The 72,089-nt window shown below is 39.1% G+C and overlaps 7 protein-coding genes and 1 pseudogene across 7 annotated transcripts; 2 read left to right on the top strand and 6 right to left on the bottom strand.

Moving 5' to 3' along the window:
• Positions 1-3,068: 3,068 nt before the first annotated feature.
• On the top strand, positions 3,069-6,035 carry LOC113513997 (jerky protein homolog-like). The gene is made up of 4 exons (XM_052893458.1): positions 3,069-4,057; positions 4,171-4,627; positions 5,106-5,240; positions 5,955-6,035. The coding sequence occupies exons 1-4, from the start codon at positions 3,069-3,071 to the stop codon at positions 6,033-6,035; spliced, it is 1,662 nt and encodes a 553-aa protein (XP_052749418.1).
• A 10,386-nt stretch (positions 6,036-16,421) lies between these two features.
• LOC113518017 (peroxynitrite isomerase THAP4-like) lies at positions 16,422-20,683 on the bottom strand (annotated as a pseudogene).
• A 2,302-nt stretch (positions 20,684-22,985) lies between these two features.
• LOC113510949 (peroxynitrite isomerase THAP4-like) lies at positions 22,986-36,058 on the top strand. The gene is made up of 3 exons (XM_026894501.3): positions 22,986-23,117; positions 23,211-23,348; positions 27,165-36,058. Exons 2-3 carry the CDS (start codon positions 23,213-23,215, stop codon positions 27,521-27,523), a joined length of 495 nt encoding a protein of 164 aa, XP_026750302.2. The 5' UTR covers positions 22,986-23,117; positions 23,211-23,212; the 3' UTR covers positions 27,524-36,058.
• Positions 36,059-41,267: 5,209 nt separating this feature from the next.
• On the bottom strand, positions 41,268-42,360 carry LOC128200336 (uncharacterized). Its single transcript, XM_052893456.1, has 2 exons — positions 42,344-42,360; positions 41,268-42,256 (listed from the first exon to the last, which is right to left on the bottom strand). The coding sequence occupies exon 2, from the start codon at positions 42,243-42,245 to the stop codon at positions 41,748-41,750; it is 498 nt and encodes a 165-aa protein (XP_052749416.1). The 5' UTR covers positions 42,246-42,256; positions 42,344-42,360; the 3' UTR covers positions 41,268-41,747.
• Positions 42,361-43,483: 1,123 nt separating this feature from the next.
• On the bottom strand, positions 43,484-44,215 carry LOC128200338 (piggyBac transposable element-derived protein 3-like). Its single transcript, XM_052893460.1, has one exon. The coding sequence runs from the start codon at positions 44,213-44,215 to the stop codon at positions 43,484-43,486; it is 732 nt and encodes a 243-aa protein (XP_052749420.1).
• A 32-nt stretch (positions 44,216-44,247) lies between these two features.
• Positions 44,248-45,492, bottom strand: LOC128200339 (uncharacterized). The gene is made up of 2 exons (XM_052893461.1): positions 45,263-45,492; positions 44,248-44,866 (listed from the first exon to the last, which is right to left on the bottom strand). Exon 2 carries the CDS (start codon positions 44,854-44,856, stop codon positions 44,248-44,250), a length of 609 nt encoding a protein of 202 aa, XP_052749421.1. The 5' UTR covers positions 44,857-44,866; positions 45,263-45,492.
• Positions 45,493-50,175: 4,683 nt separating this feature from the next.
• LOC128200337 (uncharacterized) lies at positions 50,176-52,931 on the bottom strand. The gene is made up of 2 exons (XM_052893457.1): positions 52,737-52,931; positions 50,176-52,478 (listed from the first exon to the last, which is right to left on the bottom strand). The coding sequence occupies exon 2, from the start codon at positions 52,475-52,477 to the stop codon at positions 50,444-50,446; it is 2,034 nt and encodes a 677-aa protein (XP_052749417.1). The 5' UTR covers position 52,478; positions 52,737-52,931; the 3' UTR covers positions 50,176-50,443.
• Positions 52,932-60,514: 7,583 nt separating this feature from the next.
• Positions 60,515-62,155, bottom strand: LOC116413145 (uncharacterized). The gene is made up of 2 exons (XM_031910501.2): positions 61,058-62,155; positions 60,515-60,894 (listed from the first exon to the last, which is right to left on the bottom strand). The coding sequence occupies exons 1-2, from the start codon at positions 61,529-61,531 to the stop codon at positions 60,643-60,645; spliced, it is 726 nt and encodes a 241-aa protein (XP_031766361.2). The 5' UTR covers positions 61,532-62,155; the 3' UTR covers positions 60,515-60,642.
• Positions 62,156-72,089: the final 9,934 nt, after the last annotated feature.

The raw sequence follows: 72,089 nt of genomic DNA on the forward strand, positions 1-72,089 counted from the left end.
GTGATTGCGAAAATATTCTAAACAAACGCACACGACGATGTATGCGATTCCCTTCCAGTTCTGAAGATGAATGTGGAAGTAACGTACCAAATCAGCAAACTGAAATTGCTTCCGACGGAACTATTTGGACGAGAATTGAAGGAGGTATTGCTGGTAGATTACCACTTCATAGTGCTTTTAAAGATGTACACGGGACAACAGCATGTGCTAAAAGAAACATTATGGACGGGAATCTAAGTAGTACGTTCCTATTACTGATTGACAACCACATTTTGGAACATATTCGAATTTGTACTGAGTTAGAAGCCTCTCGAGTTTTGGGGAAAAACTGGACAATTACGCAAGAAAAATTTAAGGCATTTCTAGCAATATTATATGCACGTGGAGCGTACGAAGGAAATAATTTGAGGCTTCAATATTTGTGGAATAACAAGTGGGGACCATCATTTTACTCTAACACTATAAGTAGACGTGATTTTACTGAGATTTTGCGATACATTCGTTTCGACAAAAAAAAATCAGAGGAGTCAACGTTTGCAGACAGATAAGTTCGCTTTATCAGTTTGGGATAAATTTATTGAAAACAGTAAAAATTGCTTCAAACCGGAAGCTTATATTACCGTGGATGACCAACTATTTCCATCAAAGGCCAGATGCAGGTTTACTCAATACATGCCAAATAAACCTCAAAAATTTGGCATAAAATTTTGGTTAGCGTCCGATGTAGAGACGAAATATGTGATAAATGGTTTTCCGTATTTAGGAAAAGACGAGACACGAAATGCATCAACCCCCCTAAGCGAATTTGTCGTGATGAAACTTCTTGAACCATATACCATGAAAGGTAGAACTGTAACAACAGATAATTTTTTTACAAGTATTCCTTTAGCGTTAAAATTAAAATCTAAAAATACTGCGTTGCTTGGAACAATACGCGCAAACAAGAGGGAGCTGCCAAAAATTTGCAAACGGAAAAAATACAACATGGAACGTTTCTCAACGTATCGTTTTATAATAATACTAAATTTGGCGTCGATATTACTGATCAAATGGCACGAAAATATACGGTGAAATCAGGATCCAGAAGGTGGTCACTTCAAGTATTTTTCAATATTTTAGATTTAGCCGCAATAAATAGCTGGATATTGTACAAAAACACTACAGGAGAAAATATCTCACGAAAAAACTTTCTGTTTCGATTAGCAGAAGAACTTGCTTCAGAATATCAGACTTCAAGGCAAAAACCAGTCGAAGTCAATACACCAACCACAAATGCCACTGTTCCTGTACGAAAATGGTGTCAAATAGGATATTGCAATAACAATAAAATTACAAATATTTGCAATAAATGCAAAAAAAAAGTCTATGCGGAAAGTGTACACGCAGCAAAATCTACACATGTACAAATTGTGAGCAACAAACTGTAAACAATTAAATGTTTTGTTATTTGACAATGTCTATAAATCCATTTATGTATTATACTTAATATTGTTCAATTTTATTTTTATCCTTTTTAAGAGTAAATATAGACTGGAAACCACAATAAGCCTTTTTTCTAATGCACCTGTCATTTTGACTGGTTTGGTACAAATAGGTATACGTAAACAGCTGGTATATCTAGTGTTAATATTTTATAATTTCTATTTTAAAATTTTTTATTTAGTACATGGATTCGCACGTCTACAGATTTTACTTTGCAACAAACAATTTTCTGCTCCACACGCAAATATGGTAACATCAATGGTAACCATGTAACCAAAAGTAATGAGATCAACACGGGAACGAATGAACTCTTGAATACGAATGAATAATTATTTCAAAATGAATCATCAACTTCCATTCAGACCACAAAAAAGACAAATTGAGTATTTTCTCCATTGGGAAATCATTTATTGACAATCAAAATATAGCAAAAACTATACGGACTTTCCGAGATCCATTTAGTTAGGTACACTGTTTTATTCGGATAATCAGGAAGATCCTGTAGTAAGGATGGGTAATAGGTATATACATATGATAGATATATAAAATATCTAAGAAAAATGATTTATCAAAACTAAGAGACATATAGATATAGGACTGGTATTCTCGGTAATCGATTTCTGTCGTTCAGAAATTTTAGTAGGCAATTTGCAATAACAATTAATATTGTAATATTAAAATTGCTGTTTTTTTTTTCTTTTGCACTCTTCGATTGTTTTCTTTTTGTTCTAGCCTGTATTCCAACAATTGAAACAATAACAAAATAACAACAACTCAGTACGAAACTTAATTTATTGATTTTTTTTTAAACTTGAAACACAATTTGACGATTCAATTGATGGAAATTGTATCTATTTATTGTTTTATTTCTGTCAGAGTCTGAAAGAAGTAATCCTGTTTTCTGACGTCTCAATTTCACACAGTCCCCTACAAACTCTATTATGTATTTCGAAAACACAACATGTAACAAGATATTTAATATTGTACACAGATTTCAATCGTGAACACACTGATGAAGTAAGCGTTTTGTAGATACATTACACGCACATTTTTGTTGTATTCCAATGCAGTCGTACTTGAAGCCAGTTTATATTTTGTTGTTTTATTAAAAGAGACTGGCTGATAACCAGCACAGCTGCTAAAATAAACATACACTACTGTTCAATTTATACGTTTTCAGCAACAATGTTTATTGTGTTATTCAGCCCATTAAGAAAGTACAATCCACGAAAAGCGTGGCACGAGCAGCGGCCACTACAAGGCAAAGCAAAACATGGACACTGCACCTCATGGCGAGTCGGCGTATTGCGCCGGACAATACAGTGGACCCCCGATAATCCGGCCCCTGTCTAATCCGGCGCCCCCTGTAATCCGACATGACAGAATTATGTTTGACAATCTTTGCTAATATAGATCACGCAAGTTTGAACAGGTCACAACTCGTACGCGCCACCGCTATTGTGCTCGACGCATATGCATTGTTTTACTTAGTTTGAATTTGACTACTAGTGATAGCGATACGGCCTAGCGTACGTTCATTGTTTACTATTTATTCATTGTGTATTAAGTATATGTAGTACCTAGTAATGTCGTCACAAACCCAGAAGCGAAAGCACAAAACGTTGACAATTAAAGAAAAATGTGATATTTTAGATCGCTTAAATCGCAATGAAACTTTCAGTAGTTTAGCAAGTGAATACGGCGTAGGCCGATCTACAATTTATGACATTAAAAAAAACCACGAGAAGATTAAGAAGTTCGTGTCAACTACTGACTGCGGGCCAGGCAAGAGACAGACACTCAAGAAAGCTGAACATCCAGAAGTGGAAGAAGCTTTGTACATGTGGTTTCTTCAGGAAAGAAACAGGCATGCACCAATTTCGGGACCCATGTTGGCGATGAAAGCTAAGTTTTTTTATAAGGAAATAACAAAAAAAGATGATTTTATGGCCAGCAAAGGATGGCTAGAACGTTTTAAAAGTCGTCATGGCATACGTTTAATGACTATTACAGGAGAGAAACTTTCTAACGATGCCACCTGCATAGAGCCCTTTAAATTAAGATTTTTGCAAAAGGTGAACGATTTTAATCTTGACCCGTCACAGGTGTATAATGCAGACGAATCAGGGCTTTTTTGGCGTGTGATGCCTAACAAAACTTTCGTTTCTTGTAACGAAAAAGACGTACCTGGACGAAAAGTGAGTAAAGAGCGTGTAACCATACTACCATGTGCTAATGCTGCAGGTACACACGCGCTTAAGATGGTGGTCATTGGGAAATCTAATAAACCAAGGGCATTCAAAAACATTGATTTACCTGTACACTATTACGGACAAAAAAGTGCATGGATGACAAAAGACCTTTTCAAAAAGTGGTTTGATGAATGCTTCGTACCTGAAGTTAGAAAATGGTTAAAAGATCATAATTTTCCTCAAAAAGCGTTGTTGCTTCTTGATAACGCTCCCGGTCATCCGTCTGAAGAAGAACTGACAACTGAGGATAAATGCATCACTGCGATGTTTCTTCCGCCAAATTGCACTGCACTGATTCAACCAATGGACCAGAACATCATTCAGTTTGTTAAGCAAGACTATAAAAAAACCTACTTTTGAGAGCCGTATCAAAAGACCAACCAATAGAAAAAACTTTAAAAGAATTTAATATGAAAGACTTGGTTTTTGCTCTTAGTCAGTCGTGGAGTGCGTTACCGTCATCAACTATTAAATCGTCTTGGAAAAAGTTATGGCCAGATATAATCACCACTCCTAGCAACGATCCACAAATCAGTGTAACTTCGGAAGTTATAGAACAAGTCTCTACTGAAACACAGATAAGTCCGGAAGATTTGGAAGTCTGGTACCGTGGAATGGATAAAGAAGAAAATGTTTTTCTTGAAATGTCTGACAAAGATATTATAAAAGAGGTTTCTAATAATACAACAAACGATCAGGAAGATAACGACGACGTGATTGCAACTGCTCCACAAGTCACAGATCAAGACGCAGTTAACGCTTTTGAGCTAGGTTTACAATGGGCTGAAGAGAATGGTACATCCTACAACGAACTTTTACTTTTGAGAAGACTGAGGGACAAAGCTCTGATCTCGCGTTATAACAACCTTAAACAAAAAAAAATTGATGAATATGTATTTCAAAGCTTCATAATTTGATATAGTATTCACTACATGATTTTGATTAATAATTCTTGATTATTTTGGTAGATATGTATGTGCATTTATGCTTAATTTTATAATAAAACGTAAGCTCTCAATTGTTATTTAATTTACTAAATTCGACTTACATAAATTAAGTCTGATTTGTACTTCAAAGTACATACATATGTACGTATAATATAGTATAGACTCTCGTCATTAGATATGTAATTTGTCGGATTACAAGGTACTCTTTCGTAAAAAAATCCGGACTATAGGGGTCTTAGGCAGTGGTCTATAATCCGACAAATTCGATAGTCCGACACTGCCCTGCATAATGTTTGCCGGATTACCGGGGGTCCACTGTATTCAATCGACACCTTGTAGTTTTTAATTCGAATTAATTTTGTAATATTTAAAATTATAAATTTTCGTTTTTTTGCGCCCTTTGCTCGTTTTCTTTTTACTCTAGCCTGTACTCCGATGTATTATCAACTTCGTTTCTCACCACCAAAAACATAAATTGAGTTTTTCCTCTTTGAGAAACTCGTACACCGACACAAACTGCGAAGACTATCCATATTATTTGCCGAATTGTTGGGCAAAAGTTCGTAAATGCCAATGTTATGTAATTTTTTTTTATTATTCTCTTATTTTGGAAGTTATTTCGCCTCAATATAACAAATAACGTGAAACATTATACCTGCATATTTTTCATATTTTTGCACGCCTGTATTCCAATAATTGAGAAAAATAACGACAAACCTGTAGAAAACTTAGACAATTTTTTTAATACTTGGCAAAACAAGTAGACGACTCACCTCATGGAAATGTACTTATTGATTTATTTTTGTCACACATTATAATAGATTAAAATAGCATTTTTCGATCTCTCAATTTCACACACTCCCGTACAAACACTATTGTATGTCTGGGAAACACAACAGATGACAAGATATTTGATTTTGTAAATAGATTTCAATCGTGAACACACCGATGAAGTATCAAAATTTTATTGCAATGCAGTCGCACCCGAAACCACTTTATATTTTTTATTTTATTAAGACTGAGACTGGCTGGAGACCAGCGCTGTGCAGTCATACTCGTACACATTGTACTGTGACACAAGCGACATCACCTAAACCAGCCCATTTTGCATAGTTTGTACATATTTGTAATATTTCCTGCCAATAAGAATTTTTCTATTACTATTTTTTTAAATTAATTGTATTTAGAACGTGGATTCACGTGAATTAATAAGGCCAACACGGGAATGAATAAACCTTATTGATTTCAAATACAATTACCGACTTCTATTCAGATCACACAAAAAGACAAATTCAGTATTTCCTCCTTTAGGAACTCATTCAAAGACAATAAAATCATAGCAAAGGCTATATGACTTGCCGAGACCCAATTTAGTAAGGTACATTGTTTTATTTGGATAAACAAAAAGATACTGCAGTAGGGACGGGTAATATATATTCGTATCATAAATACAATATCTATGAAACGGCTGATGACCTTTTTTCTTTATCAAAATCAAAAGATATATACATATAGGACTAGTAGGAGTTATAATCTCTTCCTTATCAAATAAATATTTTATAATTTCTATTACTCGCACGTCCACAGATTTTACTTTGCAACAAACAATTTTCTGCTCCACACGCAAATATGGTAACATCAATGGTAACCATGTAACCAAAAGTAATGAGATCAACACGGGAACGAATGAACTCTTGAATACGAATGAATAATTAATTATTTCAAAATGAATCATCAACTTCCACTCAGACTACAAAAAAAGACAAATTGAGTATTTCCTCCATTGGCAACTATTATACATATTTATCGACAATCTAAATATAGCAAAAACTATACAACTTTCCGAAACCCATTTAGTTAGGTACACTTTTTTATTCAGACAAACAGGAAGATCCTTTAGTAAAGATGAGTAATAGGTATATATGATAGATATAATATCTAGGAAAAATCCTTTATCAAAATTAAGAGATATATGGATCTAGGACTGGTATTCTCGGTAATAGAATTTCAGTCATTCAGAAATTTTAGTAGGCAATTTACAATTACATTTTTGTAATATTTAAAATTGCTTTATGTTTTTTTTCTTTTGCACCCTTCGGTTGTTTTCTTTTTATTCTAGCCTGTATTCCAACAATTGAAACAAATACCAACAAAATAACGATAACCCAGTACAATTTAATGTATTTTTTTTTTTAATATTGGCAAACAATCTAAGGATTCAACTTTCTATTTATTGTTTTATTTTTGTCAGAGATTTAATTTCACGCAGTCCCCTACATACTCTGTTATGTATTTGGAAAACACAACATATAACAAGATATTTAATATGGTACACAGATTTCAATCGTGAACACACTGATGAAGTAAGCGTTTTAAAGATACATTACATTGAAAATTTATGGTATTGAAAGCACATTCTTGTTGTATTCCAACGCAGTCGTACTTGAAACCTTAAAAAAAGTTTATATTTTGTTGTTTTATTAAAAGAGACAATTTTTTGCATCACAAACAAATAAGGAAACATCAATAGTCACAAAATTAATGACACCAACACGGAAATGAGTGATGAACTCTTCCTTATTAAAAACCAAAAGAACCGAAATATATATAGATATGCGACTGGTAGGTATCGGCGACATTTAAAATGAATGATAACCTTTTTGTAATTTTCCCTTTGGTGAGTCTTTTTGTCACATATTGATCCATACAGATATTAGACAAAACTACAACTACGAATATGCCATTGTACTCCATAAGAACTACCCAAGACAATAATTCCGTAGTTAACAATAAAATAATACTACTGTTCAATTTATATGTTTTTAGGCACAATGTTTATTGTGTTACTCAGCCCATTACGAAAGTATAATTCACGAAAAGCGTGGCACGAGCAGCGGCCACTATAAGACAAAGCAAAACATGGACACTGCACCTCATGGCTATCAGCGTATTGCGCCGGACAATTTTCAATCGACACCTTGTAATTTTTAATTTGAATTAATTTTGTAATATTTAAAATTATAAACTTTCTTTATAAACTTCGCTTGTTTTCTTTTTACTCTAGCCTGTACTCCGATGTATTATCAACTTAGTGTCACACCACAAAAAACATAAATTGAGTTTTTCCTCCTTGAGGAACTCGTACACCGACACAAACAGAGAAAAGACTATCCATATTATTTGCCGAATCGTTTGGCAGAAATTCGTAAATGCCAATGTTATGTAATTTTTTTTTCTCATATTTCGGAAGTTATTTCGCCTCAATATAATAAATAATGTGAAACATTACACCTGCATATTTTTCATATTTTTGCACCCTCCGGTTGTTTTATTTTTATTCCACTGGCCTATATTCCAATAATTGAGAAAAATAACGACAAACCTATAGAAAACTTAAGACAATTTTTTTTAATACTTGACAAAACAAGTAGACGACTCACCTCATGGAAATGTACTTATTGATTTATTTTTGTCACACATTACAATAGATTCAAATCCCAATTTTTATCTCTCAATTTCACACACTCCCGTACAAACACTATTGTATGTCTGGGAAACACAACAGACGACAAAATGTTTAATTTTGTAAATAGATTTCAATTGTGAACACACCGATGAAGTATCAAAATTTTGTTACACATTTACAAGACACAAATTACAATCCTATTTTTTTATTTCTCAATTTAAGTCTCGTACAAACTCTATTGTGTCTGGAAAACACAATAAATAACAAGATAATTAATTTTGTAAACATTTCAATCGTAACCACAAGGATGAATTTGGTATTTTGTAAAATTGAATATATAAAAAAATTTATTATAATGCAGTCGCACCCGAAACCACTTTACATTTTCTTTTGTTTTCTTAAGACTGAGACTGGCTGGAAACCAGCGCTGTGCAGTCATACTCGTACACATTGTACTGTGACAAGAGACACCAGCTGAACCAGCCCATTTTGCCTACTTTGTATGTATTTGTAATATTTCCTGCCAATAAGAATTTTCTATTACTATTTTTTTAAATTAATTGTATTTAGTACGTGGATTCATGTGTCTACAAATAGATTTTAGTTTGAAACGAGCAATTTTTTGCTCTGCAAACAAATATGGTACAATCAATAGTCACAAAATTAATAATATCAACACGGGAAAGAAAGAACCTCATTGATTTCAAAATCAATTAATTACTTCCATTCAGACCACACAAAAAGACAAATTGATATTTCCTCTTTTAGGAACTCATTCAAGGACAATGAAATCATAGTAAAGACTATATGACTTGTCGAAAAACATTTAGATAGGTGTATTGTTTTATTTGGGCAAACAGTATTTATTTTAAAATTGCTTTATGAATTTTTGTTTTTTCTTTTCCACCCTTCGACTGTTTTCTTTTTATCCTAGCCTGTATTCCAACGATCGAGACAAATAATGACAATCCTGTAGGATAGATAAACATTTTTTGTTGCTAGTCTACATATAGATTTTACTTTGAAACAAGCAATTTTTTGCTCCGCAAATAAATATGGCAACATCAATTGTTACAAAATTAATAAGGCCAACACGGGAATGAATAAACCTTATTGATTTCAAAAACAATTACCGACTTCCATTTAGATCACACAAAAAGACAAATTCAGTATTTCCTCCTTTAGGAACTCATTCAAAGACAATAAAATGATAGTAAAGATTACATGACTTGCTGAAAACCATTTAGATAGGTATACTATTTTATTTGGGCAAACAGTATCATACATAGATACAATATCTAGGAAATACCACTTATCAAAACCAAAACATATATAGGATATAGAACTTAGGTATTCTCGGTATTCGAATTTTAAACAGACAATTTGAAATTGTCTTTGAATCTGAAAATTACTTTTTTTGCATCCTTCCACTATTCTCTTTTTATTCTAGCCTGTATTCCAACAAATGAGACAAATAGTGACCGAATAACGACAATCCTAACCCTAGGAAACAAACATTTTTTGTGGCTATTTTTGTTTTTATTATTTTCTTATACTTTTTTTTGTGTTCTGCTTTGTTTGTATTTATTATTATGATTTTTAATACTTGACAAACAAACTAAAGACTCACTTCATGGAAATGTATTTATTATTTTATTTCTGTCACGTATGTTAAAAGACGTAATTCTGTTTTTATAATCTCTTGACTTCACATAGTACGAACCCATACGAACTCTATCATATATTTGCAAAACAATAGATAACAAGATATTTTATATCGCAGATTACAATCGTGAACACACATCGATCAAGTTAGTAGTGGTTTGTACACACATTAGATTCAAAATTGATGGAATGAAAAACACATTTTTGTGACAATGCAATGTAGTCGTACCCACAACCAGACCAACATGGGGATGAATAAACCTTATTGAATCCAATAACAATAATCAACTTCGTTTCAGACCACACTAAAACACCAATTGAGTATTTACTCCTTTAGGAACTCATTCGACGACAATAAAAATATAGTAAAATAAAAAAAAATACCGCAGGACATATTACTCAGCGACATCTGGTTGCACACTAATAAAACTTGTGCAATACTACCTTACTACAAACTAATACACAAATACTTTTTTTTCAATTTTAAAGGATTTTATTTTCTTCAGGTATACAGCCCTGTTGTATCCTGTTGTAACCGATTTCTCATATAAAATTTTATCTATTTTTAAAAAATATACATAAAAAAAAAATACACTACAATAACAACCTTGTCTCTTTAAGCAAGCATATATCAATATTTTATTCAGTGAGATATTTCTGCAACAGAGCTCTCTTACTCTTGAGCTTCGTATATTAAACTGTGCTATATGTAGATATATCAATCATGAAGTAATATTAAATTTAATACAACACTACAAAAACACTCACGAATATGATTTTTTTGTACTGTGCAGAGATAGAATCTGCAATCAACGTGAGTAGCGGTAAATACTGTCCACCATGTACCACCAGACCTTAAATTGATCCTTACTTGACCACAAACAAACCCAACTCCCATTCTGCTAACGAATCAAAAGAACAAATTTCCAACAAGACCAGAGAATTTCAAAATATCAACTTACAAGTAGAAAATAACCAACAACAAAAATATTATGAAACCTTGACAAATATAATTCAGTGTTTCCACCCAGAACTTCTATCTTCATATAGCCACACAATGTTCCATAGTAAACATGAATCCTTTTTAGAGAATGCAGCTGTGGAAGCAACTTCCAGCTGATGATTTTTTTTCTATACTGACTTGACACATTGAATCCATAGTCACCTGTTGGTAATTATTTATGAAATCTGCCTCTTCAAGTTGCAGGTCCCACATGAGATTGCATCAAACCTGCAGTCCACACTATAGTAGCTTATATGAACATTTCTTCACACCTCTCTTGAAGAAATACAAGTTATACCCAATAGGAAACATAGATCCTGGAAAGGAATTCCATAAGCGGATGTATCAACAAAGGTAGGAGATGCCAAACTCTTTAATCTTAGTATGAATCTCATCAACAGAGTGTGGATGCATCCTCTGGATAACACGGGTAGCTCTGTGACCAAATAGGTGGACAATTTCAAATAATTTCTTACGCACATGAATTTTTGTTTTTTTTTTTTTTTAAATTGTGTTCGCGACATTGTAATCATTTGTATAGTTATAGCGATATTTTATAGTTATTTGTTAGCATAAATCATTAGTTTTTTAATCGTTTTAAATTGTTAATTTTACATAGATTTTTTACGATGTATCTATAGCTCGTAAGTTGAATAAAACATTTTTATTGTGTCTTATCATTATTACCCGTAAATAGAATAAGAAAGAAATTGTAAAAATAATAGAAATAAGGATAATTGTACAAATTAATAGACGCCGAAACGGTGCCACTCTGAAGAGTAACGCGTCCCTCTCACACTCGCCCCGTCCCGCTCGCACAGACTCGCTAATGTGAGTTGGTACATGTTGTCGTGCAACCGGGCGGGTATAAAGATAGGCCGCCTACCGTCGAGCGGCACCTCGCCTGCCCCCTCTATCGACAGCGAGGACGAGCCAGTAATGGAATTTGATGCCTTAGGCGCCCTGGGTCATCCAAACAAGGATGACCCAGGGCGTGGCTCCTCGTGGGAGGGTGTCATCTCCCACGCGGGTGAACACCAGTTCACCCTGTACACCCTTAACCGACAGCTCACTAAGGCACGACCCCCCGTCTGTCCGTTGTTCGATAAAACGGGCAGACGTCGTTACGCAGCCATTGACCGGGCAGAAATCCTGGCCAACCACCTGGAGGGGCAGTTCACTGCCAATCCGGTAGCCGCCGACGCACCCAGCACTGTCGTCGAGCACCATGAGCGCGTTGTACGTCGCGTAGGCGAGTTTCACACCGCTTCGACGCCGGACTTAACGGAGATTAAATTCGTTTCGCCCGGCGAGGTAAGGCGCATCATCGAGCGCCTACCTAGGCGCAAAGCGCCCGGAGCGGACAAAATACCCACGCCTGCACTCGCCCAGCTGCCCCGTAGAGCTTTAGTATTTATTACTAAGCTCTACAACGGTATACTACGGACCGGCCACTTTCCATCGAATTGGAAACTCGGCCGAGTCATCGCCCTCCCGAAAGCCGGGAAAGATAAACGTTTCCCGGCCAGTTACCGGCCGATAACACTCCTCCCGCACGTAGCGAAGACCTTTGAGCGCGCGCTGCTCCGCCGGCTGTACCCGTACGTCACTCCACGGGACGAGCAGTTCGGTTTTAGGGGCGGCCACTCAACTACGCTCCAACTTGCGCGCGTGCTGCATCATATGGCCGTTGAGCATAACCGCGGTCGACGCGTAGTCGGTGTTTTTCTCGATATAGAGAAAGCGTTCGACCGCGTGTGGCACGACGGCCTAGTGTACAAACTCTTGATGCACACTAGCACGCCGCAAGCCTACGTGCGAGTAATCGACAATTTCCTTCGAGGCCGGAGCTTTTATGTTTCGGTAGAGGGCGTGGACTCAGCCGTCCACCCAATCGCCGCCGGAGTGCCGCAGGGCAGCTGCATTTCCCCAGCGCTATACGCGACGTACACGGACGACATTCCCACCTTGAGGGATGAGCTCCTCGAGGGAGAGAGCGATGTCGTCCTAGCTCTATTTGCCGACGACAGTGCATACTTCATGTCGTCGACCAATGCCAACTACGCTGCACGCAGAATGCAGCGTCTGTTGAACCGCCTGCCTGAGTGGCTCGATAAGTGGCGCACCTCCGTTAATGTGGGGAAAACGGTAGCGCTACTGACTCGAAGCCGCTCACATTATCCGCCGCCTCTCCACCTCCGTGGGTCCCCCATCTCATGGGAGCGCACAGTGCGCTACCTAGAGGTAGAGATCGACCGGTCGCTGCACATGACAGCGCAGGTTAACCGCGCGGTCACACAGACCAGGACCGCGCGGGACATGCTGCGACCGGTCCTACAGTCCAATCTCTCGCTGCGAACGAAAATAGGCATATACAAGACTTATATTCGTTCGCAGCTGACGTATGCCTCCCCCGCATGGTACGCGCTGTGCTCCGACGCACAGAGGCGGCGCATGCAGGCGCAACAGAACTGCGTTCTGCGTATGTGCGCAGACGCGGGTCGTTACGTACGTAACGACGTAATTGAAGAAAACCAGACGGGTGACAGCGAGCCGGCCCTCAGCTGGTATTGCTACAGCCTGGCGGAGGAGCTGCCGGTGAAGGTGGCCATCAGAGGCCTACCCGCCGACACTCCGCCGGACGCTGTGGCCGCCAGCTTGAGGGCCCTAGGGTTCCATGTAACACTGGTGAGGACCATACCGGCGCGTCGAGGGCGCCCAGGATGCTTATTTCACGCGCAGTTGACGCGTATGAACAGGGACGACCTCGCCCGGCTCTACAGCACCAAGGTGCTGTTGAGAATGCCGGGCGTAACCATCGAGGCGTGGCGGTCCGCCAACAGGATGGCCCAATGGCACCGCTGTCAGGCGTACGGCCACGCTTCCACTAATTGTCATCGTCCCATCAGGTGCGTCCGCTGCGCGGGGGAGCACGCCGCGGGAGCCTGCGACCGCCCGAGGGACGCTCCGCCCACGTGCGCCAACTGCGCGAGGGCCCACACGGCCAACGACCGGCGCTGCCCGGTGTATAAAAGGGAGGCGCGTCGCCGGAACATCGCGCCGACTGCGCCGATGCCTCCCGCACCCGTGGCGGCGCCAGGAGAGTGGCAGACCGTCGGCAGGGGGCGCACGAGGGCGCCCCCCACCCATACGACCCGCCATACGGCGCCCACAGTCGCACATGGTGCGACACAACTGCCCTCCGCCACCCAACCCGCGCCGGTGCGGCACGAGCCGGCCGGGCACGGAGGCGGAGCACCACCAGCGTCGGCGTCGGCAGGGGCGACACTCGCCACACCTGCCAACCCACCGACGGCCCGCGGCGCTCCAGTGGGCACCAAGAAGCGCCGCGACCGCAGGCGACGCGGACGGCGCGCCGAGTCGACGCCTAATCAAGGCGTCGAAGCGGAACCTATACAGTTAAGAAATAATAATTTTATAGTTAGTAGTAATAACCAGGACGTCGGATGTGTGCCCCCCTCGCTCCCTAGCCACGCAAGGCGTCCCCACGGATTCCTTCCGACGCCGGCCGCGAGCACGCCTGAGATGTCGGTTGCAGACCCATTACTTTTAGTGTTGGGTTTGCTAACCGATTTCCTAAAGGCGCTCGCGACCGGGTCGGACATTAAGTCGGACGCGCTCGGCGGATTGGCCTCGTTGGAAAGGCTACACGGGCGCGGTTGAGCTTCGTATCGCCTACTGGAATCCCGGGGGAGTCGCCGACAAAGCAGGCGACCTCCGACTCTTCGCCCAGCAGCAGGACTTACATGTCATTCTGCTGGGTGAAACTAAGCTAGCCCCACATATCGATTTCAGTGTGCCTAATTATCACGTGTATAGGCGGGACGAGGTCTCTCCGGCGGGAGTGCGGTACCGTGGTACGGCGGTTCTTGTCCCGAGGGATGTCGTCCACACGGAGATTGGGCACACTGAATATCGTTCCCTGCGTTCCAACGGTGTAGCGTTGAACGCGGGGGGGGTAGAGGTCCGCCTGTTTGCAGGCTATCGTCCGCCCGCCGCTCGCTTTTGCTCGAACGATATCCGAGCCATCATGGACAGCGACAAGCCGACCATTCTGGCGGCCGACCTCAACGCGAAACACACCGCGTGGGGGTCGTCCCGCGTAACGGGGGACGGTTTGTGGCTGTTTCATGATGCCGAGAGCGGCGGTTATGAAATCCTAGGCCCCTCCTCACCCACTCATGTCCCAACCAATCCCAGGTACACATCTGACGTCCTGGACATAGTGTTGGCTAAGAATGTCCCCTGTCCCATTAACCTGGAGGTGTTGTACGACTTGAATACGTCTCACCTCCCGGTATTGATCGCGCTTGACGTAGCGGTCACGTTCGTTCCAGCGTCGCGCCCCAGTAGGAGGATAGACTGGACGGCGTTTCAACGCGAGCTCGACGGGTATTCCCTTAGCGGCGAGCTCGCCACTCCTGAGGCGATCGAGGACGCCTCCACGGCCATCACGGCCGCCATAGTGGCCGCCAAGGAGGCGGCAACGGTCGCCCATACCCCCTCGGGAGCGGCGGGCGCGTCTCGCCGCCGCAAGAAATTACCCGTCGACCTATACGAAATGCTCGCACAGAAGCGCCGTCTTCGTCGCCTATGGGCGCGCACGCGTTGTCCACGCGTCAAGCGCGATCTCAACTACTTGGCTGCACAACTGTCGGAGGGGGTGCGGGTGTGGCGTGGGGCCGCCTGGGACAATTTAATAGAACAGGCGACCGACCACGACACCAACCTGCACCGTCTTTAAATGCTTCAAAATGTTATCACATAAAGTTTACACGGAAACTCATAAAATTGCAATCTCAGTATTTTATTGAGGGTAACAAACTTCAAGAAGTTAATATCATACGGGACCTTGGAGTCTTGATGGATAGTCAACTAAAATTTTCGGATCACATTGATAAAATTGTAAGCGAATCAAATAAATCTTTAGGTTTTATTCTTAGAAATACAAAGTGTTTTAAGAGACCATCTACTGTAATTCAACTTTACAATAGCTATGTTAGAAGCAAGTTGGAGTATTGCAGTATGGTGTGGTCACCTATGTACAGGATACATGAGGACAGAATAGAAAGAATACAGAGAAGATTTGTTCGTAGCCTGGCTTATCGTTTTAAAATATCCAGAAATATTGAAACTTATAAAAACAAAATTAAACATTTTCACCTTGATGAACTGTGCCTACGCAGATCTTACCTTGACATGTCATGTCTCCATAAGTTGGTGAATAATCACATTGATTGCCCACCTCTGCTAGAGAAACTTGAATACAATGTACCTACTAGTGCCGCGGCATCCTTGCAATCTATTAAGGAATGCAGCTTGCAGAACAAACTTGGGCCGCGAATCACCTATCGTTCGCATAACGCGTCTGTATAATGATATTGTAAAAACCAAGCCTGAACTTGATATTCACAACGATAGTCACTCTGTGTTTATGGCTAAATTAAAATGTTGATGTACCTCGCCATTGCATTTTGACTGGAAGAGATCTCTGTCAGAGATAAGTCCACCCTTGCTCACAACATTTATGAATAGATTATTTTATATGTAACTTACAAGTGCAATAAAGAATATATATATATATTTATTTATAATTTAAAATAATTTAAATACAATTTCCATTATTTATATTATGTTATAATTCATATTGTTAATATTTTTACTTGTATAATGACATTTAATAATTTAATTCCATTTTAATGTTTGTCAAACACAAGGCATGCTGCGGTCGCCTATAAATGTAAGAACAGTAAGATCTAATCTACCAGTGTATTGTACTAAAATGTTTAGCTGTATCTTATGTTGGTAATCCTATAAATAAATAAATTTGTATCAATTCAATTAATAACTTTATAATTATTTGGTGGATACACAGTAGCAAAAGTTTAGCCTTCTACCCCCCATAAGTTGTATAATAGTAGTTTTATATTGCTTTAGACCCAAATAATTCTTTAAGTGGCATTCGAAACTAACTCTCCATGTACATACAAATATGTATAATGTAATTGAGTAGGTCCAATTACTTCCATTACCTTAATTAGTCCACCCTTCTATAGACAGCTTTCAAATGCTCTGACAATGGGTTATTTTCTGTCTCCATCTGTAATATTACTTCTAATGTATCTGGTTCCATTAGTCTGATGACTCTTGAATTTCTTCACTTTAGTGAATGACATACGTGCAATGTTCACAGTCTCCAAGATTATTTCCTTCTTCTCAATATCCATTTGACCTTCCTCGAGGGATGTGAGGCCAAAATTATGGCTCACTATGAATGCCAGCTCGTTTGTTCCCGGTTTAATGCGTAAGTAGCCGCGCTCCTGGTGCATGGGTGACTGCTTCTCGGGATGTCTGGATATGGATGTGAAGTTGAACATGGGTTGACCTGTAATGATACAAATTATTTCTTTACTAATATTTAAATTAATTTTTATAATCCTTTAAAATAGGTATCAAAAAATTTTATTTGAACTCATAATTCATTTAGCCAATTATGAATACATGTATGTATCTATGTATGTGTGTGTAGGTTTATTATTATTATTTACATATGTAAACATACTTTTTATTGTGTTACATGTTCAATTTTGTCTAGGTATTATTGAGTTTTATTTTTAGCTGTACAATTTCTACCCTTGAACATTTTAGTTTTCTTTCACCTTTGACTGTAAGAGACCCCTCTATGGGATAACTCCACCATTAAATCTTTTAATGTGTCCAATTTAAATTACCTATGTACAATAAAGATTTTATAAAACAAAAAAAAAAAAAAAATTTAAAAGTGTGTTATCTGTTGGTGATCAAAATTGATCATGACAAAAAGAGGAAAAAGGGGTTGTGATTACTAATAGAGTCTAACAGTCCTATTGCTAGCAATATACTATATAACAGGGGTGACCTTGACTAAAGAACTACTTATTGTGCGGTAAACTAATATCTATGCCATGATACACCCAACCTACACCCAGCCGTTGCCAGAGGGAGATTTTATACAAAAGTCGATTGCTTGAGTACCTCTGTCCCATTCATGTTCCAACTGTAAAGCAGTTGTGTTTGCATGGCTGTGTTTCGGTTTGAAGGGTGGGATATGATGTGAATTTACTAGGTACGGAGGAATAACACCTGAGTCCTCAGGAATAGCAATGCATGGGGGTATCATGGGCGAAACAGAGTACTACTCTGTTATGTCCATGGTACTGCTCATGTCTATAGGTGACAGTTACCACTTTCCATCAGTTGGACCGTCAGCTGTTTGCCATTTTAAGTTGTATAAAAAAAAAACAATCCTACATCACACATATTAGAGACAGAGTCCATAGAGTACCACAATTTGCCACTTTGAGCCACCTGCACTAATCCTCACTCATCAACTCTCACCAGTACAATGTAATCATACACCATTAAAAGAGGGGGGCTAATGGATTGTTAAAAATGGGAATCAATAGATTAGAGTAGCCCCATTGTTAGAAATACACATTGTTAGGTCGACCTCCTCGTGGTTCCCCCTGGAAACTATCATGTTCTATTCCAAGTGAATTCATCACAATAGGCCAACTGACTAGTCTTTTTATTGTCACCTATCATTCTTCATTTGTGCCCCACCAGAATATACTGTTAGCACAGACGGGGTTATCATTCCATTATCATCAACTTAAAAAAATATTAGAATAGAGGGGGGAAGATATTGTTAATAATGGGGTCTAACAGTTCCATTGCTATCAATATACCCTATCAGGTCGACCTCCACACGGTTCCCCCTGGAAACCATTGTAGTTCATTCTTGTAGAATTATTAATGATGTGCAAACTGACCTGCTTTCATCTTCACCTATCACCTCTAACTGGTGTCCACCAGCGTATATCGATAGTGCTGTAGGATTACCATTCTGTTTAGTTCCATTAAAAAAATGCATTTCTGCTATGTTCATATCTACATGAAATAGTTACTAATTGCCATCACGTGGGAGTAAAAATTGTTTACTAAACTATTATAAAAGGAAAACTTTTGTTAGTGTCTTATTTTACGCATATGGGGTCAGCTAAGGCGTTGTACGTCGATCCATACGGATCTTTTGTGCTTCCCCTTGCCTTATACCATCATTTCATAGATCCTACGTGTTAATCTAACGATATCCCGCGGTTTAAGATATCTGTACTCCCCTGGATCTGGATAAGCCGTTCCCAGTAGACTCATACGCATACTTGCCCACGAATCGCAGTTGCACATCAAGTGTTTCATGGATTCCAATTTCTCGCCGCATTTGTTAGCAACGTATAAAGTATTTCATACCTAAAGGAATGTACTAATCAAAGATGGCGTTGCTATGCTTTCTTATTTTTTACTCATCGAATGAAAAATAAAACTTACCAATGCATATAAACTCCAAGTCGTCATCTGGTATATTGAGGTAGTATCCACGACCGTCTTTTGTGGTCCAACGACCGAAGAGCCATGATAATGACTAAAGCTTCGTAGAGAATATACGCCATTTCTAGAATAAAACAATATAATTGAAGTTTAAAGAATTAATAAGTTTCTATGAAACGAAAATCGAGAAATAATATAAAATAATGTAAATACTAACCGTAGTAAAGCAATAAATTGTAAAAAGAATGATTAAATATCTTTTATATGGGTTTTTCTGGGAGAACCTTTTTTTCCAATTAGAAATTAGAAAAAACGAATTAAGGAAACACACAATGGTAACAACATCAGGACAACAGAAGAGTATCAGGATTGCCAGCTATGATTTTTATTATTTTTTCCCTAATGTACGATTTCCGCCGTATTAGCTAGCATTACATACGTTACAGTCGGTTCTCAATGTAAAGGGTACCTACTGACCTTCCATAAATATGATGGAATCAACGTATTCCAAATATTAAAGCAGTTGCTTCTTTCTGTATTCCAGAGTAGTTTAGTTCAGTTGAATTTAAAGTACGTGAAGCAAGTAACACAGGTCTCTTAGTTCCATTTAGGTATATCAATTTGAGAGAAAATAGCACCTAATCCCAAAGGTCTAAAGCATCTACAGTCAATATTAATTTGGACTCGGGGTCAAAATGAGCTAATACTTGATCTGACGTTAAAATAATTTTTATACTCTGAAAAGCATTTTCTTTATGTGTGCCTCAGAACAATTTTGCCCCCTTTTTTACCAAGTCATACAGGGGGTTAAGAATTGTGAATGCATTGGAAATAAAAGTTCTGTAGTAATTGACAAGTCCTAAAAATGATTGTAACTGATTAACATTTGTGGGCACTGCACCACAAACAGTCGCTTTCAGATAACTTTTTGATGTCGTTTTTATAAATAAAATACCCCAAATAGTTAATGCTCCTCTTAAAGTATTCACACTTTTCTTTTTTTAAGTGTTAACCCTGCTACTTTTAACCTTTTTAATACAATATTAAGCTTTTGTATTTGCTCGTTTCTGTTTTTACCGGTAATCAGTACGTCGTCTAATAAACACAGGACGCCATCTATACCTGACAATAGGCATTCTATAGAACATTGGAATATAGCCGTGTGCTTGACAACCTAAATACCATTCGCGTATATTTAAAAAAGTCGCGATGCGTATTTATACAAGTAATATTTTGTGACTTCTCATCAAGTTCGAATTGTGTGCACGCCATTGACAGGTCCAATTTAAAAAAAATCCTGACTACCATGCAATTTAGAAAATAATTCCTTAACAGTGGGTAGTGGGTGTTGTTCCACTATGAGTTGTTTATTGACGCTTACCGAGTAATCGACACATATTTTTTTTTTTTTTAATATTTTAAGGGCTTTTACCTTCTTGACACATATTCTAATTGTACCATTCCGCTTCAGTACTGACATAATATCAAACTTAATATGTAATGAACGCCGTATAATCAAGTTTAATTCGAATTGTTGACTATTTAAGTCTCCCAACATAATGTCTATCTAAAATCCAACGGTTGGTAAATATGGTAGTTAATCGCCTATATTTATAAAAAGAGCAATTTTTGTGTTTATCAAAATGTTAGTGCGAAAAAAAAATTGCTTTTAGAATGATGTCTAATTATATTCATAATTTATAAAACAAAATTATCAATCCCGAGTATTAGTCATGGTTATTTATTTGGATTAGGGATTTTGGATTTCATAATTAATTTGCTTATACATATTTTAATAAGTGCAAAATATAGCAATTTACTAATAAACAAGTAGCAGCCATTTGCAAACGAATATTTGTCTAAAAATAATAGTAGAAACGAATAGTATTATACGATTCCTTTGGAATCGCTAGAAGAGTGATCTACAGAGAAAATAATGATTGTTTTTTTTAACAGTCATTTGCATCGTCTAGTGGGAAAAACAACTATATATATGTGATGATAATTTTAGTTCTTGAATCTACAGAGGTCACTCAGCAACTCATTTTTTGGCATAGATTACGATAGCAGTAAAATGGGGTGGATAGGGTTCGGAGTACAAATATAAACAAAACTAAAAATGGGATATGTAGTCTTAGAGCATTTAAATTTAGTTTTAAATGCTCTAAGTTTGCAGTAGAAAAAACAAATATTATTGATTTTATATACGACTATTACGTGGTCCCAATAGTACCTAAAATATATCTCTTATTTTTTCATACCAAAGCAATGAGAAGTTACATAGATTGGCATTATTATTATTTTCTACATGGGATTTCCTACTTCAATATTTTATGGGCTTCTAAACTTACGGTATAATTTAACAAAGTCAATTGTGTGTTTATTAAAGTATCTTTACTAAAATATCTAGATGCGTAGCAGCATGTCCAGCCAAGTTAAAAAAAGATATTGGCAGCAGCAGCCGAGTGTACACGAACACGAACTATTTCGAGTTACTTGATGATATATGATAAAGAAAAGGCATGTCAGTTAGCTCATCGTGATGAATGCACCTGGAATTTAGCACAATAGTTTCCAGTGGGGAGCACGTGATGTTCGACCTGACAGGATATTTCTCTTCCACATTTAATCCAGCTCTCTTCCGCTTTTCTTTTACCAAATTTTTTTATGGCATTCCTGTTCTGATCTCTGTTTATTATGCTTTTACTCGTATTTAAATATATTTACAATAATTAAAAAATAATATAATTTGTTTTTAATTAATTATATTTTGATCTATCATTTTTATGAAACTTTGAATGGGAAGCAAGCTGACAGCTCACCTGCAATAAAATAGTAACCTTCGCCTGTAGACATATGTATGGACAGAACCATGGTCATCACTGAATACACTGTAGCGCCCATGTTAGTCCTCATTTTAAAATATATTTCTAAGTACTATAGTGTTATATCGTACGTACCTTACCTTATATATCTTAATATATACTATACCTTTCAAACAATAACATAACCATGCCAGCACACCTGCGTCACGAATAAGACAAAAATCCTAAGTAGTTTCTAATAAAGTCTTCATCTAGTAAATGGAATCCTGTTAAAAAAATGAAATTGTCTAAAAACCTTTATATATTTATTGTTAAATAAATTTTATTATAAATTATATACACGTATAATATATTTCAATCAGACCTTTTCAAATCACCCGTGGTCCACTAAGAGTATAAATAAGGATACGTACATTTTACTATAAATAATGAATTATTGCCTGCGTTTTAAATTATTATATATTTAGTAATATAGTTTAAATAACTGGAAATACTCAGAATGAGTAAACTAATTTTTCTAACAAAATAAAGAAATTTAAGTGCAATGGTCATTTTGTTTCTATTCACCCCGTTTTATAGTATTGTTGTTACCCAGTAAATACATAATATTGTTATTAATATAATGTTGCACAATTAAATATATACATAATATACATTTATAATTTTAAGAAATGGAAATTCTTGAATAAAATTTTGTGAAGAAATTTAAAGTTTAGTAGTTTTGGTACTTTTCAACCGTATATAAAATATACGAATGAAAGCAGCAGAAAAGAAGATGGGATAAGATATCAACACTAAAAGTGAAAACATTCCGAAGAGCGCTTTTTTGTGTTGTTCATAGTCATACGTAGTGAAAACCAATACAAAAGAAATCGTACTGGTTTGTAGAAAAAATATTTGACATATGGGAAAAATGAAAATCTTATCTGGCAACCCGTATCTTGTTTCCTTGTCCTGGTATGTTGGTCTTATTGTTTATTTCCTTAATTCATTTTTTTCTGATTTGTGGTTGAAAAAAAACGTTTTCTTAAGAAAAATTCATATTAGAAAAATTTTATCATTCTTTTCTCAATTTATTGATTTATTTCTGTTAGTATTTACATCATCATATATTATTTCTCAATTTTCATTTCATAGAAACTTGATAATTGTTTAAATTTCAATTATATTTTTCTATTCTAGAAATGGCGGATACTCTCCACGAAGCTTTAAAACCATTATCCTGGCTCTCCGGGCGTTGGACTACAAAAGACGGTCGCGGGTACTACCCGAATATACCAGATTTTCAATATCATGACGACTTGGAGTTTATATGCATTGGTAAGTTTTATTTTTTATTCTATGAGTAAAAAATAAAAAGCATGGCAACGCCATCTTTGATCAGTTCATTCCTTTATGTTTGCTAATGAAATATACGTTACTAGCAAAAGTTTTCTTTTTACATTATTTTACTAAACAATCTTTAATCCCCCCTGATTGAAATTAGTAACCTTTTCATGTAGACAAATCCATTGTGGTTTCCTTGGTATCTCATGCGATTTAGGGGGGGGTTTAGGGATTTTGTTTATAGGTGAAAATGGAATGGTAATCCCACCGCACTATCGGTATACGCTGGCGGGGCACCCGTGAGAGGTGATAGGTGAGGATTAAAGCAGGTCATTCAGCCCATCGTAAAAAATTCCTCGAGAATGAACCACAATGGTTTCCAGGGGAACCGTGTGAAATTCTACCTGATAGGGTACATTGCTAGCAATGGAATTTTAAGACCCTATTACTAACAGTCCTTTTCCCCCTGGGATCATTATTAATGAACTCCAAAAATTTACACAAAATTTCCAGAATAATATAAAGCAATAAATACAAATTTGTCAATATTAATATGAAAAGGGTATTCAAAAATTGAAAAGTGAGGAATAGGCAGTGGCATCTCTCTTAATACATCTAAAAGTCTAACTGAGGTTATCAACCTGCCAGCTAAGTGTGGCAACATCCCTTCCCTTCCCACATACAACAGAGCCCTTCAATTAACACTTTCAAGAAAAGGTTCAAGTTGCATTTCTTTTTTTTTTGAGTCATAATCTTAATTTTTCATTTTTATAATTGAACTGTCAAACCTTTTACCAGAGGAAAACTTTATACAAAAGTCGATTGCTTGGGTACCTCTGTCCCATTCTTTTCAACCATGAAGCAGTTGTGTTTGCATGACTGTGTTTTGGTTTCAAGGGTGGGATATGGCATGAATTTACTGGGTACAGAGGAATAACACCTGAGTCCTCAGTAACGGCAACGCATGGGTGGTATCATGGGCGAAACAGTATGTGTGTGTATTGTTATGTCCACAGTACTGCTCATTTCTATAGGTGACGGTTACCACTTTCCATCAGTTGGGCCGTCAGCTTGTTTGCCATTCTAAGTTGTATAAAAAAAAAACTTAAAATCATTTTACTAAATTTCTATTGTAGGTAGTATATATATTTATTTTAACATCTATTGCATAAGTAGGTAGGTATTATATTTATTTATAGTATATTTATTTATGTAATATTTTATTATGAATCTTAATATTTTATTTAACTGTATATTTGTTTATGTACTCTAAATATTAATAGTTGTAGCACTTCAGCTGCCCGCTAACAACATGCTTTCTAACTGCATTAGGTTGACTGGAAGAGATCTCTGTCCGAGATAAGTCTACCCTTGCTCACAATATTTAAAAATGCATTAACAATGTAATTTTGAAGTGCAATAAAGAATATATATTTTATATATATTACTTTACAAATGTCATTTGTAAACTGGTTTGGAAAACTTTTTTATCATTTTTTTTTTACTTAAATTGGTCACATAAAACATGCACTGTGGCCCACACTTAATCTACAACAGTTTGCAGTATTTCATTATATAATTAAAATTCTGTCTTGCTAAAAGTTGACTTGTTGAGAATGATATATAGCATTAAGTGTGCCTTTTGTACAAATCACTTATTGTAGTGTGGTAAATATAGAATAAATAAATAAATAAATAAAAGTAAGTAAAATTTTCATCAGAATTGTTTTAATATAAATTATGTTTTGAAACTAAAATGTTTTGCCACAATTAAAATTTTGTTTTGCGGAACTCAATCTTAAACATTTAATTTAAAATTGTGTTTTAAATATGCATTTTCATATTTATTTTATGCACACTATACTGATACGTTTGTTAAATGCTATTGTAAATGGCATATAAACAAATGGAAAAAGGAAATGTAAACCTCTTTCATCGAAAACTACCTACATTCTAGCAAAATAAATTCATTTCATTTCATTTCAACAAATATCATTATGTGTGAAAATGCAATTATAACACTGTCTGCTGTAATGGTGTATGGTGACATGGCGGTGTTGAGAGGTGATGAGTTAGGAGTGCAGGTCAATGGGTTCAAAGTGATGACAAAATTAGAGGTTTTCAAGTCGAATTGAATTGAAACCTATCTTCTAGGTTAAGTTGTACTCATACAGGAACTGCTGTGTTCTATCTCAATATTGTAAGACTATGATTGATCTACACTCGTGAGCAACCACATCAACTCGACCCTTGACGGCGCACATATGTATTGATTTTATTTAAACAACAATTGTCAATTATAAAAGTGATATGTCATTTGAAAGCTGAAGAATTGTGCTCTCATTTAAAATCAATACCCTAAAAAACTTAAGCGCTGATTTAATGACGCATTTTAATTGGGCGTCAGGGAAAATTTGCTCCAAAACCCGCCCACACCTGAGGGCCTACCATGAAATGTTTTCCGAAATTTCGGAGCCAAACGAAACAGAAATTTGATGTTAAAATTACATAATAAATGCCGTTTGGAAATATTAAAAATGTTAAAATATTGTTCCTTTGGACTTTTATGATAGGAGGATGTATGATGAAAGAAATGTTAAACTCCATTTATTGGTCCGATTTTGGTATAATCAAAAACACGAAATTGAGTCTGCTGGTTTACCTCATCAGTCACTTATCACAAGTTGACTCTGGTACACATCTCAGTAAATTTAATATAACCTAGTCAACATTGAATATATAATACAAATCATTTATTCATAATTTACAAAATTACAAGTCCAGTTTCAATTAATTATGTCATTCCCATTACAACTAGTCATGTTTTATTCTAAATTGAAGAACATGACATTTTCTATATGATAACAATAATGTTTACATGAAAAATACAGTTACATGAAAAGAAATACAACTATATATATGTATGAGTTACTTATATAGTCAACATATTTCATATGTTTTAATAGAAACATCAATAATGTTTCCTTCTATTATTGTACGCATACTGCCCGCTAATAAATAATTAATGCTCCTTTCCACTCAGGGTTTGCTGGAAGAGAACTCTTACAGAGTTAAGCTCGCCTATTGTACACCTTTATTTTATATATACTATATGTCATAATTTTTTGTGTACAATAAAGAATAAAGAATAAATAATAAATAATAATAATAATAATATATATGTATAATTACAATGGTGTGTAGTGATTAATAAAAATTGATACTTATTTCTTTTGTATTTATGTTTAAAACTAATATTAATTCATAACAATAATAATGATGTCATTGCAAATTGTTATTACATTAATAAAGTTTAGCATTAGAATTTATATATATTCTTTATTGCACTTGTAAATTACATTGTTAATGCATTTATAAATATTGTGAGCAAGGGTGGACTTATCTCTGACAGAGATCTCTTCCAGTCAACCCAGTGCAGTTAGAAAACATGTTGTTAGAGGATAGCTGAAGTGCTACAACTATTAATATTTATTTATATTTTAAGAATTCTACAAAACTAGAAAGCATTTTCAATAAGACAGTATTTCAGTTTATTTTTAAATTATATAATAATATGTAAATAATAATAATAAACCTACACACACATACATAGATACATATATTATTCACAATTATGATAAATGAATTATAAGTTTCAAAATAAAATTTTATGATACCTGCTTTAAAGGATTAAAAAAATTAATTTAAATAATGAAATAGGACTCCATTTTCCGCGCTTAGCCTCTAATTTGGGCCCTTGTGTGTATATTAATTTAAATATTAGTAAAGAAATAATTTGTATCATTACAGGTCAACCCATGTTCAACTTCACATCCATATCCAGACATCCCGAGAAGCAGTCACCCATGCACCAGGAGCGCGGCTACTTACGCATTAAACCGGGAACAAACGAGCTGGCATTCATAGTGAGCCATAATTTTGGCCTCACATCCCTCGAGGAAGGTCAAGTGGATTTTGAGAAGAAGGAAATAGTGTTGGAGACTGTGAAAATTGCACGTATGTCATTCGCTAAACCACCAGAAGTGAAGAAATTCAAAAGAGTCATCAGACTAATGGAACCAGATACATTAGAAGTAATATTGCAGATGGAGACAGAAAATAACCCATTGTCAGAGCATTTGAAAGCTGTCTATAGAAAGGTGGACTAATTAAGGTAATGGAAGTAATTGGACCTACTCAATTACATTATACATATTTGTATGTACATGGAGAGTTAGTTTCGAATGCCACTTAAAGAATTATTTGGGTCTAAAGCAATATAAAACAACTATTATACAACTTATGGGGGGTAGAAGGCTAAACTTTTGCTACTATGTACCCACCAAATAATTATAAAATTATTAATTGAATTGATACAAATGATTAATCTATATGCAGTCAAATATTATGTTATTGAAGATTATCTAGAAACATTAGACACCAGAGGGCGACACTCACATGAGTAATAATAATATATATAAACATACTTAATAGTGCATATTTATTAGAAAGGAGGACTCTTCAGTGGCTGTGAATCTATGGCTATGAGAGAAAAATGAAAAAAAAACAGTTCTTTATTGTACACAAAATAAGTTTCTTCTATATTTACATATTGATATAGAATGTGCAATTTGAAAAGGCAGCTTTATCACCAGAAGCAATCTCTACAGACACCTTGATGGTTAAACCATAAGAAGTTGTTAAACAGAAAGTAATGAAGCTAAAAAGAGATGGAGAGCATTGAAGAAGTTGGAAGGAACTGTTATGATTTTTTCAGTTTATATAGTGTTACACAAATTAATATTTTTGTTGATGACAAAGAAACAATTAAAAAAAAACATTCATTCATGTGACTAAGAAATTATTTGAAATTGTCCATCTATTTGGTCACGGAGCTACCTGCGTTATCCAGAGGATGCATCAACACTCTGTTGATGAGATTTATACTAAGACTAGAAAGTTTGGCATCTCCTACCTTTGTTGAAACATCCACTTATAGAATTCCTTTCCAGCATCTATGTTTCCTATTGGGTATAACTTGTATTTCTTCAAGAGAGGTGTGAAGAAATGTTCATATAAGCTATTATAGTGTGGACTGCAGGTTTGATGCAATCTCATGTGGAACCTGCAACTTGAAGAGGCAGATTTCATAAATAATTACCAACAGGTGACTATGGAGTCAATGTGTCAAGTCAGTATAGAAAAAAAATTATCAGCTGGAAGTTGCTTCCACAGCTGCATTCTCTGAAAAGGATTTATATTTACTATGGAACATTGTGTGGCTATATGAAGATAGAAGAAATAATGGAACACAATTTTTTACCTTTTTACAATTATGTGGAAGACAAAGTGAGGATACATTCTGTGAAAGTTATTATGAATTGATGAACATTTTTTACTCTTTCATGCAAACACTAGTGAATGGATTTAAATGAAGTTTGTTTCATGGGTAGCAGTCAGCATATGGGACACTTTGTTTACTAATTCACAGGGGCGGAGTCATAGGACACAGTGATAAACAAAATTTGAATAATATAGAATGCTACTAGTCATATTAATATAAGTGTAAAAGAATTTGTAAATATATTTTTTTTTATTTATAGATTAAAATGGAATGGTAAACCCAACCAAATGCAGTGTAGCCTGATAGATGAGCATAAACTATTGTTTTGAATTCACTAGAAATGAATGACAATGATTTTCAGGGGCTATTATTTTCTTACATTATTTACATTATAATTTTTTTTTTTTTTGTATATTTATTACACAATTATGCATGAACAATTGTGTAATAAGTACTCATAGTTGAAACTTTGCTTTATGTAGGACTAGATGTGGCTGTTGTAAATACCACAGAACATATTAAACCGTGGTATTTATCTATATTAATATTATGAATGGAAATGTTTATTTGTAATGGATAAACTTCGAAACTACTAGACCTATTTGAAAATTCGTTCACCTATAGATATATAGAATTACATTTGTTTCAGCATCACATGTGGAGGTATCTCAAGAAAGAAGCTACATTATCAACAAGTAACATGGGTTGTATTGTTCTGGGCCGAAACACTATATTAGTTAAAATTCATAATATTTTTGTTGTTGGTTATTTTCTACTTGTAAGTTGATAATTTGAAATTCTCTGGTCTTGTTGGAAATTTGTTCTTTTGATTCGTTAGCAGAGTGGGAGTTGGGTTTGTTTGTGGTCAAGTAAGGATCAATTTAAGGTCTGGTGGTACATGGTGGACAGTATTTACCGCTACTCACGTTGATTGCAGATTCTATCTCTGCACAGTACAAAAAAATCATATTCGTGAGTGTTTTTGTAGTGTTGTATGAAATTTAATAAAACTTCATAATTGACATATCTACATATAGCGCAGTTTAATATACGAATCTCAAGAGTAAGAGAGCTCTGTTGCAGAAATATCTCACTGAATAAAATATTGATACATGCTTGCTTAAAGAGACAAGGTTGTTATTGTAGTGTATTTTTTTTATGTATATTTTTTAAAAATAGATAAAATTTTATATGAGAAATCGGTTACAACAGGATACAACAGGGCTGTATACCTGAAGAAAATAAAATCCTTTAAAATCGAAGAAAAGTATTTGTGTATTAGTTTGTAGTAAGGTAGTATTGCACAAGTTTTATTAGTGTGCAACCAGATGTCGCTGAGTAATATGTCCTGCGGTATTTTTTTTTTATTTTACTATATTTTTATTGTCGTCGAATGAGTTCCTAAAGGAGTAAATACTCAATTTGTCTTTTAGTGTGGTCTGAAACGAAGTTGATTATTGTTATTGGATTCAATAATGTTTATTCATCCCCACGTTGGTCTGGTTGTGGGTACGACTACATTGCATTGTCACAAAAATGTGTTTTTCATTCCATCAATTTTGAATCTAATGTGTGTACAAACCACTACTAACTTGATCGATGTGTGTTCACGATTGTAATCTGCGATATAAAATATCTTGTTATCTATTGTTTTGCAAATATATAATAGAGTTCGTACAGGTTCGTACTATGTGAAGTCAAGAGATTATAAAAACAGAATTACGTCTTTTAACATACGTGACAGAAATAAAATAATAAATACATTTCCATGAAGTGAGTCTTTAGTTTGTTTGTCAAGTATTAAAAATCATAATAATAAATACAAACAAAGCAGAACACAAAAAAAAGTATAAGAAAATAATAAAAACAAAAATAGCCACAAAAATTGTTTGTTTCCTAGGGTTAGGATTGTCGTTATTCGGTCACTATTTGTCTCATTTGTTGGAATACAGGCTAGAATAAAAGAGAATAGTCGAAGGATGCAAAAAAAGTCATTTTCAGATTCAAAGACAATTTCAAATTGTCTGTTTAAAATTCGAATACCGAGAATACCTAAGTTCTATATCTATATATGTTTTGGTTTTGATAAGTGATGTTTCCTAGATATTGTATCTATGTATAATACTGTTTGCCCAAATAAAACAATATACCTATCTAAATGGTTTTCAGCAAGTCATGTAGTCTACTATGATTTCATTGTCCTTGAATGAGTTCCTAAAGGAGGAAATACTGAATTTGTCTTTTTGTGTGATCTGAATGGAAGTCGGTATTTGTTTTTAAAATCAATAAGGTTTATTCGTTCTCGTGTTGGCCTTATTAATTTTGTAACAATTGATGTTGCCATATTTATTTGCGGTACAAATAATTGCTTGTTTCTAACTAAAATCTATTTGTAGACACGTGAGTCCACGTTCTAAATTCAATTATTTTCAAAAAAATAGTAATAGAAAAATTATTATTGGTAGGAAATATTACAAATACATACAAAGTAGGCAAAATGGGCTGGTTCAGGTGATGTCGCTTGTGTCACAGTACAATGTGTACGAGTATGACTGCACAGCGCTGGTTTCCAGCCAGTCTCAGTCTTAATAAAACAAAAGAAAATGTAAAGTGGTTTTGGGTGCGACTGCATTATAATAAAAATTTTTATATTATCAATTATACAAAATATCAACTTCATCGGTGTGGTTACGATTGAAATGTTTACAAAATTAATTATCTTGTTGTTTATTGTGTTTTCCAGACACAATAGAGTTTGTACGAGAATAGAGAGAGAACGAGACTGAAATTGAGAAATAAAAAATAAGATTGTAATCTGTGTCTTGTAAATGTGTAACAAAATTTTGATACTTCATCGGTGTGTTCACAATTGAAATCTATTTACAAAATTAAATATCTTGTCATCTGTTCTATTTTCCAGACATACAATAGAGTTTGTACGGGAGTGTGTGAAATTGAGAGATCGAAAAATGCTATTTTAATCTATTATAATGTGTGACAAAAATAAATCAATAAGTACATTTCCATGAGGTGAGTCGTCTACTTGTTTTGTCAAGTATTAAAAAAAATTGTCTTAAGTTTTCTACAGGTTTGTCGTTATTTTTCTCAATTATTGGAATACAGGCCAGTGGAATAAAAATAAAACAACCGGAGGGTGCAAAAATATGAAAAATATGCAGGTGTAATGTTTCACATTATTTGTTATATTCAGGCGAAATAACTTCCAAAATAAGAGAATAATAAAAAAAAAAATACATAACGTCATTGGCATTTACTACTTTCTGCCAAACGATTCGGCAAGTCATATATGGTTTTTGCTATGGTAGAGTGCAGGCCAGAATAAAATGAAAGTAAGAGAAGGGTGCAAAAAAAATATATAATTTTAAATGTTATAAAATAAATTGTAATGACAAATTGAAAATTCTCCGGCGCAATACGCCAACTCGCCATGAGGTGCAGTGTCCATGGTTTGCTGGTCCTTGTAGTGGCCGCTGCTCGTGCCATCCTTTTCGTGAATTATACTTTCATAATGGGCTGAATAACAAAAAAAACATTGTACATGAAAACGTATAAATTGAACAGTAGTATTATTTTATTGTTAACTACTGAATTATTGTCTTGGGTAGTTCTTATGGAGTACAATGGCATATTCGTAGTTGTAGTTTTGTCTAATATCTGTATGGATCAATATGTGACAAAAAGACTCACCAAAGGGAAAATTACAAAAAGGTTAGCATTCATTTTAAATGTCGCCGATACCTACCAGTCGCATATCTATATATATTTCGGTTCTTTTGGTTTTTAATAAGGAGAAGGTCATCACTCATTTCCGTGTTGGTGTCATTAATTTTGTGACTATTGATTTTTCCACATTTGTTTGTGAAGCAAAAAATTGTTGTTTCAAACTAAAATCTTTTTGTAGACACAAGAATCCACGTTTTAAATTAGAATATTTTTAAAAATCGAAATATATTTATTGCCAGAAAACATTCCAAATACATATAAACTAGGCAAAACGGACTAGCAGTGCTGTATTTCAGCCAGTCTCTTTTAATAAAATAACAAAATATAAACTTGTTGGAATACAACAAAAATGTGCTTTCAATACCATCAATTTTCAATGTATCTTCAAAACGCTTACTTCATCAGTGTGTTCACGATTGAAATCTGTGTACCATATTAAATATCCTGTTATATGTTGGTGTTTTCCAAATACATAACAAAGTATGTAGGGGACTGTGTGAAATTGAGACGTCAAATTAAATCTCTGACAAAAATAAAACAATAAATAGATATAATTTCCATAAGTTGAATCCTTAGATTGTTTGCCAAGTATTAAAAAAAAATACATTAAGTTTTGTACTGGGTTGTCGTTATTTTGTTGGTATTTGTTTCAATTGTTGGAATACAGGCTAGAATAAAAAGAAAACAACTAAAGGGTGCAAAAGAAAAAAAAAACAGCAATTTTAAATATTACAAAAATGTAATTGTAAATTGCCTACAAAAATTTCTGAATGACTGAAATTCTATTACCGAGAATACCAGTCCTAGATCCATATATCTCTTATTTTTTATAAAGGATTTTTCCTAGATATTATATCTATCATATATACCTATTACTCATCCTTACTAAAGGATCTTCCTGATTATCCGAATAAAACAGTGTACCTAACTAAATGGGTTTCGGAAAGTCGTATAGTTTTTGCTATATTTTGATTGTCGATGAATGAGTTCCCAATGGAGCAAATACTTGTCTTTTTGTGTGGTCTGAATGGAAGTAATTGATTTTGAAATCAATGAGGTTCTTTCTTTCCCGTGTTGATATTATTAATTTTGTGACTATTGATTGTACCATATTTGTTTGCAGAGCAAAAAATTGCTCGTTTCAAACTAAAATCTATTTGTAGACACACGAATCCACGTACTAAATACAATTAATTTAAAAAAAATAGTAATAGAAAATTCTTATTGGCAGGAAATATTACAAATACCATACAAAGTAGGCAAAATGGGCTGGTTCAGCTGGTGTCTCTTGTCACAGTACAATGTGTACGAGTATGACTGCACAGCGCTGGTTTCCAGCCAGTCTCAGTCTTAATAAAACAAAAAATATAAAATGGTTTCGGGTGCGACTGCATTATAATCAATTTTTTTATATATTCAAATTTACTAAATACCAAATTCATCCGTGTGGTTACGATTGAAATATTTACAAAATTAATTCTCTTTTTATTTATTGTGTTTTCCAGACAAAATAGAGTTTGTACGAGAATAGAGAGAGTACGAGACTGAAATTGAGAAATAAAAAAATAGGATTGTAATCTGTGTCTTGTAAATGTATAACAAAATTTTGATACTTCATCGGTGTGTTCACAATTGAAATCTATTTACAAAATTAAACATTTTGTCATCTGTTGTGTTTCCCAGACATACAATAGTGTTTGTACGGGAGTGTGTGAAATTGAGAGATCGAAAAATGCTATTTTAATCTATTATAATGTGTGACAAAAATAAATCAATAAGTACATTTCCATGAGGTGAATCGTCTACTTGTTTTGTCAAGTATTAAAAAAAATTGTCTTAAGTTTTCTACAGGTTTGTCGTTATTTTTCTCAATTATTGGAATACAGGCCAGTGGAATAAAAATAAAACAACCGGCGGGTGCAAAAATATGAGAAAAAAAAAATTACTGACATTAGCATTTACGAATTTCTGCCAAACGATTCGGCAAATAATATGGATAGTCTTCGCAGTTTGTGTCGGTGTACGAGTTCCTCAAGGAGGAAAAACTCAATTTATGTTTTTTGTGGTGAGAAACTAAGTTGATAATACATCGGAGTACAGGCTAGAGTAAAAAGAAAACGAGCAAAGGGTGCAAAAAAACGAAAGTTTATAATTTTAAATATTACAAAAATGTAATTATAAATTGCCTACTAAAATTTCTGAATGACTGAAATTCTATTACCGAGAATACCAGTCCTAGATCCATATTATCTCTTAATTTTAATAAAGGATTTTTCCTAGATATTATATCTATCATATATACCTATTACGCATCCTTACTAAAGGATCTTCCTGTTTATCTGAATAAAAAAGTGTACCTAACTGAATGGGTTTCGGAAAGTTGTATAGTTTTTGCTATATTTTGATTGTCTATAAATGTGTTTAATAGTTGCCAATGGAGGAAATACTCAATTTGTCTTTTTTGTAGTCTGAGTGAAAGTTGATGATTAATTTGAAATAATTAGAGTTCATTCGTTCCCGTGTTGATCTCATTACTTTTGTAACTATTGATGTTACCAATTTGCGTGTGGAGCAGAAAATTGTTTGTTTCAAACTAAAATCTGTGTACGTGCGAATAATAGAAATTATAAAATATTTATTTGATAAGGAAGAGATTATAACTCCTACCAGTCCGATATCTATATATCTTTTGGTTTTGATAAAGAAAAAAGGTCATCAGCCGTTTCATAGATATTGTATTTATGATACGAATATATATTACCCATCCCTACTGCAGTATCTTTTTGTTTATCCAAATAAAACAGTGTACCTTACTTAATTGGGTCTCGGCAAGTCATATAGCCTTTGCTGTTATTTTATTGTCTTGGAATGATTTCCTAAAGGAGGAAATACTGAATTTGTCTTTTTGTGTGATCTGAATGGAAGTCGGTATTTGTTTTTAAAATCAATAAGGTTTATTCATTCCCGTATTGGCCTTATTAATTTTGCAACAATTGATGTTGCCATATTTATTTGCGGAGCAAAAAATTGCTTGTTTCTAACTAAAATCTATTTGTAGACACATGAATCTACGTACTAAATACAATTAATTTAAAAAAATAGTAATAATAAAATTCTTATTGGCAGGAAATATTACAAATATGTACAAACTATGCAAAATGGGCTGGTTCAGGTGATGTCGTTTGTGTAACAGTACAATGTGTACGAGTATGACTGCCCATCGCTGGTTTCCAGCCAGTCTCAGTCTTAAGAAAACAAGAAAATGTAAAGTGGTTTTGGCTGCGACTGCATTGCAATAAAATTTTGATATTTCATCGGTGTGTTCACGATTGAAATCTATTTACAAAATTAAACATTTTGTCATCTCTTGTGTTTCCCAGACATACAATAGTGTTTGTACGGGAGTGTGTGAAATTGAGAGATCGAAAAATGCTATTTTAATCTATTATAATGTGTGACAAAAATAAATCAATAAGTACATTTCCATGAGGTGAGTCGTCTACTTGTTTTGTCAAGTATTAAAAAAAATTGTCTAAAGTTTTCTATAGGTTTGTCGTTATTTTTCTCAATTATTGGAATACAGGCTAGTAGAATAAAAATAAAACAACCGGAGGGTTCAAAAATATGAAAAATATGCAGGTATAATGTTTCACATTATTTGTTATATTCAGGCGAAATAACTTCCAAAATAAGAGAATAATAAAAAAAATTACATAACATTGGCATTTACGAATTTCTGCCAAACGATTCGGCAAATAATATGGATAGTCTTCGCAGTTTGTGTCGGTGTACGAGTTCCTCAAGGAGGAAAAACTCAATTTATGTTTTTTGTGGTGAGAAACTAAGTTGATAATACATCGGAGTACAGGCTAGAGTAAAAAGAAAACGAGCAAAGAGTGCAAAAAAACGAAAATTTATAATTTTAAATATTACAAAATTAATTCGAATTAAAAACTACAAGGTGTCGATTGAATATTGTCCGGCGCAATACGCCGACTCGCCATGAGGTGCAGTGTCCATGTTTTGCTTTGCCTTGTAGTGGCCGCTTCTCGTGCCACGCTTTTCGTGGATTGTACTTTCTTAATGGGCTGAATAACACAATAAACATTGTTCATAAAAACGTATAAATTGAACAGTAGTAATTAACAGTATTGAATGGAAGTTGATGATTCATTTTGAAATAATTATTCATTCGTATTCAAGAGTTCATTCGTTCCCGTGTTGATCTCATTACTTTTGGTTACATGGTTACCATTGATGTTACCATATTTGCGTGTGGAGCAGAAAATTGTTTGTTGCAAAGTAAAATCTGTAGACGTGCGAATCCATGTACGAAATAAAAAAGTTTTAAAATAGAAATTATAAAATATTAACACTAGATATACCAGCTGTTTACGTATACCTATTTGTACCAAACCAGTCAAAATGACAGGTGCATTAGAAAAAAGGCTTATTGTGGTTTCCAGTCTATATTAACTCTTAAAAAGGATAAAAATAAAATTGAACAATATTAAGTATAATACATAAATGGATTTATAGACATTGTCAAATAACAAAACATTTAATTGTTTACAGTTTGTTGCTCACAATTTGTACATGTGTAGATTTTGCTGCGTGTACACTTTCCGCATAGACTTTTTTTGCATTTATTGCAAATATTTGTAGTTTTATTGTTATTTCAATATCCTTTGACACTATTTTCGTACAGGAACAGTGGCATTTGTGGTTGGTGTATTGAATTCGGCTGGTTTTTGCCTTGAAGTCTGATATTCTGAAGCAAGTTCTTCTGCTAATCGAAATAGAAAGTCTTTTCGTGAGATATTTTCTCCTGTAGTGTTTTTATACAATATCCAGCTATTTATTACGGCTAAATCTAAAATATTGAAAAATACTTGAAGTGACCACCTTCTGGATCCTGATTTCGCCGTATATTTTCGTGCCATTTGATCAGTAATATCGACGCCAAATTTAGTATTATTATAAAACGATACGGTTTCCGGTAATTTCTTTGCAGCTTTATCAATTTTGATGTGTTTATGTTTTGTACTTAGTATAAGTACTTTTTTTATTTGGTTTGCTTTTATAAATAGTAAGCGTGCATCTATTTCATTGGTAAAACAACGTTGAGAAACGTTCCATGTTGTCTTTTCAGTTTGCAAATTTTTGGCAGCTCCCTCTTGTTTGCGCGTATTGTTCCAAGCAACGCAGTATTTTTGGATTTTAATTTTAACGCTAAAGGAATACTTGTAAAAAAATTATCAGTTGTTACAGTTCTACCTTTCATGGTATATGGTTCAAGAAGTTTCATCACGACAAATTCGCTTAGGGGGGTTGATGCATTTCGTGTCTCGTCTTTTCCTAAATACGGAAAACCATTTATCACATATTTCGTCTCTACATCGGACACTAACCAAAATTTTATGCCAAATTTTTGAGGTTTGTTTGGCATATATTGAGTGAACCTACATCTGGCCTTTGATGGAAATAGTCGGTCATCCACGGTAATATAAGCTCCCGGTTTGAAGCAATTTTTACTGTTTTCAATAAATTTATCCCAAACTGCTGAGACTAAAGCGAACTTGTCTGTCTGCAAACGTTGACTCCTCTGATTTTTTTTTGTCGAAACGAATGTATCGCAGAATCTCAGTAAAATCACGTCTACTTATAGTGTTAGAGAAAAATGATGGTCCCCACTTGTTATTCCACAAATATTGAAGCCTCAAATTATTTCCTTCGTACGCTCCACGTGCATATAATATTGCTAGAAATGCCTTAAATTTTTCTTGCGTAATTGTCCAGTTTTTCCCCAAAACTCGAGAGGCTTCTAACTCAGTACAAATTCGAATATGTTCCAAAATGTGGTTGTCAATCAGTAATAGGAACGTACTACTTAGATTCCCGTCCATAATGTTTCTTTTAGCTTGTTCTGTTGTCCCGTGTACATCTTTAAAAGCACTATGAAGTGGTAATCTACCAGCAATACCTCCTTCTTCAATTCTCGTCCAAATGGTTCCGTCGGAAGCAATTTCAGTTTGCTGATTTGGTACGTTACTTCCACATTCATCTTCAGAACTGGAAGGGAATCGCATACATCGTCGTGTGCGTTTGTTTAGAATATTTTCGCAATCACTGTCACTTGACTGATTTATATTGTCTTCATCAGGAATTTCCTCTTCGTCACTTTCGATAATAGCACTACTATTATCACCATCACTATCACATAATTCACTCTCTACATCTGAACATTCCTGAGGTATTTTAGTTGCATTTTCTAAATATGCAGAAAGTTTTGCTTTTTTTGACATTTTTTGGGGCTCACAATCACTATAAAAACTTTGTCTATAAGGAAAATGCTGCGAGTTGAACAAAGCTAGAAACAAGACTGAACATGTCTAGAGCATTTACAAAACAAATGCTTATCAAAATGACGTCATCAACACAATGACGATAGTGAAAGAAAACAAAAGACGGTAACGAAAGATACAAAAGACGCTTCTGTGCTATATGTACTGCAACGGTCTCATGATTCTCCCAAAATCATACATTTTTTCATAAAAACACAACCTGTCATTTTAACTGGTACTGGTATAAATGTCAATAACAAAAATTATATTTGTTACTAATGTATAAAAAACAACATTAACTTTATAAAACATGTTCTCTAATTATAGCAACAAAAGTCATAAATTCATTTGTGAAAAAAAGTTTTATTTTGTAGGAATTTTGAATTGAAATTATACGACCAGTCTAAATGAGTGGTCTGGTAAATCTAGTGTTAATTTGATAAGGAAGAGATTACTCCTACCAGTCCGATATCTATATATACCTTTGGTTTTGATAAGAAAAAAGGTCATCAGCTGTTTCATAGATATTGTATTTATGATACGAATATATATTACCCATCCCTACAGCAATATCTTTTTGTTTATCCAAATAAAACAATGTACCTTACTTAATTGGGTCTCGGCAAGTCATATAGCCTTTGCTATGATTTTATTGTCTTTGAATGATTTCCTAAAGGAGGAAATATTAAATTTGACTTTTTGTGTGGTCTGAATGGAAGTTGATGATTCTTTTTGAAATGAATAAAGTTCATTCATTCCCGTGTTGGCTAAAAAAAAGTAGCAGGTGTAATTTTTCATATTATTATATTCAGTCTAGATAAGCTCCAAAATTAGAGAAAAATATAAAACAAACTACATAACATCATTGGCATTTACGACTTTCTGCAATTTCTTTCATTTCGCAAGTGATATGGAAAGACTTTGCAGTTCCTATTGTCGGTGTACGATTTCTTCAAGGAGAAAATATTAAAATTTGTGTTTTTTTTTGTGGTCTGAAACGAAGTTGATGATACATTGGACAGGCTAGAATAAAAAGAAAGCAAGCGAAGAGTGCGAAAAAAAAACGTAAGTTTATAATTTTAAATATTACAAAATTAATTCTAATTGCAAATTACATGATGCCGATTGAGAACTCGCCGGCGCGATACGCCGACTCGGCATGAGGTGCAGTGTCCATAGTATGCTGTGCCGTGTGTCGGCCGCTGCTCGTGCCACGCTTTGCCCGCTCTTTTTTTTTTTTTGATGGCTACAATGTATGTTTTTTTAACCCTAGACCACTAACCTTCCAGAGTACCCTATTAAAACTAACCATTCGTCTTTTCGACGAACATGTTTTTAACGTGGTATTTTTAGGTGAATTATGCTGTTTTTTATCTAAATTCTTCTGAACAATTAAATAACATAGGTTACATTTACAAATAAAACTACAAAAAATAAAGTAATGAGAAATATTTATTCAAACTTAACATTTTTAGTAAGGCACTTGGTTTTCATGAGATCAAAAAAACGTTATTCTTTGGAAAATTAACAAAAATATTTAAACAAAAAAAATCATATTCTTCTCTTAAGTACTTATAGAACGAGATCTTAGTAATATAAAAAAATATATAAAAGCTATTTTTTGTCTGCGCAACTAGTGCAGAAATCAATCTTATGTTCACCGCAGATTGCGATGCTGCACTGTGAGCAAATGGACTTTGTCATACGCCGTTTCTTATAGGAACATATACCGCAAATTTTCCTTTTTCTTATATTATGACCTGTCGATACAGACTCATTTCTCGACGTTGACTGTACTTCGTCACGATCACCACCTTCAACATCAGTACCAATCCCTAATACATTTTGTATTTTCGTTTTTGTATGCGTGGGCATTGTGGGCATTTGCAGTCGTGTTTCGAGCCACGGTTTTACAAGTTGGGAATGCAATTCTTTCATATAATTACAACGGCTCATTATCTTTTGTACCAGAGTTGACACATTATGGCAGTAAATTATGTAGTAGCTATTGATACAAGCGATATTTAGCATGTCGTAGAAGATGCACATGGGCCACCGATTAGTTTTTCTGTTGCAAGTCATCACCGAACACATCTGGTCAAAAGTGTCCACACCACCTTTTGTGCTGTTGTAAAATTCAGTCAAATTTGGCTTATGTGTCTCGGGATTCACTGTACCTTCTTCATCGCAGGAAGATAGCACGTAGACCATTTTTGACGGCTTCGGCTTGTACGAAAGAAGCGTAAGCGGACCATCATAGCAAAACATGGAGGTATTTACATTCCTTGAGCGACTATTTTTTATCTTTTCAGGAATTTCTCTTTTATAAGATCGTAATGTACCCACAATTGTCAGTCTATAAGGCTCCAGAAGTAATTGTTTCGCCAAGGGTATCGACGTAAACCAATTATCCATGGTTACGTTTCTGTTCGTACCATGGATGCTTCGTGTAAGTTCCTTTACAAAGTATTCTCCCAAAGGCAAACCTCCAGTATCAGTGCCTTTTCCAAGATATGGAGCACAGTCGATCATATATTTAGTGCCACTATCACAAAGCATTTCTAATTTGAGGCCATACTTTGCAGGCTTGTTCGGAATATACATTCTGAATTTACATCTCCCACGAAATGCCAACAGTTGCTCATCAATTGTGACGTTGCTTCCAGCCTCATAGTTATCTCGACACTTAGTTATGAGCATTTCCCATATCTCTCTTATTGGTGTAAAAGGATCATCTTTCTGTCGTTGTAATCGAAACGTTTTGTCGTCAAATCGAAGACATCGCAAAAGAAAAGCAAATCGTTCTTTACTCATACATGAGACGTATCTTGTACCAGAATACTCAGTGTTGAAGAGTTCTTCGAGGGATAAATGATTGTCTTTGAGAGCTGCAGTCAAAACTAGAATGCCGATAAGGGCTTTGATTTCTTCGTTACACGTATTATTCTGCGTGGAAGATAATTAGTCATAGTTTTCTTTTTTGACACCAATTTCTTCATTCGTCCACTTCACTATGATGTCCACTATCTCATCTGTAAAGAACTGGCTGAACAACACCAGTGGATCCACAATACCCCTAACAGCTCGAGTTGGTCCTCTAGCAACCCGAATAATATTTATAGGCGCCGCTCTGCCTGTAGAACGTCCTTTGCTGGTGGCCCAAACATGACGGTTTTTACCACGGATATTACTTTGTGTCAATGTCAATATGTTAGTATTTGAACTTGAATTTTCTTGACCTAAATCAAGTGGTGTTTGTGACGTCGATGTAGACGGCTCAGGAATGTTTAGTGAGCTATCTTTGCGATCTGACGATTCGTCTTGAGCATCACTTTCCACATAATCATCTTCTAAATTATCTTCATTTTCACTGCATGAATCCTCCGGTATGCTCGTATCATCCTCTTCTAACAGTAAACGAGTAATATTTTCTTCCGATAGTGGTTGTTTTGAAGCCATCACAAAGAAAACTGCGAAATAAAATATTTCGCAGTTTTCTTTGTGATTCGTCGAAACGACGACTAAATATTGAATATCTCAAAAACTTTAAAACTTACCTGCCGCACACAACCGCTTTCTGAAAGAACACGAGAGGCACTGAGTTGACAAGTCGCGACACGATCACTGGCGCCCGCTTTAACCCTTAATCAAATGGATTTTTTTTTTAAATAAAATTATGAATTAAACATGGTTTCTAAGTAAAAGGGCTTTGTAGATTTCGAAAAAAACATCATTTTTTTTATAAAAAGAGGGGAAATGGGGGTTTTACGGTGGGAAATTATTTCCCATTATCCAGTATGGAAAAGCAAAATATAATTAAGTGGGAAATTATTTCCCATCATCCGGAATGGTTACATTTTTTTGGGACATTTTTACTACAAATTCTATACATATTACTCCTACTTTACTTGTTTATTTTTTTTATATAAAAAATTCAATATAACATGATTGAGTGATTGAATAAAATTATAAAAATAAAATGAAACTAGAATGTTACAAATAATATTTTATTAAGAACTTTTCAAATACTATATGAAAATAACATTACTGAGTAAGAACTGTGTGAAAGGTTTTGAAACAGTTTTTGGCACAAAGAGCTACCCCACAGGAGGAACATACTATTTTTGTCCTCTGTTCTTTGTGCTTTGTGCTGCAAAAGCGACATCTTTTGTAAGTGGCACTTTCTTCAGGCAAGTGTATGCCAACATTTAGCAGCCGAATCTCATCGGGAACGCCAAACCTACCACCTTTTTTATTTTTTTTAAAAACTACATCTGTTTGTGTGTGAGTTTTTCGTGTCGTGTGATTATCTATAAGGGCACGTGCTAACCGTAGTCTGAAATCACGGTGGCCATGCAGGGTCGGGACATGGGAGTAGTTGTACGTTATGTAGGCATTAATTATAGATGCATCGAACAGAAAGAAGAATAGTCGCATCCAATATTTCCTGGATTTCCGGTTTATAGGGTATGACGATCTAAAATGGTCAAAAAGATCTACTCCGCCCATACTGAGCGTGTATGAAGCAATTGCAGCCGGGCAGAGAATGTCAGCTCCAGAGCCATCCTTTTGGGTTCTTTTTATCATCCTTGTGTCTAAGGGCTGATGTGCTGTTGTCAGGACAGTAACTTCCTTTGTGTCAAGCCATTTAATGGCTGTGATTGGCTCTGCAGTAACCGCTGAAAACTGATGTTTATCTAATCGCAATGGTTTCGGTTGTTTTTTTTTATCATATCAGGTAAGTCCTTTCTGTTGCATCTGACTGTTCCCACTGCATAAATATTTTTATCGTAAAGATCCTCCATGAGGTTACAGCTAGTAAAAAAGTTGTCAAAGGCAATTAAAGTGTTTCTTGGTACGTTACTGCAGAGTTTCATGACAACATTGTAGCCTAACCCTTCATTTTCGGTGCTGTCGCCTTTTCCTGAATACACTTCGAATTGGTACAAGTACCCAGTTTTGGCGTCACATCTTGCCCATACCTTAAATCCTCTTTTGATGGGTTTTTTCGGCATGTATTGCTTTAAGGAGCTGCGCCCTTTAAATTTGACCATACACTCATCAATCGATTGTACTTCTGAATTGTATGCCTCTCTTTGATAAACTTTGTTGAGTTCTGTGAGGAGGGGTCTCAATTTAAATAATTTGTCATATTCAGGGGAGTTTCTTGGTGGTTCCATCTCGTTATCATTTAAGTGGAGGTTTTCTGTAATTTTTTTAAATCTTACTATTGGGAAAACCTGGGCAATTTCCTTATTGTAATAAAAGGGATCTGATGACCAGTAGAGTTCCATGTCCGGTAAAGGATTTAAGCCCATAAGGATTAAAACTCCTAGATACGCCTTAATATCTTGTAGAGTTACAGGTTTCCAGTTAGTACTATTTTTCTGACGGGCATATCTGTTGGTTTGTTCCACAATTATTACCATCAGTTCATCAGGAAAAAGCCGCTCAAAAATACTTAGAGGTGATGTTTTATGAGTATCGTTAGCCTTGGGCTTAAAACGTTTTTCGGAACTTCATGGGTTTCCGATTTTATCTCCCATACTCTTGGCTGAGAACGATCTCTGCGTACTTCGTTGTTAGTTTCAGACTCTTGCCCATCATCTGCCAAAAACTCTTCCATGGGGGCATCAATGACATCAAAATTTTGCTGAACTTCATTAAATGTGTGAACGTCAGAAGGCTGATCATAACATTGCTCAGTTTCAGTACCTAAGTGAGTTGGCAAAAGACTGTTGTCTGTTTTTGGTGTGTTTGTGAAATGCGATGTTTCATCTAAGACTGTCAGTAAGGCATCCGTTGAAATCTGTTGAGTTTGCATAGGGGGAGAAGGTGGGTCTTGTTTGTCTCCCGTCAATCCAAAGCCAAAGATATGTTCAAGACGTTGTTCAATTAGGTTATCATCGAGCTGATTTAGGTAACTATCGGAAGGAGAATGAATACTGTTGATAAAGCATGAGTCATCCTCAGAATCTGAGCCTGATAAATCAGACAAGTCGTCTAAATTTTGTACCACCTCTTCTAATAGTTTCTTGGCGAGCACTTTACGTTCCTTTCTTGCGTCCATATTTGAATAGCTGAAAGTAAATTATAAAAAGTTGGCAATTATGTAGTTTTATCAGCATATTGCACAAATAGTTACAAAAGTCCTAAAACTTATAAGTGGCTTCGTTTGGAATAAAGCATAGAAATCACATAAACGCAGTCACAATTTTGCAAAAAGCCACTAATTTGACTTACTCGTTATCGTATTACAAGTTCCTATACCGTTATTATTACAGCTGACAAACAATTTTATATATATATATAAAGACACTGATGTTTATCAAAGCAGGAACGAACATTGGGAAATTATTTCCCACCTAATTAAACCTAATAAAATCCAAGAAATATCAGTGCAAAAAGCACAGAAACCGTAAAAAGCATTCAGAAAATAAGTCTAGTTTACATCAATATATTGTTTATGTACTTACCAGATTTTTTTTCTACAAAAATTTTCGAAAGTCCTGCGAGAACCGGTTTTGTGCACCAAAAAATTCAAATTGTGACTTTGACATTGACATACGATGACATTACGCAATTTTGTCCAAAATGTTGCCAAGTAAAATATTTAAAAAGTGTGTAAAATTATTTTGTTCCTGGATTGGTACTGATTAGAGTTACCAGTAAAGAAATAATAAAGAAATATTACGGTACTGTCAAGTGGGAAATAATTTTCCAATATTTGAATAAGGGTTAAAAAGAGATAGCCTATTTTGTGTCGCGTATTCGTCGATTTGACGAAGGTTAGTTGTCCAGGGTTAACACCGGTCTAAAGTAGTAATCCACAAATGTTTCTATTGGTAAGAAAGACAATTTTTCATCAAATAAATCACAAAGTGGTAATCGCGATGTGTAAGAATTTAAACTTTTCACAAGAAAATTAAGACAAGTTTAATACAGACTAAACTTGTCTTAATTTTCTTGTGAAAAGTTTAAATTCTAACACATCGCGATTACCACTTTCATTATAATCCGTAAACATTTAACAAAACTCAATAAAAAAAATAAAAAAACTTAAAAGTGTCTTCTTTTTGACAACGCTTTTCAAATTATCCTTAATTTACTGAATTTCTTATAAAATAAAGTTCTCTCACAAAACTATTAAATCGAGATAAAAAATGAACACAAAATTATTAATTAAAAAATAATTTTATCAATATCAACGAATTTTTAGCCATTTTATCATCTAATCTATTTCTGTTATTGAAAAACCTTTTTTTAAAACGTTGTAACGTTGAGTTTTTGGATGATGTCTTCCCAACGATATAGTTGTTCGACTTTTATAGCTGACCATCGCCAAAGTTGGACTCCCTTTTTCTTGCTTCTTGGAAATTGAAGTCAAAGGAATCTCTTCATCCGATTCTTGGCTAATATCAACAATATCATTTGTTTGTGGCATATTTAGTACAGTTTAATCCTCAGTTAGGATATTTGAATAATTGAAAGTCATCATTCTTTCTTATAGTTCATACTAGACGTCCTCATCGGGCAAATCCTAAGTTGATCAGCTATCACTCATATAAGAGCTGCAACTTGTAGTAGAATCATGACAAACGATGGCGTCGTCGCTGGACTTTAGCAACTTGTCGTTCGGTGGCAGTTTTCTTTTGTTTTTAAACGGTTTTATTTGAGGGCGCATTGCGTCAAACCAGATAAACTGGGGTTCTTCAATATGTGCTGCAGAAATTGAGAGACCAGCAAGAACATTGTTTCTTTTTTTTATTTTGTTTTGAACTGCGTTTCCATCAATTCGTGTTTGCTCTAATCATTGCATAAACGTTCCTTTAATTAAATGTAAATTGACTGTACGGTCCCGTTCAGGTAGCCTGTTCAAAGGTTCGTCTTTATTGATTGGCATGATTCTCGTTTTTCCAAAACCAGTCATTATATTTTCGCGAGTAGCTGTCAAATTATTCACTGCATTTTTTATTAGAGGAAATTGGTCCTTTGGGATTGTTGAAAGTCGTCTTCCTATCTATCTGTGTTTCCAGTTTAGTGATACCTGTCGCCACTTCTGCTTTAACGACCTGAAGAGAGCCACGTCTAATGATTGTAATATATGAGTGGAGTTTGCAGTCAAGCATATGAAACTTATATTATGTTTCTGACATTCTTCTAGAAAATCCTCCTGCAAAACAAATAAGAAAAATAGTTAAAAATAATGGACAAAATTATTTTGGCCAAAGTAATACAAAACTTAAGATAAAATCTATAAGCAATTTTTTTGACTACATCACAAAAACAATTACTTTAAAATTAACAATTCTTGTTAATATCTTACTACACACTTGATAACAAACATATTTACAGAACTTTTGAATATAATTATAAACAAAAATTCACCTTATTTATCCGTTGCATGAGAAAGTTTACACTGCAGTATTTTAGAGAAAACCAAACATTTCAAAACAAGCTACAATAACAAATGACAATAAACCTCGTCATTGCTTAGCACTAGTTTACCTAAATTTCTTTAATCGCTATCTATTTATTTCCACGTGTACTTTTCCGGCAGATTATGAGATCGGTTTGGCGGGAGGTTTCACTATCCCAATATAATTTATAATATATCCCAATAATATTTATTTGATAAGGAAAAGATTACTCCTACCAGTCCTATATCTATATATCTTTTGGTTTTGATAAGGAAAAAAGGTCATCAGCCGTTTCATAGATATTGTATTTATGATACGAATATATATTACCCATCCCTACTGCAGTATCTTTATGTTTATCCAAATAAAACAATGTACCTTACTAAATTGGATCTCGGCAAGTCATATAGCCTTTGCTATGATTTTATTGTCTTTGAATGAGTTCCTAAAGGAGGAAATACTAAATTTGTCTTTTTGTGTGGTCTTAATGGAAGTCGGTATTTGTTTTTAAAATCAATAAGGTTTATTCATTCCCGTGTTGGCCTTATTAATTTTGTAACAATTGATGTTACCATATTTATTTGCGTAAACACGTAAAGTAAAAAAGTGATATTTTTTTTATTTTGTCATAATATAACAAAATTAAAAATTAATTGTAATTGCAAATTGTTGATTTAAAATTCATGTACCGAGAATACCAATCCGATATCTATATATCTGTTGTTTTTTTTATAAGGCAGTTTTCCTATGTATTGTATCTATCGACCATATACAAATATTATCCGTCCTTACTACAGTATCTTCCTGTTTACCCAAATAAAACAATGTAGTGTAGTCGTCGCGCTTGATGAGATAGTTGGCGATCCTAGGATCGCGCATCGAGGGTTTCAGGAAGGTCTCCTGCACGAGGAGAACGTCCACCTGATGGTCGGTGAGAAATTTGTGTACCTCGTCTTTTTGATGTTTCAGTCCGTTGGCGTTGAAAAACGCCAACTTAACTGACCGAGGTTTGCACCTTTTGGCCCTTAAGTCCATAATTTAGGCTTCGAAGTTTAATATGGCGACTACGACGCCGATATGCTCGCAGACGGCTGCGATCTGTCTTGAGGGGCTGTAATTGTCCTCAGTTTGGAGGCCAGGGTGGTAATTTCGCCAGCGTCGATGGAGCTGGCGAGCTTCGCTACGAGGGCGAAGTCGGCTGCGAAGCCGGAGCCGCCGCTCGCTTTTGGTTGTGGGGCGGGGCGGGGTGGTGGCGGGGAGGCCACTATCTTGGCCAGGGTGAGCGCTGCAGGAGGAGCGGGGGTCGGGGGGGTCGCTTTGACGACCGGAGGTCGGACCCACGCGTTTTTAGGCGGTGGGGGCGACGCAGCGGCCGGCTGCGGGGCTACGGGTGGTGCAGGGCGCGCGGCGCGGGATGTCGGGGTCTTAGCGACCTGAGAGGTGGCCTTGTGCTGGCCTGGACGAGGGGCGCGGGGACATCCGCGATAATTGGCCGTATGGCCTTGGTTGCCGCAGAGCACGCAGCTCGGCGGGGTGGAGGTGCCGCTCTCGCGGGGGCACTACTTGGTGCCGTGGTCACCCAGGCACTTAACGCAGCACTCGCGCGCGAAGCAGTTGCGAGCGGAGTGGCCATATAATTGGCATCGATGGCACTGGCCAGGGTAAGACCGCTTGTTTGGCGGTTCGACTCTAAGGCCTGATATTAGACAGACCTGTTTGATGTTGAAAATGGATTTCCCCTCTGGGGAGAGGTCTAGGACTACCAGCACCATGTCGAGAGGTGCCTTGGTCCTGGATCTAATCATCCTGTGCACTTCGTGCACCGGGTAATTTTGGGCCCGAAGGTCCGCCAGGACATCCTGGCAGTCCAATTCGCGGGGGACTCCGCGGATTACCACCCGCAGGCGCTTCTCTTCCTCCAGGGCGTAAGTGTGGTACCCCACACTATTGGCCCTTAGGAAGGACGTGAGCTGGCGGTGGTCCGCTGAAGTGGGGACCACAACTCTGATACCCACCGAGGTGACCCTCGCGTGGGTGAAACTGATGCGCCTCTCCTTGAGGGCGCCGGACACTTTATTCCAGGCTGCTTTGTCCTGGATAATTATTGGGGGCGGTTTTTTGTCTCCCGCGTGATCGCGGGTCGCGGGAGCAGCGGTAGGGACGGGTGCGCCGTCGTTGGCGCGCTGGGTTTTGGGCGGGGGAAGATCGCGAGCCCGCCGCGAGCGTTTGGTGCGCTTGGCACCGACTACTACAAAGTCGTCTTCCGACGACGAGGAGTTGCCCGAAGGCAAATCGTCCTTGGGGGGGTCGGCCGGAGCGTCGAGCTCCATACCGGCCGGGGAAGAGGGACGGCTGGTCTCGCCTAACTCTGCACCGGCGTTAGGCGAGTCTGGGGGTATTTCCCCAGGAGATGGAGGGGCTGACAGCTCCCCGGTGTCCTCCTGAGTGGCGGACGCCGGCGAGGCGGGAGACTCGTTGTGCACCAGAGGGGTGCACTTCTCTTCTAGGAAGGCTTTGATGAGGCCGGGACCGAACTTCGCCTCTATAAAGGCGAAGAACCGCGGGAGGTCTTCCTGCGTCAGCGACATGCTGGCACAGTCGACCCCCAATAGGAAATTTTATTCTAATATGATTGTCACCCAACTGGAGTCGGGTGTAATTATATAAGAATAGTAGGGTAGGGCGGGGCTAAAAGGTCCATTTTGCGTATATTGTGTCATAACTACGTACGTTTAAGGTTCCTGGGAAAGACTTTAATAATAATAGAAAGTTTAATCCTTCATCTATAAGTTGCCATAGGTGAATACGGCCAGAATTTACCAATGCGCCCAATATGGGCGATACAAAATGTAATGTCAAATGGTCCTTTTTACCCCGCAGGTGGGGTAAAAAGGACCAGTCTTGGGGTAAAAAGAACCACGACAACTAAATCATATTTTGTGGTCAAATGTAGGAAATAAATAAAAATAAATAATCTTTATATTTATTATATTTTAATCGACAGATATGTTGCGACCTATTTTGCACTGGTAACTAAGTTATATAATTATAAGGCACAGTTATAATCAGTCTTAATAACAAATCTTTAGGTCTTTGGTCTTTTTGATCTTGATAAAGGTAACATCTTAAAACAATTGTAGTATCTCAAAATCGTACATATTCATAAAAGAAATCGGTAACATCTTTAGCAACTTAAACAATTTAAAAAAATAAGTATTTTCAACAAAAAACTAATAACTAATCTTCATCAGACTGACAATTCTTACATTCGTATGCAAGAGATGATGAGTGATGTTTGGCACACTTATCGTGGGCCCAACCTTTACAGGTATTACATTGAATCCAGCCTTCTCCTGCAACACTGTCAGCAAATGACTCGCAGCATTCCAGACAAAGACATTCTTCTTCTTCAGAACTCGAACTCGTATCTTTTTCTTGTATAATCTTTCTTTTCACTTGTTTATTTTTATTTGTATCTTTTTCTTGTAAAATCTTTTTTTTCACTTGTTTATTTTTCTTCGAGACAGCTTTTTTACGAGAGACCATTTTCTTCTTCTTTTTATTTTCTTGTTCCAAAGACAACGCTTCCTTTTCAGGTGTGTCTGTTAATATAGCTGCCTTTCGTCGTTTCCTGCTGGTAACATTACGCGGTCCTGCCTGAGGGAAAGGCCTGATGGATTCCGGAGAAAATATTGATGGCTGAGCAAACAAGGATGAAGCTGACGTAGATGGTTGAGGCTCAATGTTTGAAGATGGAACTGTACAGGACCTTAATGGCAGACAATCTTTTTCAACAGCAGCTGTAGAAGACAACATTAGGTCACTTGAGGACAGCAAAACTGAGACGGTAGGCAACTGAGGCCCTACTGTAGACAACTGAGAAGGAGATACAGGAGATATACTTGCTGAAACAACTGCTACAACTTCGGGCTGCGAAGAAATTAACAAACTTGGTGAACCTGGAGAAATAGGCAACTGGGGCTCTGTAGACATAGGCGGCTGTGACTCATTAGGTACAGAAGACGTTGTTGGATTGTTCGGATTTGGTCGGTCTGTCACAAAACTTGGAGCGAAGTCCGACTCATCAAACACTTCCCGGTTGAACGGGTAAACCCCAGCTTTTTGAAACCCTTTCGAGATGTTGTTGGGAGTCAGTGCCAAAGGTAAAGCTGTTCGGACGATGCCTGGGATATCGTAAATGCTCATTGTTTTTCCTGGGTGGCCACGCATCCATGAATCTTGTGCTGACGATAAATACCTTTTAAACGGCCCGAAAACAGACACGTCTAAGGGCTGCAGCTTATGGGAACAATGAGGAGGATACGACAGCATCACTACTCCATTATTTTTCGCTAGATCCAACACTTCCACTGACAAGTGCGAACTGTGATTGTCTAGTAAAAGCAAAACTGGCGACTCTTTAGTTGGCTTCACATAAGTGATGAAATGTTTCATAAAAAGCAAGAATTCCGTATCAGTCATCCAGCCGCTTGCATTTCCTGCACCAATACATTCTGCTGGCCCATCTCGCACGAAATGATCTTGGTATTTCTTTCTTGGAAATACGAACATTGGAGGTATCGAAGATCCAGTTGCCGAAACAGCTACCAACAATGTTACATTAGTTCCTCTTTCAGCAGATGTGACAGACCCGACGTTTCTTTTCCCTTTGGCTGCAATTATTTTTGAAGGTTTATTTACAGTCGAGACACCAGTCTCATCAGCATTCCATATAGACGAACCTCTGAATTTGTGACGATCCATCACGTGTGCCAATTTATCAAAATATTCACAAACGTTCGTTCGATTGAAAGAGGTGGCCCTGCTCAAACTAGTAGCCTCTGGCTTCCTGATAGAGAGACGGTCATTCCTTGACAAGAATCCCGTCAGCCAGTCCTTTCCAGCCATCTTATTTGTGTGCCATACCTCAGGAATCTTCAAATTATATTTTACAGCGCATTCATAAGCCAAGCGACGAACATCTTTAGGGCCTATACCGTGAAAGATTTGTGCAAGTGTCAGTAAATACTCGCAGAGAGAAGTTTCTTGTTCTTGGTTAAACACTAATCTGGGAGTGCCGTAGCCAAATTTTGGCGACTCCGGATTTTCCTTTAACCGCGCCATGAATCTCTTCAATGAAGTTCTGCTAATCTCATAGTCACGACAAACTTGCCTTATTGATTTATCTTCATTTGCGACTAAATCAGCCGCTCGCTTCATCAGCTCAACGGACTTCGTACCACGCTCAGTGGTTTTTTTATAATTCCGCATTCTGAAAATAAAATAGAAATTAATACATAGAATCAAAATAATTCGTGGGGCTTAAAGGTCCACCGCGGTCCTTTGTGCCCCAATGGTAGGTGGACTGTTGTTTTAGGTTATGTAGAAAAACAAGGTGATGCAAACAAAAAAACAATGGCACTACGTGAAACTTAATACCACTAAACATTTATACAGAGAAATTATGTTTCGTAAGTTTAAAAATCGAACAATGAGACTAAAACTAAGTAAAATCTAAAACATTACTTACGTGTAATTTTCGCACCACTTGCGCGTACACTCTTGCCGGCTCTAGAAAATGCACTGCGCGGGGCGGCATGCGCACCCGTCCCTCGTCCCCTTCACGCACCGGTCACTCCGTTGTCTAACGTGCACTTAGTTTCGGAGATAGGCATGGTGGACCTTTTTACCCGCGGACCTTTTAGCCCCGCCCTACCCTACTGAATTAAAAATTAATCGTTATCAATTTTAATTAAAAGCTAAAAATTAGAAATTAATAAAAATTTATCTACTAATAGGCCCTTGGAGTGTAGTCGAGATGGCGGGCGAAAGCCGCCGCTCGACGGTTTGTTTACCTCCCCGCCGCGAGGGGCAGGGGGGGTGTGTGCCTAACGGTTTTAACGGACGATGATGCAATGCAATAAGTAATTACTTATTATCCTAGCACGATACCTATATTGTCTCGATACCGGGTGTCGATGTGTTGTTGCCTGCGATGGCAACCCGCTTATGTGTAGCGGCGCTAGTCGCCTGCACCGGCTGGGAGCCGGCGTGCAGCGCCTTCAGCACAGCAGTGCCTTCGGCACAGCAGTGCCTTCCGCACAGCACACCACCACACTGCAGTCCGGTGCACTTCTCCACTCACTGCACTAGTCCACAACACAAAGCACAAACACTTTCTATCTCTGAGTCGCGGAACGGCCGGCCGTTATGCTAACGCGAATCGCGGGAGCAATTACTCGATAAAAACGCGGCGAAGTAACCTAACCCCGATGGCGGTTAAACGATGATGATAACGACGATGATCGAATAACAATGGATTAGCGATTTATTGCCTATGATGCCGCGTGCGTCACCGTCGGCCGTCGGAATAGGAATGCGAATCCAATTTTTTTTTTTTTTTCGTACTGTTTTTGCTGTTGGCCGCAGATGGCCTTTACAGCTTCACCGAGCGCGTGTGCAGGGGCGAGTGCTGAAGGCACTCCAAGCCCGCGAGAGGGGAGCGACGTGAGGCGTCAGCTCTTTCAGATGGACTGCGGTGTTTGCGCCCGAGGGCGCCCTAGTGGCTCGAACCTCGACTCAGGCCACCGCACTTCGACCCCCGTCAGGGCAGGGGTCGGTAGATCGAGGGGGGGGGGTCGCCGCCGTCGACGTTGGCGGACGAGACATACGAACGGCGCACGGGCAGACGTCTGCCCGGTCGATGACGCGAACCGGGTGTGCTGGGTCTTCGTCCCCGCCGGCGGGGACGGTGTGTGCGATGTGTTGGCGTGTGTGAGCTCGCGGAGAGACTGGACGAAGGTTCCGCGGAAGAGGTCCCGCTGGTGTCGTTCATCGCCGTTATGGGGTCGTCGGGGTCGATGAGTGCGTGCCTCGGGCGTCGCCGTCGGCGTTTATCGTTCTCCTTAGGGGTGTACGCACACGCATTAGCGATGAGCGGGTTTGGGTGGGTTTCTGCGGTGCTGAAGTAGCGTCGAGACGCTTCCTTCATGAATTTGCGAATGGACTGGATTTTTAGATCACGATGAAGATCTACGTTGCGTACGTACCACGGGGCCCCCGTGGCTCGCCGCAGGAATTTGTTCTGCACCACCTGAAGGGTGTGCAGGTACGAGGGGGGGGCGTGCGCAAACACGACGCTTGCGTACGTCATGACTGGCCGTATGCAGGCCTTGTAAAGTCGCAGCTTCGCATTTAGCGATAGCTTGCTATTTACATTGAGAAAGGGGTGGAGGCGTCCCAGTATGAAACTGGCCTTGCCTCGGACTGTTTTGATATGAGGTGCGAAGCTCATTTTTGAGTCGAGTTCGACACCGAGGTATTTAGACCTCTTAGCCCACGGAATGGGCGTGTCGAACATCTTAATTGGTTTCGGAGGCGACAACTGATTATTTGTCGTGAAGAGGACGGCGGCGCTTTTGTCAGGATTTACCTCTATGCGCCATTTGCGGAACCACTGGCCCAGCTCGTCGGCCGCCCGCTGTAGTCTTTTGACCACGGGGGCGACCGACGGGCTGTCCGTGTATAACGCTGTGTCGTCAGCGTAGAGGGCTATGTGCACTCGGGGCTGGCGAGGGATGTCGTTGGTATACAACGAGAAGAGAGTGGGAGAGAGGACGGCTCCCTGCGGGACGCCGGCTCTCAACGGTCTTGCGCTGGATCGCGCACCGTTGACGTTGTAGCGATAGGTCCTGTTCGACAGGAAGGCTCGTATGATGTGCACGAGCCTGTCCGGCACTCCCATCTTGTGCAGCTTGTATATCAAGCCGCTGTGCCAGACTTTGTCGAAGGCCTTCGCCACATCGAAGAATAGGACGCCTGTGACCCCTTTGGGCGCTAGACGTCGGGCGTTGAGGATATGCTCGACTAAGCGATGGACTTGATGAACAGCCGAGTGCCTGGCTCTGAAACCGAACTGTTCATCGATTTGCACGCCCTCGGACTGCATCCAGTCTTTCAGGCGCGCCAGGATAAGCCTCTCATACAGCTTCCCCAACGAGTTGAGGAGGCTGATGGGGCGAAAGCTGGTGGGAAGGGACTTGTCCTTGGATGGTTTGGGAAACCCTATCACGTCGGCCTCTTTCCAAGCCTCCGGGAAGAGGGCGTTGGAGATGGCCGCATTGAAAATTGCTACTAACAGTAGCAGAATGCTTTCCGGCAGACTCTTAAGGAGTCTGTTTGTGATACCGTCGGCACCGGGTGCCTTACGGGGAGAGGTATTTTTAATGAGCGATCGCACCTCGTCTAGAGTGACGGGGGAGAGAGACGATGTGGGCGGGATCGACGCGATCCGCTCCACCTCGGATTCGACCTCCTCTAGATGACCGATTGGCACCGGGAGGGTGCTCGGGGAGCATTGAGTTTCGAGGCTGTCGGCCAAGCATTCGGCTTTGTCCTCGTCGAATAGGGCTAATGATTGGTCAGGTCGGACCAGTGGCGGCAGGTCCGAGAGGTCTTGGTCGGTTTTGAGAGATTTGGCAATGCGCCAGTACGCGGTGTGACTGGGGGTGAGCTCCCTAGTGAAGTCATCCCATCTGTCTTTCCGTAGTTCCGCTATGCGGGTCTTTACTTCGCGCTGTAAAGCTCGCAGGCGGACCCGGTTTTGGTCGGAGGGGTAGCGATCATAATGTCGCGTGGCGGCGTTCTTTGCGCGCAGCAGAGCCCTTACGTCATCAGGCAGTTTCCATCTACGGTCTCCCGTGTCCGGAACCTCCCTGGAGCAGTCCTTGACTGCCGACTGCAGGTGCTCAGTGAGCGCATCAATGGCAATGTTCGTGTCTTCGATAGACACGATGCTGTCTGGAATGCGGTCCAGCACTGGAGTGTCTGTCGACTCGAGGACTTCCATGAGCCGGCTCCAGTCTGTTACCGTTCTGAGTTTTGGCGCTCCGTCGGCTGGTGGACCTAGGGTGAGAGTGACGGGGCGGTGGTCGGAGGTTAATTCGGCATGGACCTCTATGGAACTCAGCCTGAGGGCTACGTTCTTTAGTAGGGCCAGGTCGAGAACGCATGGCTGGTGCGCTGGGTTTATTGGGTAGTGCGTAGGATGCACAGGCGGGAGGATGTCGTAACCCAGGGAGACCGATAGGCTTTCCAGGGTTAGACCGTTTCGATTTGGGTGGACACAGCCCCAGTTGCTGTGTTTGCTGTTTAAATCCCCCGCTATGATCACCGAGTCCCCCAGGGCCAGAAGGGCTTGGAGGTCGGCGCGGAGGATCTTTTTAGCGGGAGGGAGGTATGCCGATACTAAGTATATCGGTCTATGGTCGGTCATCGCTAGGAGACACACCGAGGCTTCGATGTTTTCGAGCGGGGGCGTGTCGATCGGGATGCATTGCAGGATAGATTAACGTACCGCCGCCTCGGCCGACGCGGTCGTCTCTTTTGACTAGATAGTTCGCGATCCTAGGATCGCGCATCGAAGGTTTCAGGAAGGTCTCCTGCACGAGGAGAACGTCCACCTGATGGTCGGTGAGGAATACGCCGATTTCTTCTTTCTGGCTATGAAGTCCGTTGGCGTTGAAGAACGCCAACTTTACGGACCGAGGTTTGCACCTTAGACCTTTACGACCCATAACTTAAATGGTGAAGTTTGACACTGCGACTAACACGCTGATATGCTCGCAGACGGCTGCGAGCTTGTCTTGTGGGGTTTTCGCGAGCCTCAGCTTGGAGGCCAGGGCGGAGATCTCGCCTGCGTCAATGGCGCAGGCGAGCTTCGCCACCAGTGCGAAGTCGGCGGCGAATCCAGTGCCGCTGACCGCGCTGAGCTGCGGGGTGGGGCTGGGTGGGGACGAGGGGGCCGCTGCTTTGGCCGGCGTCGGGGCTGCAGTAGGCGCAGGGGGCGGGGGGGTCGCCTTCACGACCGGAGGCCGCACCCATGCGTTCTTGGGCGGTGGGGGCGCAGTTGTAGGCTGCGGGGCGGGTGGGGGCGAGGGGCCGGGGCTTTCGCGACCTTCGAGGGGGCGGCCTTGTTGTGGCCGGGACGTGGGGCGCGGGGGCAGCCGCGGTAGTTGGCCGTGTGGCCCTGCTGACCGCAGAGCACACAGCTCGGAGGGGTCTGAGTGTTTGCGACGCGGTCGCATTGTTTTGTGCCATGGTCTCCCAGGCACTTCACGCAGCGCTCGCGTGCGAAACAGTTACGGGCAGAATGCCCGTAGAATTGACAGCGGTGACACTGTCCGGGGTAAGTCCGCTTGTTGGGCGGCTCAACAGAAAGGCCTGATATCAGGCAGACTGTTTTAATGTTAAATATTGCCTTTCCCTCGGGGGAAAGGTCCAGGACAACAAGCACCATGTCCAGTGGTGCTTTTGTTTTGCCTCGGTACATTCTGTGCACTTCGTGCACAGGATATTGCTGTGTGCGTAGATCTGTCAGGACCTCCTGACAGTCTATTTCGCGTGGGACTCCCCGTATGACGACGCGGAGTCTCTTCTCTTCTTCGAGGGCGTAGGTGTGGTAGCCCACACTGTTCGCCCTAAGGAAGGCGGTCAGCTGCCTATGGTCCGCCGGAGTGGGGACCGTTACTTTAATACCCACGGAGGTAACCCTCGCGTGGGTGAAGGAAATGCGCTTTTCTTTAAGCGCGGCAGATACTTTGTTCCAGGACGACTTGTCCTGGATTACAATCGGCGGGGGTTTCCTGCTCCCCGCATGATCGCGGGTTTTAATACCCGCGGTGGACGGGACGGCCGCTCCTTCTGTGGAGCGTTGGGTTTTGGCCGGCGGAGTGTTTTTATTTTTCTTAGCGCGCTTAGCGCGCTTGGCCCCAACTACAATGAAGTCCTCGTCGGAGGAGGACTGGTCGGTCGCGGACGCGGCGTCGGAGTCGGCCGATGGAGTGTCGCACTCCATGTCGGCCGGAGAGGGAGGACGGCTAGAGCCGTCGGAGTTTGAGGACGATGTCCCCGGTGAGGCCGGAGACACGTCCCCTGGGGACGATGGGACGGAGGACTCCCCGGTGTCCTCTCGGTTAGAGGACGCCGGCGAGGCGGGAGAGTTTTTGTGCACCATCGGGGTGCCGATTTCCTTACGGAAGGCATCAAAGATGCCCTTCCCGAATTTTTCCTCGATGAACGCGAGGAATCGCGGGAGGTCGCCCTGGGAAACCTCTGAGGTTCCCATGGTTACCTCCTGTACCGGACTTATTCGATATATAATAATCTATGAGCACCCGACCGGAGTCGGGTGCAATGCTAATGCTAATTTCTAACTACCTAATCTGTATCTTATCTTATCGATAATACTATAGATAAGATAAGATAAAACTATGCTTAGTTATAAAAAAGACAAAAACCGAAAAACCGTTTCTAACGGTCGGTGTATGACCGACCGTTATTTAGCTACTTAACGTTCGCCGCCGGGCCCGCCCGGCGGCTTGTGTAACGGTTTCCCCTTCCCCTAGGGGAGGGGGGGTGTGTGCTACTACTCGTAAACCGCTAATGCGGTAATGAGTGCCTACTCACCGATACACCTGCAGCTGTGAGTGGAGATCGCGTGGGGACACTGTTGTCACTGTCACAGTCACTACACAGTCACTTTGTGCACTTGCCCAACAATACCGGGAGAAATATTTGAGAAAACTCTTTGGATAATCGGATTTATGATGACGCGACGCGGCGCGAATCGTGTGGTGAGACGTGAGATGCGATGGGACGCAATCGGACGAATGAACCTGGAACCCCAACCGCACACCGGTAGGCGGCCTATATTTATACCCCGCCCGGTCGCACGATAACGATTACTAACTCACATCGGTGAGTTTGTGCGAGCGGGACGGGGCGAGTGTGAAAGAGACGCCCGACCCTTCTGAGCGGCACCTTTCGGCATCTATTTACTTATAATATAAACATCCTTATGACTAATATTTCACAATTTTTCCTTATTTCTATTATGGGTAATAAGGACTCGACCTAGTAAATGTTTTATTTCATTGATTAAACACTAATAACTTACGCTAACAATCAGTAATTAGAAACAACTATAAAATATTGCTATGATTACATAAAATAAACTATAATGTCGCGAACAATACTGTTTGCCCAAATAAAACAAAATACCTATCTAAATTGGGTTTCGGCAAATCATATAGTCTTTGCTATGATTTTATTGTCTTTGAATGAGTTCCTAAAGGAGGAAATACTGAATTTGTCTTTTTGTGTCGTCTTAATGGAAGTCGGTAATTGTTTTTGAAATCAATAAGGTTTATTCATTCCCGTGTTGGCCTTATTAATTTTGTAACAATTGATGTTGCCATATTTATTTGCGGAGCAAAAAAAATTGCTTGTTTCAAAGTAAAATCTATATGTAGACTAGCAACAAAAAATGTTTATCTATCCTACAAGGTTGTCATCGTTTGTCTCAATCGTTGGAATACAGGCTAGAATAAAAAGTAAACAGTCGCAGGATGCAAAAAAAAAGTCATAAAGCAATTTTAAATATTATAAAATTTATTATAATTCCAAATTGTCTATTTAAAATTCGAATACCGAGAATACCTGAGTCCTATATCTATATATGTTTTGGTTTTGATAAGTGGTATTTCCTAGATATTGTATCTATGTATGATACTGTATGCTCAAATAAAACAATATACCTATCTAAATGGTTTTCGGCAAGTCATATAGTCTTTGCTATGATTTTATTGTCTTTGAATGAGTTCCTAAAGGAGGAAATACTGAATTTGTCTTTTTGTGTGATTTGAATGGAAGTCGGTAATTGTTTTTAAAATCAATTAAAAAAAATTTTAAAAACCCGTGTTGGCCTTATTCATTTTGTGACTATTAATTGTACCATATTTGTTTGCGGAGCAAAAAATTTCTCGTTTCAAACTAAAATCTATTTGTAGACACATGAATCCACGTACTAAATACAATTAATTAAAAAAAAAAAAAGTAGAGTATGACCACAGCGCTGGTTTCCAGCCAGTCTCAGTCTTAATGAAACAAAAGAAAATGTAAAGTGGTTTCGGTTGCGACTGCATCGCAATAAAATTTTGATACTTCATCGGTGTTTTCACGATTGAATTCTATTTACAAAATTAAACATTTTGTCATCTGTTGTGTTTCGCAGACATACAATAGAGTTTGTACGGGAGTGTGTGAAATTGAGAGATAAAAAATAGGAATTTAATCTATTTCTTGTAATGTGTGACAAAGTAAATCAATAAATATATTTCCATGAGGTGAGTCGTCTGCTTGTTTTGTCAAGTATTATAAAAAGAATTGTCTAAGTTTTCTATAGGTTTGTTGTTATTTTTCTCAATTAATGTAATACAGGCTAGTAGAATAAAAATAAAACAACCGCAGGGTGCAAAAATATGCAGGTGTAATGTTTCATATTATTATATTCAGGCGAAATAACTTCCAAAATCAGAAAAATAAAAAATAAAATACATCATTGGTATTTACGACTTTCTGCCAAACGATTCGGCAAGTCATATAGATATGGTCTTTGCATCACTTGGCATGCGCTCTAAAGCAATCTTAAACAACCTGACCAACGCATGATGTTCATGAAGCAGACACTCCAAGTCTTGAAGAATTGCTTGCTTCATTCCTGCATTGATCTCTAGGCGTCGATCAAGTTGTTCTTCCATGTTGCCCATGAAATATATTTGTAAAAAATTATTCTGTGTATCTTCAAAAGGTAGTAATGATCCAATTCGATGATGAATCTGTCCTTGTATCTACAAAATAAAAACCAGACAGGGTTTAGTTTAACTGGGTTATTATAAACACTTTTTTCGGTGGGAGCGTAGAGTTCAGAATTAGCAAATATACTACATAGGTACCAATAGATAAAGTAAGTTATTCTTTAACTATATTCTATATAAGTACAAAAATAAATACCTTAAATGTCGGATTAAATCCTCGTTCTTCGATAATATCTGCCCCAAATGACGTCATCTGGAAACAACCATTGTATTTTTGAGTATTTGCAACAAAGTGGCGTGATTCTTGTGTTTCGCCACAAAGCAATGAATACAATGGCTCAGGTGGCGGAGTCAACAATGGCAATTTCACTTTACCATTAAGGCAGCATAATCCAGGCGTTTCTCCGGAAAACTGTAATGCACCACAATACTCGCAAACTACGTCCATTTGCCCAATGCAAACGCTAGGATGCAAGCTGTAATCATTGCTGCAATCGTATTGAAACGCTGCTCGATTCAAATCAGCACTTGATAAATATCTTGTTCTGCGTTGCAAATTATCTATTTGTTGACCTCTGTTGTTCGCTCGACGATTCTGCATTGCCAACCGAGTTGTTTCACAGGCTGCTTCCCTTTGCTCTCGTGATTGAGAAGCACGAAGTCGAGCCATACTATCGCGGCGCTGTTCACGTGCAATTTCTTATTCTTCTTCAGTCCTTTCATTTGCAGTATTTCGTATTCTTCTTGCATCACGGCTTTGTCGGGAAAGATTCGATCGTCTTGGTCGCGGCATTATTAATTAAACTTCACTTCACCTAAAAACTCAAATTTTCAACCATATCGAGTTTTATAGTTCACTTTACTGTTTATACGAATAGGCAATGGCACTATCATTACATTATAATTGTTAATTATTTATTTAATAGAAATAGTTTTATTATTGATTTCTTACAAATATCAAATTGTCATCCATACGTCATTACATTGCTGTCATTTGCGTTTTGTTATTCCAAGTCTGATTCTTTTTTGTTATACCACGTTTTAAAGTGACTGACGTTTCATGTCAAGTCACACGGGAATGCTGTCGAACGGGATAAAAAGTATCCTATGTCCTTCTCCTGGCTCTAAACTACCTCCCTGCCAATTTTCAGCTAAATCGGTTCAGCCGTTCTTGAGTTATAAGTGGAGTAACTAACACGACTTTATATATATAGATATCTAATTTTCTGTCTCGTTTTAACAATAATTACTATTATTCTATGAATTTATCTTATTCTATAAACAATTCTATTAATTATTGATATATATATATATATATATATATATATATATATATATATATATAATAAGTTTTTTAACAAATTTAAACTATTTCTATTAACTATTGGTTATAAAAGACTATAAACTATATGGAATATTGTGTTAATCACATCAAATATTATCAAACTATGAAAACTGTTAAAGTAAAACTATAAACTATTCCTATTTGAAATGATAACAATAATTATGAAGTTATTTACATTCTATGGGAGCGGTGGTCCGAAACAATATGAATACCATTTTCTTTGGCATAACTCAAAGATTTAATGCTATTATGAGTTGAGTGACCATCACAAATAAGTAGAACCGGATCGTCTTTGCTAGATTTCGTATATGCCTGAAAATGTACCATTTTACGACCACCTCTGTTCATCCATCCTGATTCTTGTGCTAGTCTAGTCCAAGAGTGCCGGTGGGAGCTTCATCAACTAGTTCGTTTTTCATGTTCTTCCTAGGAAATATCATACATGGCGGAATAAATGAACCGATGGCATTCGTACAACACACTACTGTCACATTCGAACCTCTCAGCATTGGTGAGACAGCCGACTTGTTTTCTGCCTTTGGTGAGCAGAATTTTTTGTGGTCTCCGGACTGTAAGTGAGCCCGGTTTCATTTATATTGAATATTCGTTGAGGTCCCAAGTTGTGAATCTTTAAAAATTCTTCATAAATACGGAAAAATTTTGTTACTTGTGGTTTATTAAACCCTTGCGCTCTTGCAGCAGAAGTTAGTTCTGGGGTGCGCAGAGAATTGTCCTCATTTCTTCTCAGGAAACCGTCAAGCCATTCTTGTCCAGCATATTTCTTGTCCTTGTTGAAAGGGTGATCGATACCATTTTTTCGGCTAGTTCAAAGGCAAGCTCTTGGAGCGATGTACGCGTGAAACCAAAAAGTCGTGTTTATAAAAACTTTGTGTTCTACTAATTCCTACTCAATTTCAGTTGAGAATGTTTTCTTAAATCTTCCTAATCCTTTAGAGTTAGAATTCAACGTTTTGTTCATATTGAGTGCATACATAGATACATACATACGAGGTTTGTCCGGAAAGTACGTATAAAAGTTTTTTTAAAAATTTTATTTTACAATTATTCAGGTAAATCAATTTTATCCCCTTCAAAGTACTCCCCCTGTGACATAATGCACTTGTGCCAACGCCGTTTCCACTGTGAGAAGGCTCCTTGAAAGTCCTCTGGTTGTAGGTTTCTCAGCTGCCCCATCGTAGCTTTTTTTATCTCATTTATGTCCCCCAAATGCCGCCCCCGAAGTACCAATTTGGTTTTTGGGAACAAGAAGAAGTCACACGGGGCCAAATCCGGCGAATAGGGGGGGTGTTCGGTCACCGTAATGGAATTTTTACTCAAAAACTCACGGACAACAAGAGAGGTGTGGGCAGGGGCATTGTCGTGGTGAAGAATCCAACGCCCCTCTCGCGCCAATTCTGGACGAACTCGTGCCACACGAGCTTTGAGGCGTCTGAGCACATCGACGTAGAATTTTCCATCAACTGTCTGGCCTGGAGGGACGAATTCTTGATGGACAATCCCCCGAACATCGAAAAAAACAATCAACATTGTCTTGACATTTGAGCGGGATTTTCTTGATTTTTTTGTTCGTGGTTCCCCGGATGTCTTCCACTCTTTGCTTTGGGATTTTAATTCGACATCAAATTCGTAGAACCAAGACTCATCTCCAGTGATGACTCGGTTCAAAAAGTCACCATTCTCTTCGGCTTCCAACCAGTCCTCACAGCAAGCAACTCTTCGTGATTTTTGATCCGGGGACAAAAGCTTGGGAACGATCTTGGCGCAAATTTTTTTCATTTGAAGTTCGTTTCTTAGAATTTCGTGGACCACGGTTTTGCCCAAATTAAGCTCTTCAGCCACCTGTCTGACCGTTAAACGACGGTCCCCATTAACACAAGTTCGAATTCTTTCCACGTTTTCGTCGGAATGTGAAGTGGAAGGACGTCCTGAACGTGGGTCATCTTGAACGCTTTCTCGGCCCTCTCTGAATCTTTTTAGCCACTTGTGGACGGTTGGTTCCTTCACAGCATCATCCCCATAAACTGTTCTGAGATCGGCAAAAATTTCACGGCCATTCTTGCCGAGTTTCGAGAGAAACTTGATTACGACGCGCTGCTCTTCAACGGAAGCGGGCTCCATGCCGACGGGATTTCGTTAAGAGGTAACTTTACAGATGGCGTGACAAGCCAGTTCGCACCGCACGGCGGTCAGACCAGAACTGAAGCATTGTTAGGGACATAAGGAAGGGGTCCTGCGCTTACCTGGCCTCCCCACTCCTCTTTCTCGCATTCCAGAACACTTTTATACGAACTTTCCGGACAGACCTCGTACATATCTGTCACGCCTGTCTCCCATTAGGGTAGGCAGAAACAATGGAACGCCAAATGCTTCGATTCAAACAAACCTCTTTCGCTTCTTCCACATTCATCAATCTTGTCATACACGCTCGCCGGTTACGGGTACTTTTAATTTGGCCCTTCTTCAGCACGTCGCCTATTTGGTCGACATACGTCCGTCTAGGGCGGCCCCTACCGACATCTCCATTCATTCTTGCTCGATAAATCTCTTTCGTAATTCTTCTTTCATCCATCCTCTCCAAATGACCAAACCAACGCAACATTCCTTTTTCGATTTTTGTCACTACATCGTCTTTCAGTCCATTGAGTGCGTGTCTTCTAAACGTCGCCTAAGGAACACCCAATGTTTTTGCGGCCAATTCCCATCCCATTTTTTTTTTGTTTCTATGCTTTATTGTTTCCATTCAATAGCCTTAGTGCCTTAGCGATTAGTTTTCCTTTTGTACTCGTATTTTCGCAGCATATCACCTAAATAAAATAATAAATGTTAATTAACATGAAATCTACGTACAAAATGACACACCATGTCGTTTTGTCCACTGTATATGTATTTCATTTTGTCCTAATGTGAACAAAAATGAATAAAAAATCAAAGTTTCACCAAACACCTGATAATTGCAATTATTTTAATCGAAATCACCGGGTACTGGCATAAGTTGTCGAAGGCCTTTGCTACGTCGAAGGATAGGACACCGGTGGCCCCTTTGGGCTTGAAGTATCGGGCCTCGAGGATATGTTCCACTAGACGGTGAACTTGATGAACAGAATGCCCTCATGCTTCATGACATGAAGCGTCCTCATTTTTTTTTGTCCCTTTCTGACCTGTTGCATCTTCGTTGTTACTGAATCGTCCCGAACTGATATTTTTATAATAAATTTTGCTTCGTAATGATACGAACGTCACCTTCTGTAAACAATGTGGAGAAATAAGCCCAAAGCCGTTGCAGTTAAGGCACTTTTTTCCTTGTTTTTTTCGGACGCGGTTCCGATATATGACTTCTGTCTCCTCAATTATATATTTTATTGCGACATAATCGGGAAATTTACCACGTTTACCCATTTCTCGCATGAGTAACAGGTAATCTAGGCACGATTTTTTTTATGCCTAGCGGACATCATCTCATGGACCGCTTTTACGTCCATGGTGTCTGGGAATTCTTTTGAAATTTCATTCTTTTAATCTTCCCATGTCTTAAACGGTCGTTCCGCTTTTAGCCACAGTTCTGCCATACCTATAAGTGACCTTCGTGTGTCCAGCAGTTGTTGCAAAGATGTCCAATCGTAGATTTCTGCGTGATCTTCGACATCTTGGATTCACCTTGTGACCGTGTACACTTTATCCTGTCTACTAAATTTCGGTACGACATCCGCCGTTATGTACAGCTGTAGCGATGTAGACGCCTGCTGCCTCGTTACATCTCTTCCGTCATCATCTTTCTGACGGTTTCCTCTGCCTTTCTTTCTTGACCGGTGGTATTGATGGTACTTCAAACAATGTATCGTAAAAATATTCTTCGTTATAGAATATCTCCGCCGTCGTCGTCATAGATACAAACTCGTCCGTCGTCATTGATCACGTTGTAGGAAAAAAAATTCCCGCAACCCGATCACTTATAACTGTAGAAATTATTTCCGATCCCGTACGAGTCCCCAAAAACGTAGGTTCGAGGAGTCAGAAATAAAATTCCTCCTTTACACAAGCGATTTATCCTTTTTACAAATGATTGTAAAACAAAACTCAATCGTAAAAATAAGTCGTAGGAGCATAGGAGTAGTAGGAGTGTCTATGCACTCGTTCATTCGTCGTCCATCTGAATATTTTATCCAACCGTTCCTCTCTTCACTCGACATCAGTCTTTCTCATTTCTCGTATTCCAATCTATGCATACAACATTCACTTTTAACATACGTTCCCTTTCATACCAATCCCAGATACATTTGTGGGTTCTAAATTGACGCAGTTTCCAGTACGAGTTGAACCTTTTTCGCTATTTGCACCAAGAAGTGTGCCGTTCACTGTTTCCACAGTTAGCCAGTTTCTTAGCTCTGTCTTTATTAAAATGACTTCACTAAAAACCCACAGCTTTCGCATGGGGTAGGGACAGTGCATATAGGTTAAAAAAATCTACTGAATTTTCTTTTGCGCGCATAAGGTCTTGCGTTTGGTGGGGGGCTCGCGTGTGTATTTGATATTTATTTTAAATTTTATAAATTTTCTTAAACATGTTGTATCAACATATGTACCTACATTTACTAATAAAAATCAGCATAACAACTTTAAATACAATTAAACATTAAAATTGTTATTATACCAAAATTTGTAATGAAAATTACACAAGTAAACACGATTTTTGAGTCTGAGTTCTACAGAACTGATGCTGATTTTGATTAATAATGTCTAACTAAACAAAGAAAAAATACTTTTATCTAATAAAGTTTGCTTTTGTAGCAACCAGAACGCAATTTCAAATTTTAAGAAAATCGATATTTCTTAATTCAGTAGAATACAAACGGAAGAAAAAGAACTTTTTGTTGTTGGGTCGGTAGGGGCGTCGGCAAGCACCGGAGCGCTGGTACGCCCGGACGTCGACCTATCCTACTCTAGAAAAGAGAATACTTTGCACAGTGGATGTACAAAGCACTCTCTCCCCGAAGGGCCTCTTCGCCGCAGGCGCGTTGCGTGAAGGACAAGGTGCGGCTGCACCACTATATGTCGCCCTCAAAAGGACGACGTCGATGACTGCTATGACGGACACGATGACTCCGCCGTGAGGATGACGATGACTCGATGTGAAGAAGGATGACTGAAGTGAAGGACAATGTGCACGATGAAATGAAACGACGAATATTCTTGAATAATGGCGATGGCGTGAGGAGACTATTCTTGCTATTTTCTTACTGTTGTTTCGCTCTCAGTGGAGGTCAACTGCGCTATGCCTATCGGCCCTATATTTATATTGAACTATGACCGCTGGCCAGCGGACCAGCGGTCCACTAGTCCTCATCTCCTATGTGTAAATTTATTGTGACACTGATAGTATTACAAGTATTGACATAGGACTTACTCTATTCAGTAGGCATACTTTTATAAGCTAGTTTATACTAGCATTTTTTCACGACTTGTACGCTGCGCGACGTTTGCGGTTAACCCATTATGACCTAAATTATTTTGGAGTTTCAGAATTGGATAATTTTTCGATATATTGTTGTTAAATGCTCTATAACTAATTTCTGATGATTAAAAGTCGAATTGAATTATTACTTTTGGAAAAAACAATGGGTGCCATATGGCATCGCTAGGCTAATACGTAGTCTTTACGTACTTCTTTTAGATATATACTAATTTATCGTTGGCTAACTATTTTTACCGCCAAGTGATAAAATTATTTAGATGTAAAGTAGTTTAGGAATGAATTAATAAAAAAAAATTGTTTTATTTATTTATTAAGTAATATTACAAAGAAAATGTAATTTTACGTACGAACTTGCAGGCTGCACAGATTCCTACGTTACATTTCGTGCACTGGAGTCTTGTTTGACTCTTGCAAGACTTCCAGAGCACATTTGCGACGCGACGCGCTAGGAACGAGCAAATGGTTCCGTCCATCATAACGTATCAGTGATCCTATTGCCCGTTTGAGATGTTTTGGATACTGATGGACGACCGCGACCTCGAGGTATATTTTTAAACTGCAATAAATATATTTGTACAATTTCTCTGCGGAAAGCTAGTTGCGTGAGAGTACTACCTGCTCGCCTTGATACTACCCAGGCATTACACACAGCCGCATTAATGAGATATGTAAATATAGGCCATCACCATTTCTTGCCCCTGATTCCGATACGATAGGTGTTGATATTTCGATCTATTAGATCCATTCCACCCATATGTTTTTAATATTCTGTGAAGATGGCTGGTCTTGGAATTTGTATCTTCTTCTTTTCAGCGGCGCAGTGACAACCAACATTAGATATTCACCCCATGTAAAGTCGACATTACCGTTACAACTGAATTGTCTTTCCAGCGGACAACAATTATATCTTCCTGTTTATTTTTTATATGAACATGAGTGCCACGCTGTGCTTTTATCATATTTTTCTTGTTTGTCAGTGGAATATCACTACAAAGGCGATTCTCACGAACTGTTCCAGTACCTTCATATCCGAGATTTTTTAAATGAGTCAGCAGCTGAAAATCAGTGAATAAATTGTGAACGGTGTGGACGGCCGTTCGGTGAGCGTGGACTGTAGGGGCGTTGGTTCAGGCTGGAGAGAAACGCACTGATTACTTTTCTGAAGCCTCCGGTACCGTCTGAAGAGAATTCTTGCTGTCCTATTTCTCCTCGGTTGGGAGTGCAGTGCGTGAATGCGCGAATGCGAATGCCGCTCGAAATCCGTAGGTATTCTCCGCACGTAGCCGTATAAGGGGACGTGGGGGGTATAGCAGCCCGGGGCGTTTGCCCCCTTCTGCTGGTGTCTCTCGCCGCACATTACCATGTGCAGGGTAGTTGGGGGTGGTACTTGCCGGTGGTTTTCATAGGAACGCACTAAGGTTCACTTGTAGACTGTTGGCGCCGTCTGGGCCGGTCGGCGCGGTCTTCGCCTGCCAGGTGAGACCCCATGGGGGGAGGCCCGGCAAACTGCCAGCGCAAGAGCGGCCCATGACGACGGCGCCACGCGCTTCTACACTATGGGACCGTGCCTTCTTCTTCTGCTTCGCGCGAGCGGGTGAGTTCGCGCGCGTATGGCTTCATCTCCGGCGGTCTAGCGTGCAGAGGCGCTATGCCTCTGAGGTGGTCCCATTTTGATGCGTCCGCGCGCTGGAACAGTCTAGTCGCTAGTTCTTTCACGTGTGCGTCCAGTGGCTGGATTTTGAGGTCCCTCTCCAGGGTGGCGTTTCTGACGAACTTATGCGCACCGGTCAGGGTACGCAACGTCAGGTGCTGTTGTGCTTCTAATGCTCTTCTGTTTGTCTTGCTGACGAATGCGTACCACGCCGGCGCGGCATAAGTTAGACGCGGGCGGATGTACGTTTTATAAATTCCCGTCTTCATCTGGAGAGGGAGGTTTCCGACGAGTACCGGACGCAGCAGGTGCCTGGCTGTTCTAGCCTTCTGGCGAACCTTCTTGACGTGCGTTCCGAAAGTCAACCGGCGGTCGATTTCCACCCCTAAGTAGGTGGCGGTGCGGGACCACTCGATCGGGGAACCGAGCAGGCGTAGCTGTGGTGGCGTCCTTTTCATGTTGGCTGTGATCGCCTGTGTCTTGCGCACGTTCACCGACAGGCGCCATTTTCCCAGCCATTCTGGCAGGGCATCTAGTACAGTTTGAAGTTTTGACGCCGCGTGCTTATTGTTCAGCGACGTCGCGGCGTAGGCTGCATCGTCGGCGTAGAGCGCCAGTGTAGTCTGCTCCGTGGTTGGGATGTCGTCGGTGTACTGCGCATAAAGCACAGGCGATAAGCAGCTGCCTTGCGGGACGCCCGCTCGGATGGGACGCTCACCCGAACAGGTTTGTTCAACCGCCACCATGAACCGACGATTCCTGAGAAATGAGGCCACCACTTGGATGAGCCTTCTTGGCATTTCTGTCTGGGTGGCCAACTTGTACAGCAGACCGTCGTGCCAGACCCTGTCAAAGGCTTTCTCCATGTCGAGGAATACTGCTACGGCGACTTCCTTCTTGTTGATGGCCGTTGTGAACACGTGCAGTATCCTGATCAGCTGCAGGGTGGTGGAGTGCTCAGCTCTGAACCCGTATTGCTCTTCTCTGGGCTTGATGTATGTGTTTATGTGTTTGAGAAGTAGTCTCTCAAACACCTTCGATACATGCTGTAACAACGTGATTGGCCGGTACGATTCCGGTTTCAATACGTTCTTACCGGGCTTAGGCAGCGTGATAACTTTGCCTATCTTCCATGTGTTTGGGAAATGCCCTGTGCGCATAATACCATTGTACAGGCGTGTAACTGCCGCTATAGTGCGCGGCGGCAGGTGGTGCAATGCCGTATTCGTGATATTATCGCTGCCGGGGGCCTTCCGAGGCTTCGTTTTTCTTAATTCACGCTGCACTTGTCCCGGCGTAAACACCACAGGGTCTTCGTGTGGCGCTAGTGGCGGAGCCAGGTAGTTTTCAACGTATTTAACTACCATGGCAGCATGTTCGGTATCGGTAACCGGGTTCGGCTGGAACTGGCGTTCTAGGTGTTCTGCTAGGATTTCCGCACGGTCTGCTGCACGGTATCTCGGCGTCCCATCGCTCGCCAGTAGTGGTCGGACCGGGGGCTGGGATTGGGACAGCCGGCGGCATAGGCGGTGGATGCTATTCCAGTCGTCGCCGGCGTCTTCCAATAATCGATCCCAGCTTTCCTTCCTGTGGGACTCAATGTCTCGCCTGATGTCTTCGGCGAGTTTGTTCAACCTCGTCTTGAGGGTGGGGCAACGTGTCGACTGCCAGTCCCTACGCAATCGGCGCTTCGCTTCTAGTTTCATCCTGGTGGCAGCCGGGATCCACTCGCGGGTCCTTGTTACAGGTCCCGGCTGCGCTGCGATGTCCATGGCGTGCTGTATGGAGACTGACAGGTTAGCAGCGAGTTCTTCGACTTCATTCGAGGTTGAGACTGCCATCATGGGCGTGTTGTGCTCCATCGAGTCCCTGAATTTCACCCAGTCGATCCGACGGCGTGGGAGGCGCGGCGTCAGGAATGTCGGTGTTTGTGGAATAACCATGCACACCGGCAGGTGGTCGGATTGGATGTCCTCGAGGAGGACTTCCTGCGTCGGTTGGCTGTCTAGTCCTTTGTATAAGGCGAAGTCCAATACGTCTGGAGCATGTGCTGAAATGTAGGGATAGTGAGTTGGAACCTCAGGGCCGAGCACGGTGATATCCATTCTCTCAGCTATCCCTAGTAGTGCTTTTCCTTCTGGCGTGTCGTTGTTGGAGTTCCAGGCCGTGTGTTTGCAGTTCCAATCGCCTGCGGCGACAGTGGGCAGCTGCGAATCGAAGATGACGGCGACGTCTGCGGCTGCAATCCTGTTCTGTGGTGGTTTGTATACTGCAAACACACGGATGGGGCTTCTATCTACGCATAGCTCAACACCGAGTGCGTACATGGATGTGAGATTCACCCGAGGGAGCGGTTGATGCACTACGTTCCTTTTCACCAGGACAGCCAACCCGCGATATGCCTTCTGGCCGTCCGTAATCTCGTCCTGTCGGTATGCATGGTATCCTGGAATGCGGAGTGTGTCGAGAGCTCCCAGTAGTGTCTCAGAAATGAGACACACGTCGACACGGTACTCCATAAGCAGCGTCCGGAGCAGGGTTGTCTTCTTGCGGACCCCGTCCGCGTTCCAGTGCAGCAATCTTAGTCCCATTTAGTGTTGGACAGCCTCGCCATTCCTGCGGTGATCGCCGGTACTGGGTCCGATCCGGCTTGCACCGCAAGTAGCACCTCCATCAGGATGGTGAGCATAGTTTTCACCATGTCTGCCGTGCTTGTGTTGGTGGTGGTGGTGGTGGTGGTG

Source organism: Galleria mellonella, unplaced genomic scaffold (assembly GCF_026898425.1).
Source record: "Galleria mellonella isolate WM207_F2 unplaced genomic scaffold, CSIRO_AGI_GalMel_v1 utg1737, whole genome shotgun sequence".
Taxonomy (NCBI): Eukaryota; Metazoa; Arthropoda; class Insecta; order Lepidoptera; family Pyralidae; genus Galleria; species Galleria mellonella.

Bases quoted from the DNA above. Each gene is read 5' to 3' on its own strand.
- LOC128200336 (XM_052893456.1), bottom strand. From the start codon at position 42,245: ATGGCTTCAAAACAACCACTATCGGAAGAAAATATTACTCGTTTACTG.
- LOC128200337 (XM_052893457.1), bottom strand. From the start codon at position 52,477: ATGCGGAATTATAAAAAAACCACTGAGCGTGGTACGAAGTCCGTTGAG.
- LOC116413145 (XM_031910501.2), bottom strand. From the start codon at position 61,531: ATGGCTCGACTTCGTGCTTCTCAATCACGAGAGCAAAGGGAAGCAGCC. The intron at 60,895-61,057 runs GTATTTATTTTT...TTTATTTTGTAG, and splicing joins GATTTAATCCGACATTTAAG to ATACAAGGACAGATTCATCA.
- LOC113513997 (XM_052893458.1), top strand. From the start codon at position 3,069: ATGTCGTCACAAACCCAGAAGCGAAAGCACAAAACGTTGACAATTAAA. The intron at 4,628-5,105 runs GTATTTCAAAGC...TTTTTACTCTAG, and splicing joins AAAAAAAAATTGATGAATAT to CCTGTACTCCGATGTATTAT. The intron at 5,241-5,954 runs GTTCGTAAATGC...ACTTCTATTCAG, and splicing joins TGCCGAATTGTTGGGCAAAA to ATCACACAAAAAGACAAATT.
- LOC128200338 (XM_052893460.1), bottom strand. From the start codon at position 44,215: ATGGTAATAATTGTGGAACAAACCAACAGATATGCCCGTCAGAAAAAT.
- LOC113510949 (XM_026894501.3), top strand. From the start codon at position 23,213: ATGGCGGATACTCTCCACGAAGCTTTAAAACCATTATCCTGGCTCTCC. The intron at 23,349-27,164 runs GTAAGTTTTATT...GTATCATTACAG, and splicing joins CTTGGAGTTTATATGCATTG to GTCAACCCATGTTCAACTTC.
- LOC128200339 (XM_052893461.1), bottom strand. From the start codon at position 44,856: ATGGACGCAAGAAAGGAACGTAAAGTGCTCGCCAAGAAACTATTAGAA.